This window comes from Lycium barbarum, chromosome 1 (genome assembly GCF_019175385.1).
Source record: "Lycium barbarum isolate Lr01 chromosome 1, ASM1917538v2, whole genome shotgun sequence".
Taxonomy (NCBI): Eukaryota; Viridiplantae; Streptophyta; class Magnoliopsida; order Solanales; family Solanaceae; genus Lycium; species Lycium barbarum.
Genome location: NC_083337.1, coordinates 20,341,655 through 20,413,743, shown reverse-complemented (window position 1 = coordinate 20,413,743; position 72,089 = coordinate 20,341,655). Strand labels below are relative to the sequence as shown.

General features: G+C 38.8%; 1 protein-coding gene and 1 long non-coding RNA gene across 2 annotated transcripts; both read left to right on the top strand.

Annotated features, from left to right (window-relative positions):
• The first annotated feature begins 22,013 nt into the window (after positions 1-22,013).
• LOC132633706 (uncharacterized) lies at positions 22,014-23,104 on the top strand. Its single transcript, XR_009579772.1, has 3 exons — positions 22,014-22,303; positions 22,463-22,497; positions 22,651-23,104. It is a non-coding gene; the product is annotated as an uncharacterized LOC132633706 (long non-coding RNA).
• A 719-nt stretch (positions 23,105-23,823) lies between these two features.
• Positions 23,824-28,407, top strand: LOC132633603 (uncharacterized). The gene is made up of 2 exons (XM_060350165.1): positions 23,824-24,062; positions 26,841-28,407. Exon 2 carries the CDS (start codon positions 26,954-26,956, stop codon positions 27,974-27,976), a length of 1,023 nt encoding a protein of 340 aa, XP_060206148.1. The 5' UTR covers positions 23,824-24,062; positions 26,841-26,953; the 3' UTR covers positions 27,977-28,407.
• Positions 28,408-72,089: the final 43,682 nt, after the last annotated feature.

Below are 72,089 nucleotides of genomic sequence, written 5' to 3'. Positions count from 1 at the left end.
CGATGTGTAGCCGAATCCGAGGCCATGGAAATCTTGAAAGCTTGCCATGACTCTCCCGTGGGGGGTCATCACAGTAGGAATCGCACAGAGGCTAAAGTGCTTGAATGTGGCTATTATTGGCCCACCCTTTATCATGATGCAAATTTGATGGTGAAATCTTGTGACCAATGTCAACGCTAAGGGTCAATTGAGAGGAAGCACGAAATGCAAATGAATTTTGTCATGGAGGTTGAGCTATTCGATGTGTGGGGCATCGACTTTATGGGCCCATTTGTGAGTTCTCGTAGTATGCGATACATCCTTGTTGCGGTTGACTATGTGTCCAAGTGGGTCGAAGCTGTAGCATTGCCCAACAATGACGGCAAGAGTGTCACCAATTTTCTTAAAAGAAACATATTCACAAGGTTTGGCACTCCAAGAGCAATCATTAGTGATGGTGGCACTCACTTTTGCAACAAGCAATTCGCTAATCTCATGGAGAAATTTGGAGTGAAGCACAGGGTGGCAACTCCTTACCATCCCCAAACTAGTGGGCAAGTCGAAATCTCCAATCGGGAGATAAAAAGCATCTTAGCCAAGACGGTTAATGCAAATAGAACTGATTGGTCATCTAAGCTTGATGATGCTCTTTGGGCTTATAGAACAGCATTCAAGACACCCATTGGCACTTCTCCTCATCGGTTGTTGTTCGGTAAAGCCTGCCATCTACCTGTTGAACTTGAACACAAAGCTTTGTGGGCATTAAAAAAATTGAACATGAATTGGGACGAAGCAACCAAGCTGCGGTTGTTTCAAATGAATGAAATGGATGAGTTTCGGTATTATGCCTATGAGAGTGCGAGTTTGTATAAAGAAAAGATGAAGCACTATCATGATGTCAAACTTCGGAAGAGAGATTTTCAACCGGGTGATTCGGTGTTGCTATTCAATTCAAGGTTGAAGCTCTTTCCGGGCAAGTTGAAATCCAAGTGGTTCGACCCTTTTACTTTGGTGAGTGTGTCACCCAATAGGTTGATGGAATTAAATTCCAATGATGGGACTCGTACTTTCAGGGTGAATAGCCATCGGGTAAAGCACTACCATTGGATGGTTGATGGGGACAAGATTGTTGATGCTCACCGGTTGAAACATGGAACCGGACCTTAACACCAAAAGTGGTATTATGTTGTGCCGCAACGTTAAATTGTGCGCTTCTTGGGAGGCAACCCATGGTCATTTTCGCAATATGTTTTTCCATTTCGTTGATTTTTGTTTTTGTGTTGTTTTAATGCTTGTTGATGTTTTGAGAAACCTAAGTGTTGAACCCAGAAATTGCCAGGAAAGCAGATACACGGCGCATTCGACGAAACGTCGATCTGTTGGACGAGTTGTCGAATGCACCGTCGGAGTGGACTACCTGAAATATTCGTCACTGGAAATAATGGAAGTTCGACGACAGGTTTGACGCTCCGTCGAACTGATCGACGGTTAGTTCGACGGGCGTTCTTCTCTCTTTTTCATAAAGGGGGGGGGGGGGGGGGGGTTTCACTAGACAGAGCGTCAAACCAATCGACGCTCCGTCCTTTTGATACGTCGGTTCGAGTAAGTAGTATTATAACCCGCGTCGTCTATCTCTTTCCCCATTCTTTTCTTTTACGGCTCTCTCTCTCTCTCTCCACCTCTCCCTTTACCATAACCGTTACCCACATCCCCCTCTCTTCACCACCCCACAACCACCACTCCCCTCTTGCCCCATTACTCTGTCCCTCTGTATGTGTGTTACTCTAGTAGTGATTCTTCGGGTGTTTTTCCTTCCTTAAGGGCTGAAATCATATTCTTTCCATTTTAAGGTATGTGAGTTCGTGGATTATTTGCTCCCTTGTTTTTGCTAGTTGTTTGCTCGCATTCCATGGCTTGTTTTGATTATTTTTGCTTACCTTCCAATTGCTCCATGTTTTTCTATTATTTCTGCTGGGATGCTTATTTTGTTTTTGCTGGGGGTGGTTTGTTTTTGGATGTTGAGTCATTGATCTTTAGCCAAGTCGGAGGGCATTATGACAAACACACCTCATTCATGAGATTGTTGTTGTTTTGCCCGCCATCTGTTTGATGAAATGCCAAAGTGTGGTGTTGTGTGTAACGATAGCTTGGAGGGCATTACAACCACAGAGTTGTTTTACCCGCCAATTGTTTTCCCTATTCTAACCTAAGCCAACGTGGGGTGAAGTCTGAGTAACCCCAAACTACGTGAAGATTTGCACCACGACCAAAGGATTGTACTGAATCTGTTAGTATTAGCCTGCGAAATCATTCGACGCTCAGTTCGATGGTCCGTTGTTTCATTCGACGGACCATCCTACTTAACGTCGAATGAGCCCTCTCAGAAGTCTTAACAAAAACAAACTCGACGGTGGACTCGACGACCCGTCGAGTCAATCGACGGGGCGTCTTTCCCACCCTCTTTCAGTCGCAAATTCTAGTGGCTAACAAGAGATCGATGATGATATCGATGGCTCTTCGATCGATTCGACGAACACTTCGACGCTCCGTCGATCTGTTCGACGACTCTTGTAGCAAATCGACGGACCGCTAGATGCTTTAACATTATCGCATATTTTGCACTTTTGTCTGGTTTTGTTATATTTCTATGGTTGTCTTAATAACGAAGGGTGTTCATTTCGCAGGTATGCCTCCAAAGAATCCAGTCAAGCGGGGTGGTGGTCCCAGAAAAGGCCGAGATCGGGGATAAACAACCCTTACTCTTAGGGATGAACCCTCCGACTCTGAATGTCAAGCGGTGGTCCCAACGACTAGATTGAGGGCACAGGCCACCACTCCCCGAGCAGCATCACCCACCCCACTCTCCTCCCAGTCTGCAGAGGGGGCTTTATCCTCCACATCCGCTGATGCTAGCGAGGCAGCAACAGAGCAACCAGCCGCTCTTGAGCGAAATTCAAATGAGGAACAAGAGCGGCTGCGGCTGCAAAAGATGGAGGTAGCTGCAATCTGATTCCCCTATGAGAGGTTCCGAAAGTACTATATAAAAGGGGCAACTACAGTAAGCGGGGGTAATCCGAGGAGAAATATGCAAGAAGAAGAACAAATCAGTATGAGCGGCTTAGATAGCTACCCTCGGATTACTGATCTCATCCAGCACTATCATCTTGAGGCATTCACACAGCCTCCAGGGGATTATTTCCCGACCATGGTTCGAGAATTCTATGCTACCTATAGAGTGATGCTAGAGCAGCGGCACACGAACAAGAGAGCTTTGAAAGCCGCCCCTCCATTAGACACAGTGTATGTTCGGGGTGTCCATGTTGATATCTCAGCCCGCACAATCAACAGGTTTTATTTTGGTGATGACTTCGTCGCACCGACCACAGTGGAATATCATGATAAGTTTGAAAGAAGGGCTGAGCAATCTGTAAGGGAATGGTTTGCTACGGTGATGGCTAGAGGGCCGGCAGACCAGGCCCCATGGGTGAGAAACTTGGCTGCCAAAATACATAAGACGGATATCAGCTTGGAAGCTAAATTTTGGTGGAATTTTGTTATATATTGGGTTCTGCCCACGGGAGCAGATAACATAGTCACGCCGGACAGAGCAGTGGTTGTGGCTGCCATGCTATCCAGGTACCCAATAAACTTGGGTGATTTGATCAGTAGAGCCATTCGGGCACGCGTACCACAGGAGGCGACAACCTTGATATTCCCGTGCCCTATCACACAGTTGTGTAGGTTGGCTCAGGTGAGGCACATTGATACATTTATAGCCACTCTCCCCGCAACAAAGGTGTGTGACATCACACGGAGTGAGGATGAGACCCTCCGTACATCTCAGGCCACCAGTACTTCATTGCTAGATCTCATGGATGAACAGACTGAGCATGTTATGGATTCAGTACCACAGGGCACAGTTGATATGGGCATGGAAGGACTGTCCACAACAGAGGCCTCCACACCATCTGTAGCTGATACTACCCCTTCTTCAGAAGCACCACCTCAGTCTTCTGTCCCATCTTCATCTCCTATTCCTACATCAGTCGCAGCATCGGCCTCCGAGGATCTCTTTGTCCTCAACAGAGCCAACTTCAGAGAGTTTGCCATCAAGGCAAAGCGTGCTGATCAGCAGGTGACCCGGATAATATAGCAGTTGGGTAGGTTTGTCCGGAAAGAGATTTCACCAGAGTTGGAGCCTCTTCAGGAGGCTATAGAGAGGCATCACGCTAGCGTAATCGCGTGACTTGACAGTTTAGAAATGCGAATACTCACTATTGAGAAGCAGAGTGAGTGTGGTACTTCGGGAGATTTGAAGACCGAGCTTGACCAGCTCAGAGCTGAGATTAAGGCCCTTTGGACAAGAGAGCAGGTTATTGTGGATGACCCGACACCACCTGCACCAGTCGCCAGCATTTCAGATTTGATCAGAGTAGTTGACTTGGTAACTGAGGATGAGCCTAGGGAAAGTCGCAAGAGAAAGAGGCCTGACACATTGGCTGATGATGAGGATGAGGGGGAGGATAATGAGGATGAAGACCCCGAGCTTCAGGAGGGTATTCGGCGGTCGCGCCTGGACACGAGGTTCACCGGCGCATCTTCCAGCACTAGTGCTATCCCAGCACCAGTCCGGCCGATTACGATAGCTCCTCAGGACCTGCAGCCACAGGGCCAGTCAGCTCCACCTCTTGAGTCCACTGAGCCAGCAGTAGAGAGGTCTCCCATTTGCACTGCTGCGGAGGAGACACCTCAGCAGCTACAGCAGGATTAGAGCATCTCAGGTCGGCCCCTCCACCATGGGGTGATGGTATGATTTTTGATGCATTGGGGACAATGCATCCTCTTTTTGCTGCGGGTGGGGTAACCTGATGTACCTTGTAGTGTATATATGTGTTAAATCTTGTTTAAAGTAATTGTGACTTTCATGGTTGTTGCATTTTGAACTTATGGCATGAATTTTGAATGAAAAAAGATATTTGTGAACTTGAAAATGGATTGATTTGAAATTGACCCCTCCGAAAGTTTATTGCGTATCTTAAGTTGTAATGAATTGACATGTATTGTTTTTTTTGTGACATCATAGATATTAGAGTCTGTATGAATTGAGTGTTTAAATCCTTATGACATTGTGAGTGTGAGAACTTCTTGTGTTCATTGTTAGCATATGTGGATCTAGAACTTGTCTGGTGGGTTGTGCTATATTGCTTAGGATAGTTGGTTGTGAAGTGATCATAGGCTTTTCTTGTAAATAGTCACGTTAACTTTAAAAAGCCTAAAACCTATTCTATATGAGTATCACTAGTTCCCATGTTGAGCCTTTGACTTTTTTCTCTTGATTAGCCGTAACAAACCTTTTCCCCGCTTCATGAATTCATTCCATCTTTGCACCCATTCCCTCCTTGACACTACTAGAGAAAAGAGGCAAATCGCCTAAGTTGGGGGTGGTATATGTGTGAAGTAAAGGCCAAAAGCCTAAAGCTGGGGGTGTGTGAGTTGCATAGTCGAGAACTGGATGTGATAGCGGATCAAATTTGAGAAAAGTTAATATATATATATATATATATATATTGTCTCATAAAAAGATTGTAAATTCTAGTAAGAATAAAATCACATCTTAGTCATGAGTTGAAGAATGAATAGAATGGGCATGAAAAGAAAGGTCAAAATCTGTAGTGTCGAGGAGGATGAGTCACTAATTCCCAAATGAATATCCTACTCGTTCCCGAGCCTACATTACAACCCAAGAACAAGTCCTATAGTGATCACAATTGAACCATTCGAAAGTATTAGGCATTGAAATTAAAGGCAAGCATATGGTATCTGCACTTGTTAATCATGAACTTCTTTGTGAGCGCGAGTGCTTTCTATTCTCATCCATCCTTGTCCCAATTCTTATTGTAAAATTGTGTGTGAGACATTATCTAATCTAAGTGAGGGCATAATGGTGAATACTCGCATGCATAGATGCTTTTAATAATGTGATGTCATTGATTGAAGCGTCATGGTCAATTCTAATAAGTTATTATGAAAGAACCTTCTTTGGGAATGAGGAAAAAGGGAGTTGATTTGAAAAAATGCACATGCCGGTAGTGATAAGCAAGCATCATTGTAGTCACTTTTACTTTATTTTTAGCATAGTTGTAGTTTATTTTGTGGTTGTTTTGTCGGACTTGCTTGAGGACAAGCAAAGATCCTAAGTTGGGGGTGTTGATGTGCCGCAGATTTGTGGCACATTCGACGCCTTTTTACTATGAATTTTGGTTGTTTTCAAGTAAGTCTGGTTCTTGTTAATATGTTTTTGATGTGTTTTAGGAAAACAATGGTGCAAAAGCAAAAACAAAGAACAAAGGAAAAATTGGCCAGAAATGAAGAATTGACGTCTTGTCGATCAGCCGACGGACCGTCCTTCGAAGAGTCGATAAGTTCGATTTTCCAGTGATGACCTTAGTTGAAGACGATAAAGGACGGAGACATCGACGAAGCGCCGAACTGATCGACGCTTCGTCGTTTGTGTCGTCAATCAAGATTTGTCAACAAGAAGAGAGAAAGACGGAATACTCGACGGAGCGTCAAACTGGTCGACGGCACCGTCGAATGGATCACATCGCTGAAGATACAAAGGACGGAGGAATCGACGGATCGTCAAACGATCGACGGTCCGTCGATCTTGCTATCAGGGGCAATTTTGTTAGTCGCTGCTGTGCGTTTTTGGAGCCTATTTAAAGAACATTTTAGGTTATTTTTAGCCAGTTTTCATTTTTTATGCACGTGAACAAAGTTCCATTGGTGGGTGAGCATTGATTACTCCACTTTTGGAGCTTAGTGAAGACAATAAAATTCCATTTTCCATCATCTTTATCACACTTTGTAAGCTTTATGTCTCATTTATTGCTTACTACTTTTGAGACCATCATGTGTGAGTAGTTTCTTTATTCAAAGTTGTGAACCCAAATGATGGGTGTTATGTAATGGGTGTCTAACATTGTATATATATAATGAGTTTTGATGTGTTTTATTATTTCTCACATTCATTGTTAGTTAGTGGTTGCAAACACTTGCTTATGCACAAACCCTAGTTTATTTGAAAAGATGAACTAGGGTGTGATTTGAAATAATATAACAAGGACTCGGGGCGCTAACCCTCGTTTAATGAACTCACTTAGGGATAAGATGAGTTCTACTTGGCATATTTAATCGATCTTACTTACAACTTTTCTACATTTGGGAAAATCATGAAAAGAAATACTTTCTAACTATTGGAAAATATTAGAAAGTGCATTAGAGATTAAGTACATACAAAACCCCGACCCATTCGAAATATATCATATTGATACCCATAGCATAACATCTAATCACCGCGGGGACACAACTTTGGTTCTCCCAATCCAAACAAATTCTAAATACTTCAAAATAGCGAATACAAACCAAATCTCTCCTCTATACTATTCGGAATAAAATTAAAGTTTCTAGAGATTAGTTACATAAATAATTAGTATTTTTTTATTTCCATATTCCCTATGTGATTCGACCCCAACCTTGTTTGGATTACTATATTTGACAACGTCCGCTTTACGCTATTAATAGGTGTAATTTAAACATATCACCATGCAAAAATATCCACATATTCCTTCAGTAAGCTTATTAATTCCTCCTTTTGAGGCACTTCTAGGTGCGCACTTATCCTAGTTTCTTTGACGTTCTCTTTGTCACCTAGATTGATCGCTTCTGTTTCGTCCATATTTGGTTTCTGTTCATTCTCCAACTGCTCTACCTCTTCCACGAGACCCTTGGGTAGCATTGTTTCTTCGTCGTATTCCTCATACTCATCTTCCTCTATAATGCCCGACTCATTCATTTCACAACATGTCATGACAGTTAGGGTTGCTTTATTGTTTTTATTACTGAAAATTCAAGGCAAAGCAAGGTTAGTATAAAACATGCATGCAAAGTGAATAAATAAAATATTTTTTGGTGAAACCGATGGTTTCATTGATTTAATATTAAAATTACAAATTGTGGTCCTGGCTTGGATCAACATCGAACCATTTTCGTTTTTTGAAAACGTTACGAGGTACATAAAGTGATAAAAAGGTGAGTAATCGGGCCTCGACCGATTCTCTCTATTTTAAAAAATAAATTCATCATTTCTCTAACGAAGAGCCAAGAGCGGGGTAGAGGTCCAATTGGACAACTGCTCGCCCGGATTAGCATCTCGTATAGTGGATGCTTTGGCACATTCTTCCAGAATCACTGAGCAATCTTCCTCTCGAAATAGCATCCGTATCCCCTCTTTTATGTCGGCATCACCCGGCATAGGCATTCTAATCGAAAATGACTAGCATAGATCTGGAATAGGCTTGCGGAGATCCGCAACATCCTATCTCTTCTTGGTAGGTATTTTATCTTCAGTTAGGACATATCCAAGTCCAAAACAAAAATTGTCTTGAGGAATGGAAATCGGCTAAGTGATGCCATGCAAATTCTTTCCCAGACCTTCCTGGGTTCGAACCCATTCTGGAGCATAGTTGTAGTAATCATTTTATAAACCACAGGCATGGGGAGCTCTGGGGAGTCTATCTTGTGGGCAGCTCCCACTAGATCCTTCACATGAAAGTCCGTTCCTTTGGGTGCTGCCTCTATAACAGGCATGGAATTATATGGGTAATTATGCATACTTCCTTCCCCATGGATCACCACCTCATGGCCTTCCTAGACAAATTTCAGAGACTCATGGAGCGAAGATGGCATAGCTCCTACCATGTGGATCCACGGCCTTCCTAAGAGCAAATTGTAATTGGCGGGTATTTCCATAACTTGGAACTTATTAACGAACTCTGTTGGACCTATTTGGATGTTAAAGTGAACTTCTCCGGTGGCATCGTATCAACCTCCATCAAATGCTCATTTATTGGTGTGGCTCTGGCGAACCTTTCCAAGGTCATATCCCACCTGTACCAAAGTAGATTAGGGACAAACATTTATTCCAGCCCCATTATCGATCAGAACCCATATGACTATTTTGTTGCTACACATGACAGTGATGTGCAGTACCTTGTTGTGATCTGTGCCTTCTTTGGGCAAGTCCTTTTTTGTGAAGGCAATCTGATGTTCCTCTATAACATGGGCGACCATTTCTGCCAGATTATCGCTGCTTGTCCCAGCCGGGATGTGGTCTTCCTCCAACACCTTCATCAAGGTCAAGCGGTGTTGGGGTGAACTTAGTAAGAGTGCCAATACCGAGATTTGGGCAAGAGTTTTCTTCAAGTGCTCCACAATGAAGTATTCTTTTGGCTGCATTCGATGCCAAAAGTCTTCGGCTTCTCCTTCAGTGATTGCTCTCCTCTGATTTCCCTCTTTTCGAGGTGCCCCTTAGGCTAGATCTTTGATGTGCCGTGAAATTATGGCACATTCGATGCTTTTTAGCTATAAGTTTTACATGTTTTTGAGCAAGTCTTGGTCTTTTTGATGTGTTTGTGACATGTTGCAGATGTTTAACGTATTTCGGGAGCAAGTCGTGGAACTGGAGTAAAAAGATGTTCAAAGAAAGAAAAAATAACTGAAGCCTGATTTATACGGAGGAACATACAGACCGTAGATATTCACGGTCCGTAAATGCCATCATGGATGCTTAACAGTAAGGCCTCAGACCTGAAGAGGAAGTCCAGGCAAAAGTACGAACCATAATTTATTTACGGTCCGTATATTATTTACGGACCGTATATTATTTACGGTCCATAAATCCTACCGTAGGTTGGTTCCAGAGAAGTCTTAAAGAGCACAGGATTTTACGGACAGGTTATACGGACCGTATAATATTTACGGTCCGTAAAAGTGGATCGTACATCCGACAACTAGAGAAGATTTTACGGAGAACTGTCACTGATTCTACGGACCGTATATACGGTCCGTACATTGGACCGTCAGGGGAAATTTTGTCAAATCTATTTTGCACGACTTTGACTCTTATAAATACCTTATTTAGGTTTCTTGTAAAGCACATTACAGCAGAACTCAGTTTTATTTTTTCCTTAGCACTAATTATTCATAGTTTTGGAGGTCTTTTGGGGATTACAAACAATTGCAATTAATTTCTCTTCAATTCCAAGCAATCAATTGTAAGCATTATGATCTCCATTATTTCGTATTGTTCTTCTTCCTTTATGAGTAGCTAAATTCCCTTACTAGGGTTGTGAACCCAATTGATGGGTGTTTTGTGATTGAGTTTGTGATTGATATACACATAATGGATTATTAGGGTTTATTTATTCTTCACTCTTCATTCATAATTAATGGTTGCAAATATTGATTAAAGCCATAAAACTTGATTTATTTAGGAAAATAATTAGGGTTGGTAAGAATAAATAACAAAGACTCAAAGCTTTAAACTTTGTTTAATGAATTCACTTAGGAATAAGAAGAATTTACTTGGCATGATTAATCGTTCTTCAGAGTTACTTTCTTATATTTGGGAAAATCATAGAAAGAGATAATTTTTATTTATTGGGAAATAGTAGAGATTCATATAGAGATTAAGTGCATTCATATAATGATCCATTAGAAGTATATCAAGAACAATACCCATGATTATACACTCTATCTAACGGGGACACAACCTTAGTTTCTTTTACCATAAGTATTCATCCAAAGCAATTAGTTAGCAATTAGTCATAACAAAACCAACTTTTACCAAAATCATCGGATTAAGACATTAGACCTAAATTTAGCATTCTACGACTTTAGTAACCTTTTCGCATCATATTCCCTGTGGGATTCGACCCCAACCTTGTTGGGTTACTATATTTGACAACGTCTGCGTTATACCATTAATAGGTGTAATTCGAGCGTATCAATCTTCAGGAGTATAACATCTTCCCGACCTTGTCAAACCATGAGCAGTAGCTACTTGTACCACAAACCCTTTTTGGGGAGGTGCCGTTGTTACTTGAGCTACGTGCTCAACAACTGGCATAAGGATTAATACCTTAAATTGTAGACGTTCTTGTAGAGAAAGTGACGCCACTGTGCACTTGAGCTCTCCCACGATAGCTGGGATTACGGGCCTGCCTGCGACCCAATCCTTTACTCTTTCAATCATATGAATCACGTTGTTGCCATGGTTAGGCAGAGGATTGGTATTCACATTGGACGGAGCAGTTTGGAGCACGATCTCCTTTCTGTCAATCATATCCTGCATCATGTACTTTAGATTAATACAATCCTCAGTGCTGTGTCCTACGCCATTGGAATGGTAGGCATATGTTTGATCAGCTCGGTAGAATCGGTTCTTCGGATCAACGATCTTCGGAGGAAGCGTTTGAATAATTTCGGCGGCGCTCAACCTCTTAAACAGATGGGTTTGTATTTCCATTGATGGAGTGAACACACGGGCATGTTTTTTCTGAAAGTTCTGACGTGGAGCATTGTAGGCATTTGGTGGTGGTTGGTTTTGGTAATTAGTAGGTGGATTATTGTGTGGAGGTCAGTAAACTAGTGCGGGAGCTTGGTAATTTGGTGGTGGGGTTTGGAAGGTATTCTGTGGAGCTTGGTAATTTGGGGGTGGTGTTTGGAAGGTACTTTGTGGAGCTTGGTAATTTGGGAGTGGTGTTTGGAACGTGGTTGAGCGTAATATATGGGCGTCGTATTACATGGGGTGGGTATGTAGGTGTTTGGAGGTGGAGCATAAACTTCCATCGGGAAATGGAATTCTTCCCTTCTTTTGGATCTGGGGCTAGGAGTATGGGATATGTTTGCCATGTCTTCATTCTTCTTTCTTATGAACCCGTTCGAGCTTGATCCGACAACTTTCCCAGCTACGTTTATTATCCGTCCTATCTTGAGACCATCCTCTATGGCCTCTCCCATTTTGACGAGTTCAGAAAAGCGCCTGCCCGCCGACAGCATTCGGTCATAGAAATCCATTTCTTGAGACAGGATGAAAATCGAGACTAAATCTTCTTCGCCCATTGGCGGTTGTACTCGGGCGGCTTTCGTTCTCCACCTACTTGCATATTAGGAAGTTTTTGGTGGATTTCTATTTTACTTTCTCTAAGTAGTATCGGTCTGGTACTGTTTCCATATTGAAACGGAATCTTTCCATAAAGGTCGTAGCCATGTCTTCCCATGTGACCCAGAGGTGTATGTCTTGCGCTGTAAGCCACTCAGAGGCTTCTCCGGTCAAACTCCGACTGAATAGCCTCATAATAAGCACCTGATTATCTCGGACACCGACTAGCTGGTCACAGTAGGCCCGCAAATGGGCTTTGGGTTACTCGTTCCATTGAACAATTCTAAACAAGGCACCTTGAAACCTTCAGGCAAGTCCAAATTTGGATGCATGCACAGATCATCATAGCTTAAGCCCGTGCCAGTGAGGGTGGTTCTCATGGACCGTTCCAACATTGCGGTCATTTTTTGTTCGAGCCTTTCTTCCTGTTTTTCCTGCTCGGCCTTCCACGCCTTTTCCATCTCTTTATAGTGATCGATTTCTTGGTGATTAGGTGAGAAGGTATTCGTGGCGATAAGTGTGCAAAAAGAAATAGTTGGGTGTGCAAGGTGATTTCTGGGGGCGTAGGTGGCTTTAGTGATTGGTGGTGGAGCAGTGTTTGTTAGTGTAGTGGAGATGGGATGGGTGTTTTGTGGCATTTGGTAAGAAGGAACGGAATGTGTGGTTCCAGGGATTCGGATAGTGTCGGTTGGTGGTGGGGTATGGTATGAGGTGCCAATGTGTTCCGTGAATGGTGCTGGGGTTCCAGTGGGATAGGTGGGGAAATGGTTGGGTAATGGAGAGCTTAGAGATGGAAAAGGCGGCAGAGGCCTTCTTTTTTCAGTGACTGTTCTCGGGAAGCATTGGTCGTTTCAGTTCTTGATGCCTTCTCCTGAAGATCAGTGACCTTTTCTAACAGTATCTTGATTATATCCTCGGAAGGCGGGGGTTCATGTGGTTCGGCCATAGGTGACACTTTGAGAGTGAGGTCATTTTGGTTCTGTTCATTCTCTGGTGTACCAGTCATTATCCATTTGCCTCAGTCTTGTTGGGATAGGAATGGTATTGCGGTTTTAGACCTCATGAAGTAGGCCAGTGTGAACACGAATCAACTTTCTCTTCTATAAGAAAAGAACAACTCAAAAGCAAACAATGTTAGTATTTTAGGCAATAAAAGATAAGCATAATATCACACATAATTGGCAGTTAAAGCAAGTAGCACATAAATAATCATATGTTTGACTTAAATGCTTGATTGATCTCTTGTACCGAGTTTTGGGTATTTTGGCTTTGTTAAGTGGGGGAATATAATATTTATAATATATAGGAACTGAGTCTTACGTAGACTGCCTACATATCCCTCCACGGGAAATCAGGCCCATCCGTAGTTTGGTTTACATAAAATAAGACTCCTTAACTTAAACCCTACCCGGGACCAGGCTTGATAGGGGCTTCCTGCGTATCCTTCCTTAGGAAATTAGGTCGGCGCAGTTACTTTTACATATAAATGGGGAGGGGGGAGGGACAAATCTGTGTTAAATACAAAAATAGGATCCCCTAAAATTTACCCAAAAGATGACCTTTCCCTGAGGTTAGAATGGGTTGTTAGTCCTTTCAACCCTTCTCCCGGCCCACATGCCCAAATTTCTAATACTGCGGTGGGAGCACCACTCATATGTTGCCCGTGTGGACCAAATGTTCCACCTCAGACTTAAAAGCCTCAGATTCCTCAATGTCGCGCCCAAGGGCTTCGAAATAGTAAAGGCACATTCTCCTTCGACTGATTCCCTCAGTCGGAGCTCTGCGAGTTCTGATTGGGATGATCTTCCCAATGTTGACCAACTTTTGGAAAATACTGGCATATGAGTCCTTGAAGACAGTGAAGTCGTAACGCAAAATGTGAGTATTCAGCGTGATCCTTTCAGTTAGGGGAACACTGTCGTGGACCAATAATGAGTGGGGCCTCATAACTTAGTGATGCTCTTTTCATTTATCAACCTCAAAATCCTTTTCCTAAGGGCTAAGTTCTCGCTAGCGGTATGACCAGCTTGCTCTTGATGAAAAAGGCACCTCTTATGTGCAAAAACCGGAGCACAAGGTGGCCACCTCTTATGGCTGACATCAATTATTCCCTTACTCCTAAGCTTGTCCAAAACTTCCTCGCTTGTCACGTGCCTGGGCGAGACACGGTAGGGGCAAGCCACAACTTTGAGTGCCATGGCCCACCATTCAGGTGATGCTGGCCGAACAAACTCTACCCATTCTTCGAGCTCCCTTCTTGGGCTCGGTGGTATGACGGAAGCGGCCTCTCTTGATGGCCACGTGGGTTCTAGTGGGTCAGACTACATCTCCTCTTCTTCCAGTTCCTTGACTACGGGAATGTACTCCGGAAGTATCCCCTTTCCCTTGTCCAAAACATTCTCGTCTTGGTGTTGTGTTTCAACTAGTTCCTTGGGGCGGACTTTCTGCCGAATCCATTAATTCATCGGTCTCTTTGATTTTGGCCCTGACTGCCCAGATCTGCTTCTCAAGCTCTTGAATTTTGCGACGGAGCGACCCCTCGCCTTCCCTCCTGGCCTCGTGCTCTGATACGTTCTTTGTGTCCATCTTTAGATTCTGAGAACGTCACTAAGCTTTGTATGGGCGTTGTTTTCATTGTTTTTCTTTGAGATAGTGGTCGGTACTTGAGATCAATTAAGCATTTAAACGGAACATATGAAGCAAACAAGTCACGTAAAGCAATTTATACAAGTGTAGGTGTACTAATCGCGTTCCTAAGGCTTACTAATCATTTGAAACATGAATGTGCCGTTTGAGTCAAACCATTGCCTCATAATTATGAAATTTCATTAATAATAATATTATTTCCCGAAGGGGTACAAAAAGGATAAAAGTAAAGACAGTGCATAAAATGAATTAGCAGAAGTGTCCTCCGGTGGCTCATGATAAAGCTCGATCAGTCCTGCCCTTTTTTACCTTTCGGAGGGTAGTCTGGATATGAAGATGGGCCGATATCAATGTGGCCTCCATTAGAAAACCCTTCTGTGTAAAAGTCAATGAAGCGACGTCATCCAAAGTCTTCTTCATCCGATCATCAACCTCAACCAAACAGTCATTAGTAAACTCCAACTCACGCCTCAAACTAGCTATGGTGGCTTTGTCGTGCTCAATCTTCTCTAAATACTTAGTATCCCTGTCGTCAGCTCTCATCTGAACTAAACGGGCTCGAATCTCATCCTGTGAATCCTTATCTTTTACACAGCTGTAGAGAATGGGTCTGGGAGGGAGAGTACCCTGTAAAGCTTTCAGTGGCCTATCCCTGTCATAGTTAATGATGAAATCTCCCATGCCTCCGACTTGGGGTATGATTTGGATCCTCCCAAACTATCTTAAGACTCTGGTAGGCTCATAAGGGCAAATTCCTCAAATCCCCATAAGCGGTACAAATGAACACTTCCTACCCTTGACCACAATTGCATCGGATACGAAGTCGTGGAGCGTCCATTGAACACATTCTTCTTTCAACCTAGAAAAGGTGAAGGCCCAGCTCTGCTTGATTTGGTCCCCAAAGTTTGGACAAAAGTTATGGAGATCGTCCCTTTCGGCTGGCTTACTTAAGTGTTGGTTACCCCTAACCTTGATCATATGTTTAAGGATCCACTATAGTAGGAGTAGGTTACATCCTTGGAAGTATTTATCGTGGTTTCGGCAAAGGCTTAAGGCTCGGTACAGATCGGCTAGGATAATTGGGGTGAGGTCAAAGTATTTGGTTTCTTCCTGTTGGGTTATGCTATAGAAGATAGCATAGGTAACAGAAATGACTCGGGTGTCTATCGCTAGTGACCAATCTTTGGGAAACACCATGGTTCCCAAAAAGCTAATGGCAAAGACTAAGGGTCCGGTGGCTAACCATTCGATATAGGTTTTGAACTCCCCCAGATGTTCCACAAATCCACTTGGTTTCCCGAACCTTTTGTACAATTCTCTAAAGGGTATGGTTGGACCATGGGCCCAATTGGGCTGGGATAAGGAAAGCATTTTGCGAATTTGGGAGTAGGTGGGCTTTTCTGGGATTAAGGCATTTTGGTCGGGTTTCTTTCTCCTTTTTAGTCTCGAACCGACACTAGTTAAAACATCCTTAAACTCCTCCAAGGTGGGGGCCATCTCTACATCACTCCCGAAGCGGAAGACCATTCTATCCCTATCCCAAAGCCCGATAATTACCTCTATCAACTTTTTGCAACCCGTCATTGTCATAAAAGATGTCAAATTTCATAAATGACATGAAATACCCTTCTTTTCCTCTTGAGACATTTGGGCCCTCCAAATATGTAGTAAGTGTTGATACCTAATTTTTGACTTCTCTTAATTTATTTTAATCACTCAGAGTCCCCGAATAATGAATAAAATGAGCTGGGCATCTTGAAAGAATTAAATGATTTTTATAAATTGTCCAAGTGAATATTTCATTCCCTTAAATTAATAAAAGTGATTTTCATGCATCATAAATTAATTTGGAAATTAATGAGTACTTTTATGATATTTTATGAGAGGTTTGTTAAATTTAAATAGTAAAGAAAAAGGAGAAGAGAGCAAAAAGGGTTTTCATTTATTTAATTATTTAAAATTGCCAAGAAGTCAAAATTTTGCAAATACTTTGTTCTCTTTTTAATCTTTGAAAGTTTGAGTAATTTAAATAAATTAACTATTTAACCCTTTTAATTTCTAATTTTATATAATTTGCATGATTTGTCAAAAAGTATGCATAATCCATAAATGTTTAATTAGTCTAATTAATTAATTAAATGATAATTATTGCAAATTGATCCTTTTTATATAAATATTTTTTTTCATGGCCACAATTAAATTAATCCGTTCAGGATTTAAAGAAATTAGAGTTTTTGCAAAATCAGCCTGTTAATATTTTATTTGAAATAGCCAGTTTAATTTAATTTCAAAATTTGCTAATTAGGCCAAACGAGGCCATAATTTAAATAATCATGCCAGGTTAATTAATTAAGGCCATTTTAGGCCCATTAACAATTTGGCTGACTTTTAAATTATTTTAATAAAATAATTATGGCCTTTTTTTTTCTATAATTAAAACTTCATCAATTTTAATATTTTTCTAATTATTTGTTTTTTTTATGTGCTAGAAATACATATGTATAGACCAAGTATACATATATATACACACTTGGTGTATACATAAACACTTGGGCCCTTTTAACACACAGAATTTGGACCGAGCCCAGCCCAAGCTAGGCTGAGACCTAGCACAATTCGTTTAAATGCTTAAGAGGTATCCCCCCCCCCCCCCTTTATTTCATTTTTCGTTTTTTCTTTTTGCAAAAAAAACCCTCTCCTTTCCCCGTTTTCTCTCTCTTCCATTCTCGTGAAACCCTAAGCGCCGCCATGATTTTCCACAGTCTCTCTCTGCCAAAAATGGCCAAGATCACAGAGCTTGGCTGACGAGTACAATCAATACATGCTCATTATAGTGAAAGAATTTAAAGTTTCACTCGATTTCATGTTCTTTTACCCGAATATGGTAATAAATCTCTGTTTACTCTCATTTTCAGATTTTTAGTCAAAATCGTGATTTTTCTTTTTCTTTTAAGTTATTTTGTTTATTATTACTCGCATTTTCCTATTGGTTCATGGTTGTTGGGCCACTACAACACAGTGTATCTATAGCTACGAAATTTAAGCTATGAATTTAAAAAGCGTAGCTATTACCTAGCAATAGCCACAAAATTTTGAATTCCATAGCTATCTATAAATTCGTAAAATTTCGTAGCCACGAAAATCAAATTGGCAAAGCTAATTCCTTATTTTTGTTATAATTGCTAACAATCGTGGCAATAATACCTAAATAGCTACAACTTTATTGCTACAATTAAATTTTGTAGCTGATAATAAGTTCTTGCCATGCAATGAAAATTAATGTTAAATTATTTGAAACAAAATGTTGTAACTAAAGAAATATTTGTGCTTCAAGTTATAAAAATTTGTGGCAATAGTTAAATAATATAGCCACAAGTTTTTGCTACAACAAAATTCCATAGCTAATTAGTAATTTTTACCACGAGTTGAAACTTACTGTAGCAATAATAACCTTTTAGCTATAATAAATCATTTGAAATAAATTGTTGTAGCTAAATTAATATTTTTGCTTCAAGTTATAAAAAGTTGTGGCAATAGTTAAATATTATAGCCACAATTGTTTTTGCTATAACAAAATTTCGTAGCTAATTATTAACTTTTGCCACGAGTTAAACTTACTATAGCAATAGTAACCTTTTAGCAACAAAAAGTTATTTAAAACAAAATATTATAGTTAAATAAATATTTTTGCTTCGGGTACAAAAAGTTATGGTAATAGTTGACTTAGTAGCTACAATTCTTTGTCATGATGAAATAATATAGCCACAAATTTATTGTTGCGATAAAATTCTTAGCTAATCATTATTTTTTGCCACGAGTTAAAATTTGTTATAGCAATAGTAATCTTTGGCCACATTAATTTTTCTTACAATAAAATTTGTCATAAATATAGTAATAATAGAATCACATAACTAGTTGTAACAAATATATATAGTTAGATGAATAGTTATAGAAATATGCATGTGTGTATATGTGCTTTCTTAGAGAATTCACATTCTGGTAGGTATAATTACTTGCATAAGCAAGTTCTTATATGTTATCATAAAATCAAATATGCATTAAACCAGTATATAAATTGAAGACACAAATTCATAAAAGTGTAGAAATTAAATTAAAGAGACAATTTTTATGATAAAATCACACAACACGAGAAATAGATATAATATGCTCCATGATTAGGACCTCTTCTATCGAACAATACCTTTATGGAGCTGTAACAAAATTTCGTAGCTAATTATTAACTTTTGTCACAAGTTAAACTTACTATAGCAATAGTGACCTTTTATTCACGAAAAATTATTTAAAATAAAATATTATAACTAAATAAATATGTTTGCTTTGAGTACTAAAAGGTTGTGACAATAATTGACTTAATAGCTATAATTATTTTCATAGTGAAATGATATAGCCACAGATTTATTATTATGCTAAAATTCATAGCTAATTATTATTTTTTACCACGAATTCAAATTTGTTGCTGCAATGATAATCTTTTAGCTATATTAAGTATTTTTTTTTATGCAATTGAAGTAACCACAGTATTAATACAATCATAACAAATTAATTGTAACAATTTTGAATAGCTAGATGAATAGTTATAGAAATATGTATGTATATGTGGAGAGTTTTCTACGTTTTGATAGGTATAATTGCTAGCATAAACAAGTTCTTACATGATATCATAAAATTAGAGGGTGAAAAATCATTTGCGTCACCCAACTTTGCTTTAAAAATCAAACTCCCTCAACTTTGAATAGTAGACATTCCTCTCCCCCGACTCCTAATTGAACTTTCTAAATGCCTATTTTACCCTTGTATTATTAACCTTTATCTTTTTTTTTACTTCTTAACTGGTTTTTTTAATCTATGTATCAAATTTTCTATGAGAAAAATAAATATTATTTTCAGACCAAAAAAGAAAAGTGAGAAATATTAATTGAATATATAATTTAGAGACGTTTTATAATGAAATAAATGAGCAGAATAAAAAGATAATTTTATTAATAATAATCCAACTCTTATCTATTTATTCAAGTGAAAATGCAAATATATTTAATGCAGGTAATATAAAAATAGGAATATATTTTATAATAAAATTCTAAAAAATTGCCTATTTATGTTGTAAATAAACTTCAAGTTATAACTTAGAAAATATTTCATTATTGATAACCAAAATTCGTCTATCTATATAGACAATAGAGAAAAGAAATAATTGAAACATGCATATATACATGCCTACTGCATGTAATACCAAAATAACATTAGATTTTCCGGGATTATTCTACTTATAATATTAATGAGCTTAGTAAAAATTACGTTACCCAACTTTGTTTTAAAAAGCAAAATCCCCCTCAACTTTGAACAATAGACATCTCCCCCCCCCCCCCCCCCCCACACACACACACACACACAATACACTCCTAATTGATCTTTCTAAATGCCCCTCAACTTTGAACAATAGACATCCCCCCCCCCCCCCCACACACACAATACACTCCTAATTGATCTTTCTAAATGCCTGTTTTACCCTTACATTATCAACCTTTATCTTTTTTTTTTACTTCATTAAAAAACTGGTTTTTTTAATCTATGTATCAAATTTTCTATGAGAAAAATAAATATTATTTTCATACAAAAAACAAAAAACTGAGAAATATTGATTGAGTATATAAGTTAGTGACGTTTTATAATGAAATAAATGAGCAGAATAAAAAGATAATTTTATTAATAACAATCAAACTCTTATCTATTTATACAAGAGAAAATAATAAGTAATAACAACTTTACAAACATATTTAATGTAGGTAATATAAAAATAGGAATATATTTAATAATAAATTTCTAAAAAATTATCTATTTATGTTGTAAATAAATTTCAAGTTATAGTTTAGAAAATATTTCATTATTGACAACCAAAATTCGTCTTTCATTATTGACAACCAAAATTCGTCTATCTATATAGACAATGGAGAAAAGAAAGAATTGAAATATGTATATATGTATAAACATACATACACACGCCTATTGCATATAATACCAAAATAATAATTATAAAAAATAACATTAGATTTTCCAGCATTATTCTACTTATAATATTAACGAACTTAGTAAAAATTACGTCACCCAACTTTGCTTTAAAAATCAAACTCCACCTCCCCCCCCCCCCCCCTCCCCCTCCGCTCCCACCCCGATTGACCTTTCTAAATGCCTATTTTACCCTTACATTATCAACTTTTATCTTCTTTTTTTTTACTTCTTTAAAAAAAATGGTTTTTTTAATCAATTTATCAAATTTTCTATGAGAAAAATAAATATTATTTTCAGACCAAAACAAAAAGTGGGAAATATAGATTGAGTATATAAGTTAGTAACGTTTTATAATGAAATAAATGAGCAGAATAAAAAGATAATTTTATTAATAATAATCAAACTCTTATCTATTTATACAAGTGAAAATGTCAAGAGTAAAATGTATTGAATAAGGAGGGAGAATGTCTATTGTTCAAAATTGAGGAGTTGTTTAATTTTTAAAGCAAAGTTGGGGCTGTAAATGATTTTAGCTAAAATCAAATATTCGATTAAATCAGTAGCTAAATTGAAGACAAATTCATAGAATTAGTGCACAAAGTAAATTAAAGAGGAAATTTTATGATAAAATCACACAACATGAGAAAGAAATAGTATATGCCCGGTGACTCGGACCTCTTCTATCGAATGATACCTTTATCGAGCTAGTGTAGTCAGAGGTGTTCATCTTTCTATTCGATTCAATTTTACAAGCTCTTAATTGTAAGTTTAAAAAATAATTTAAATAAATAGGAGGTTATATCTATTAAATTTGATTAATTATTAATATCGAATTAAAAAAAAATCATCTTTACTAATCTAAACCAAGATCCATCTTGATCAAGTGCTTCGAGAATTGTTATTTAACTCGAACCTATTCTATCGGAACAATATATTTTAGTGAAATTATAGGTGTTTACCGTTTGATTAGAATAAATCCTACTTGTAAAGTATGATTTGAATAAATAATGGTTAGATGTAACCAATGATTAAGTAATTATATCAAATTAATAAGTGTTAACTCCAAACAATGTTCAATGATTAATAAATTATAAACTAAAACGGATAAATTTAATTACTTTACATCAAATTACAATGTATTTTTATTAAGAATTTTTTTAGCTAACTTCTTTTTATTGTTCTAATTATTAAGATTTAGGAGGGAAACATGATGAATTCATAACAGTTTCCCTCTAAATTATGAAATTAATAATGATAATAAATAAATAAATAAATTTGTGCCTAACTTTAAAAAGAACACTAAATTAACAACACAAAAACAAAGACAAAAAGAGTTTCCTCCAAATTATTTCCCTCTAATTATTTTATGCCTAAAATCAAAGCTTTCTTTTCCTATTAAAGAGCCAAAACCCTACAAAACTAAGCACTCAAAAGAAAGGTGCCGTCACCAATCTTCAAATTTCTTTGACTCCACAACTAGGCCTTTTAGCCTCAACTTCAACTAATCTCTTTTATGATTCAGAATTGAATACGCCTATGAATATTTGTACCCAAAAACTTGTTCCATCTTTTGTGACCCACATGGGTTAGGAAACGTGGACAGATTTTTTGTTTAGCCAAGGGCATGGAGTTGCGGATCAGGAAGAGGTACTATTCTCGTTCTTGTATATTTTGTTTTTTTACTTCTTGTCCAATGCACAATTTTGTCAACTCAAAGTATTAACTTTTGTTCTTGAATTGTATGTTTATTTTTTGTATAATTTTATGCATCTTAGAATTATTTTATAATTCGAATTATGCTTGCAGCTCAAGGTCAACAATCAAATGACGCAAATCTAACTGTAAGTAATTTATTTACATTTTCTTATTATTAATCTAGTATATATGTGATTTCTCTAGAAAAATATTCATATTAACAAATAAATTTTAATTTTTTTGAACGAAAATACTTTATTGTAGCATTATCTTTTTTGTTTTTTCAATTGTTGTTGCAGCTTTTGGATGAGTGATGAAAGCATCAAAATCGACGAGGACATGAATAATCGTTCTTTTTTCTGGTAAATATATCGATATGTTTGAATAGACTGACGTTTCACTATTTTAAATAATATAGTTGAACCTTTATTAAGTCTTTTTTTCTAATATATTGCATTTATTACGTAACTAAGCATATTCTGCTAACAATAATTGTGGTAAAATTTTCAATTGGTAGCTATGAAATTTTTTAATTCGTAGCTAAACATAAATATAATTGCCACGCAAATGAGAACATGGACACACATTTTTATTTCCATAGCAAATTAAGAAAATCTTTTGCTACAATTTATCCCCCGTGACAAAAAAGTATGGAAGTTTAGCTATGAGTTTTTGAATTCGTAGCTAGACATATATACTCCTATAATTGCCACGTATCAAGAACATGGCTATGGATTTTCACTTTCCGTAGCAAATGAAAGTTCTTCTTAGCTATAAAGCTATTTATTTCATGGCTAAAGGTTTGGATTCTTAGCTACATAAGAAAATATTTGTGGCAAATACTTTAATTCATAGCTATGAATTTGTTAATTCGTGACTAAACATGAGTATTATTGCCACGAGACTAAGCTATAGAAATAGCCATAAAATTTGTGCTTGCATAGCAGAATTAAATATTTTGCTACGATACAACAGCTTGTGGCTACAATATGAAGATAGCTACAAATTTTGTTCGTTGAGGCAAAAGAATAAAATTACGTGCTATAAGTATATTTTTCGTGGCAAGAATTTTCTGCCATAGTAGCTACAACAGATTTTTTTTTTGTAGCAATAAGTATAAGTCCTTAGCCACAAACCATGTAAAGTTCGTAGTTAACGCTACATTTTGCTACGAATGCTACGGAAAAAAAAATTGTGGCTAAAGTGTTTAGCCACGGAAGATTTCATATTTAGCTACAACATATTTTGTAGCAATATATGCCTTGTGTTGTAGTGTGCGTCAGATCTGACCGCTTGGGTCGATCTGACCGCATGTGTTGCTAAATCATTAGATCTGGGTCGTTGGTTTTTTTATTTATTGAGTATTTGGTTTGGAAGATGTTTCATCCCACATCGTTGTTGTTGGTTTGGTTGAACTTTTGGGGTTCTATAAATAGAACCCCACTCTCACAAAAAAGAGGAGGTGGGAAAAAAGAAGGAAAAATAGTAGAGAGGAAATAGAGGAAAATTGAAAGTGAAGAAGTTGGAAAATTTCGATTTTTCAAAAAGCTTCTTAGTAAAAGAATTTTTAAAACCTTGACTGAAATAGTTGGGTTTTTTCGGTTAAAATATTTTTCGTACTTCATTTTTATTTTTTGTGTGGCTGAGTTGTTGAGGTTTGAAAGCACAAAAGCTCCCAAATTCATTCTTTTCTTGGCTGCGCACACAAAAGGTAACTCCTTATTCATTTTATTTTGTTATTTAGAGTTTTGCCAGTCTAGGTGTATTTACATTAGTTAGACTGCTTTGATGGTTTGATGCCTGTTAATGTTGTTTCGTATTGTTAAAGATTGGCTTATTTGATTGTGTGCTTAATTTTGGGTTTTACTTGAGGCAAACACAGTAGAATTAGTGTGAATGATATGTTGAAATACATTAGGAAATAGGCTGTTTGATCTTCCTATTGGTTTGTTTTTTCATGTGATTCTGATGTTCCCATGTTTACGGTGAAAGGGTGTGGTTGAGGTTCTTTGAAAAATCTGCTTTTCCTTTCTGTTCTTTCTTGAAGTCACATTAGTTTGTTAATTATAATTTTAAATAGAACAAAGGTAGTGAAGTTCAACTCATCTTCCCCTACTCAGTCCCAGGTGTTGTTTAAAGCAGATAAGACAATTTATAGGTTGGTTTAGATGAACATGAATAGACTACTTGTAGTGTGTGCTTGTGTTTATAGTTAGAAATCACATACTTTTTTTGCTAATTAGTCGTGAACTGCCCTCCTTTGTGAAGCAAAGTCTTTTATCAGGATCTTCTTAACTATAAATGTTTAGCTCAAATAAGTTGATTTAGATGTAATTTCTGGTGTGTTCTCTTATTTAAATCAAATAAATACTTAAGTATAAATTGAATCTATGTCATGACCCAACACACTGGTCGTGCGGGAACCTACCATATTACAACCTAGTAGGTGAACCCTTATCAAATACACCCAACCCTTAAAAGCATACAACAACCATCATTAGAATTTTACCGAATTTAAAATAAACACTTTTTACAGACTCGCTCCAAATAAAATAAAAATCCAAAAAAAATCCCCGGAATCTAGTCTATACAGGTACAAGAGCTCCTAAATTACAAGAAGACAAAATAAATGACACAGCCTCCACCGGGAGTGAGATAGATGAAGCTGTAACAAGTCCGTTCAGCCAAACTCCATGTCCGAAGACCTAAACATGCATTCTCCCGTCAACTCTAAATGTCTATACAATTCACTAATCAAAGTCTAAATAAAGTAAACCATAACCTACCTTTTTGACGAACAGATATTTGATTCTCCATGAATTGCTCGTCTTCTTAGCCTTCATCCGAATCCATAAGCGATAATATTCGTAGGGAAAGGTGGGAAGGAAATTAGAAGGGTTTCTTTTTCTTGAGGTCAATGGTTTTTCTTTCATAAGGAACCCTAGGAGTAGCCCTTGAGAGTCTTTTGTTGAAAAAGGAGAGAAAAATAGACTAAGTAGCCAAATTCGGGCTGCTGTTTCGCGTGGACCGCTGCGGCGGTCGCTAGGTCGCTATAGCAGTCCGCTTCGCTTCCCTAGCCCATAATTTCCAATCCTTTCCGAAATTAATTTTTCCCACTCTCAACCCTTAAAACATATCACGAGGCTTATTATTTACAATCCTTGACCTAGATTGGGCATGGATTCGAGAAATATTAAATAACGATCGGACGGGTCGTTACACAAAATACCAATTAAACTACCGTTCGTCCCTGAACGGGGTGGGGTGAAGTAAGGGTTACTATCCTGGGTCATATATCATGAGAAACAGGGTCTCGAGCCATTTTTATGGGGATAGAATGAACGATAAACAAAACAAAGCAAGAACGAAAATTTCCCACTGCCACCGCTATAGCGTCCAGCCGACCGCTATAGCGGTACCGCTGCAGTGGTCCAAGTGTCTCCCGCAGTGGTCATCGAGCAGAATCAAAAATTAAAAAGGGGGTGAACCCTCCCACTTCCATCATTCCCCCATAACTGAAAACCTATCCACTACCTACGTAAATATTCCCCACTTATACATTTTCTCAACCCCTCATCTCCCTTCCCACTCCCTTATAACCACCCTACCCCTTACCATTTACCAAAATTCTTACACAAAATCCTAAAAGCAAAGGTTTCTTCTATATCAAAATTTTCATTTTTCTCTTGCCAGGCTTGCAGATCTCCCCCCATTTCAAGGTATGCGCTCTCCTTTGCTAACCTATAACTTGTATATGGCCTTTTATTCAGAAATCCAATGCTTAACTTGCTAGATTAGGAAATATTTTAGTTTTCTAGAAAAGAGGGGTTTTTGGTTCTTGGGGAGGGTAGTTCCTTGGATCATGGAGGGTTAATTCATGTTCATAAAGTCTTATCAACATTTTATACTACAGATTTTCTGAACAGGGGGTTAGTTTTCATTTTGGGGGTGGGCGTCTTGCTATGGTGCACGTTTTTGTGTTGTTGTTCAAAATTTTGGTAACTGTGATAGTTGAAATAGGGTAGAACAAGTTATAAAACTCATACATGCTATCATACTACTTGAGTCTTGACAAAAACGGGGAAACCATGGTGAAAATTTTGGGCTTGGAACAGGGTTGGGGTAGGAGTTTTTTGGACTGGAGAAGGTGGACCGCTGTGGCGGTCCTTCCATCGCTACAGCGATACCGTTATAGCGGTGAGACCGTCGCTGGGAGCGATCCATCAGGGTTGGAGGTGGCCGCTATGGCGGTGACCTACTCGCTATAGCGTGCCCGCTACAGCGATCGAGCACCGCTATGGCGACGCCTTGGCTGCTGGAGCGGCCATTATACCGCTATAGCAGCTTCGCCATAGCGGTCCTACCACCGCTACGGAGGAGCTGCTTCAGGAAGATTTGGATTTTCGCGTTTTTCTCCTATTTCATGCATGGCCTATCACCGTTAATTCTTTTCACCACACTATTCTAACTCTGCTTTTCACTTTTTCAGGCTAACTTTCTTACTTTACTATGGCAGACCAACAACAATAATAACAACAACAAGGACCACAGGCATCCGCCGCCCCCCCCAAGTTCCCTAACCATGCTTGTAAGAGGCGTTACATGGAACAGCAGACCAGGGGCATGCTTCATGAACGGGCTTTCATTATGGATCGAGTTGAAGAGCTGGCCCCGAAATTCTACCAAACTCTACATCGCATTGGTTGGGGTCAGTTAGTCGAGGAGCTCGGGAATATCAATTGTAACTGGGTCCGAGAGTTCTATGCTATGCTCCCTACTGTGGATTGGATTGTTTCGGAGCCGCAGATTACCATTCGAGAGGTTAACATAAGGGTAGGTGCTGAGGCCATTAATTCTGTTCATGGGCTGACCAATCCTCCACAGGATAAACTTCGGGCCAAGGACGTTAAAGGTAACGGGCCGTGGTTGGTGAGGATGTTAGTACGAGAATCAAAGAGGAATAAGACTACTTGGGCTGTCTCACGTTTGGCTATAGAGAGCAGACACTTTACTCCTAAGGCCCGAAGGTGGTTAAACTTCGTTGCCCGGCGGGTTCGCCTTTCGAGCAATACTACTGATGTCACTTACCCGCGGGCCCTTATGGTGGATTGCATCATAGATGGTGTGCCCGTGACTGTAGGTATGCAGGTGATCGAGGAGTGGCGGGGTTTTATAGCCAAGGATGGCCCGAGCTTGATGTTTCCCTGCCTGATTACCAATCTCTATCGTAATGCTGGGGTGCCCACGGAACATGGGGACCGCTATGTGGAGTGCGATGTCGCTTTTGACCCTTTGAAGGTCAAGGGATCACAGGGCAGGGGAAAAAGAAAGAGGACTGGCTCGGATGACAGCGAGGACAGCGGTGGGCCACAGGACGGGAGTCAGTCACAGACCCTGGGTACTCTGGACCGCATGAAGGCTGATATGGCTATGGTAAGGGCGGCCATGATGGGGTTTGCACGACCTTCCATAGAGGCCGGGTCGTCTAGCAGCGCTACGGGTACTGGCTATTTTACTGCTGAGCAGATGAAGGTTTACATGGAGACCCAAACCAAGATGGGAGAGGCTGTGGATGCTTTGCAGGGAGCCTATGGATCTTTGGCTCAAGCCTACGTGGATCTTTAGGATGACTTGAACAAAGAGAAGAAAAGGAGCCGAGCTAGGGACAAGTTGTTCGTGAAGATGTGGAAGGGCATCAAGAGTCTTTTGAAGGCCCAAGTTCCGAAGGTGACTATCAGAGATGCCTCCCATTTCTCCTTTCTTAGCGAGTCCGGACTTGGCAGCGAGGACTCTAGTGACTCGGAGGATGGTGGCGATGGGCTAGCCGAGAAGTGGCTTAGAGATCCTTTCCCCTCCCCCTTTTATCAACTTTGATTAGCACTTGCCCTTGTAGGGATTTGATGTTTAGACAATTTGCTTGCTTTTTGCTTGTCTTGGCATGTTTGGATAATCCTTGTTTTTGTTGTTTTGGTGCGGGTGCCTCGGTTTAAGGGCGCTCGTAAGACAATTGCCCTCGCTGGGCGAATGTTTCTATGAATGTATCTGTCTTGGAAATCGATTTATTCTTGTTTTGTTGATGGCTACACAACTTGTCAGAACAGGGAAGAAAGGAGGAGGCTACTGGTCAGTTGGTACCGGTGTGACGGTCAATCGACCGCTGCAGTGGTACCACTATGGCGGTAAGTACACCGCTATAGCGGCCCTGGCAGAAATTCTAGGCCCGCTATATCGGTTCGAGGCCAGCTATAGCCATCCCGCTGTAGCGGTCCCCATACCGCTACAGCGGTGCTACAGTGCCAGTGACTGGATGTTTTTGTTTTTCCGGTATTCCAGCTCAGATCGCGTAGGGGTTTACTAAAAAGATTAGCGCGTAAAACATGGTTTCCACCTATGAGTATGAATGCAATATTAACTTCGCTAATGGTCCCAGAATAAGCACCCAGTCTAACACACTAACATCACTACAGAACTTTCACATGGTCACATAATCAATTATGCACCTACTTATAGAAGGTCTTCCTTGAGTCGAAATAAAGAGATACCAATTGGAATCGACAGATACCAATTAGCCCTCCAAGATACCAATTGGACTCATCCAAATACCAATTGGATCCATCTAAGAGATGGCGTACTAGGGTGGCATTATAGAATGAATGAAGAGAAACTTCTAGATGTCCTATAGCCTTTTGCAGATAGGTACGGACGTCATCGTACCATTCCACAAGACTCTACTGGACATTTGCTCTTGTACTTGTGAGACCGGTAACCTAGGCTCTGATACCAACTGTCACGACCCAACCCAAGGGTCGTGCAGGCACTTACCATATAACAACCTAGTAGGAGAACCCTTACCAAATACACCCTACCCTTAAAAGCATACAACAACCGTCATTAGAATTTTACTGAATTTAAAATAAACACTTCTTACAGACTCGTTCAAAATAAAATAAAAATTTGAAAGAAATCCCCGGGATATAGTCTAGAGTGGTATAAGAGCTCCTAAAATACAAGAAGACAAAATAAATGACACAGCCTCCGCCGGGAGTGAGATAGGTGAAGCTATAGGAGAATGTCCAATAAATTCACACAGCGAAACTTCAACTAAGACCTGCAACACATCTATACCCAGAAAGGGTGTAACAAGAGTAGTATCAGTACACCACACGTACTGGTAAGCATCATAGGTCGACTAAGATTAGTTCATGCAATATAATGTAAAGTCAACAAGATAAGCAGATAAGTCAAAGAAACTTCAGATTCTAAATGAAAGCTATTACAGTATCGCTCCTTACCTTTTCGCTATCGAAGTTCACTTCTTTTATCTCCAAGATATAAGGTATATTACTAAATCACAACCATTCCCTTCCTTTCATCCAACCTAGCAGCTCTCATCTCCCCGCTCATCGTGTACTATAACTTTTACCCTTTTTGTTAAATAGGCTTACTTACTGAAATTACTTACCATAATACAATGTATCTAGGAAAATAAATCACTATCGGACATCCAACACTACCCTTGTCTTGCATAACCCCCGCTCCTCCCAGACTCTCAACTATAAACATGGAATGAATAAGCAATATTAACGACAGTAGTACACGCATATTAATCATAGAATTATGAGATGTAGAGTAATGCAAATGTGATGCAAGGGCCTAAACAAAATGTACACACATGCTACCTGATGTCTTTGCTCAGTAGCCATGACCTGCAGGTGACCCATGGTGTCATATACCACTCGTTCCGGAATACTCCTCGGACCCGAGCCCAAACCTCCGCTCCGAAAGAAAGATCAGATGCGGATCCAAATCATATACATATATGTATTTGACATACTAAACTCAACGACCACAAGGCCCAATAACACAATGCCCATACTCAGCCTTGACTGCTATCTATATTTCCGCCTAGATCATACAATGCAATACAACCATGCGATAAATCAAACAATCATAATTCCTGCCCTTGATGGGCGTACTACCAACCCAAGTAAATGTCACGACCGACCCGGAGGGCCGCGACGAGCACCCGGTGCTAGCCCTCCCGGGCGCCTCTTTACATATCATCGCCATAAGCACTTACTTGCGTTTCATAGGGACTTTCCATTTCTAGTGCGTGATTGTGTACATACATCCGTATCCGTATCCGTATTAATATCCGTACTCTTTTACATTCGTCTCCATATTCGGATTCATATACATATTCTTATTCATAATTGTATCATGTCTGTATTCATACTCATATCTATATCATATACATATCAATATCATATACATATCATTTACATAGCATACTCGACTACAAAGGTTCGGTGTTTCACGTACCCGACCATGGTTAAGCTCGGTGTTCATACATACCTGGCCAACAAAGGCTCAGTGTTACACATACCTGACCCTACCAAGGCTCAGTGTTATCCGTACCCAACTGCAGTGGTGCACACACATCGTCACATATATATATATATATATATATATATATATATATATATATATATATATATATATATATATATATATATATATATATATATATATATATATACATCTATATATTCTACCTGGCCATATAAGCTCGGGGTTTCATAATAGTCATACATATGCACACATACATATAAGCTCATAGGCATCTTTAGCATTATCACTACCATCATTGTCATCATTATCGTCGTTCATTACATCTATCCTTATAGGATTATTCGTCATATGGGGAATTTGGTACAATCGTAATACATATCAAGAATTATAAGCTTTGTAGCTTTTTTGAACATAGAATCATTTGGAGAGCCTCATAGGCTCATAGACGAATAGATATTTGGCCAAAGAACCATGCCTTATGAAAGAAGGGTTAGCCTTATATACCTTCCCGTTCAACTATTTTATCACTTGCACGTTCTCCTTCAACGCTCACGTTTCTACCTTTATTAGAGTTATACTATCATTAGAAAATCGATAGCTAGCATACATGACTAAAGCTAGAAAAAATCAGACAGCATCTCCTTTATTTATACGACATTCCTCCATATCGTCAATCAACTCCCAAACGTCAATAATACATTCACAATATCATAACAATAGTCTTCATTCATCCACATTATCTATATTTCTTAATTCACTTCCAATCATCCATATCCATGGTTATAACACACGACTACGTTCATTCATATACAATGCCTATCCCATGTTCTTAACATAATTTATAACATAACCGTATCACAACACATCAAGAATCATGACTCAATTCAAGCTATTACTCACAATGATACTATTCCCACATTCATGACCCATTTTTCTATATCCTTCTAGAATCCAAGTGTTTCAACTTTCAAATACCTGAAACAACATGGAAATACCATAAATCTTGCCTTAGATGGTGTATGGATGAACCTTGGGTGAAAGCACCTCACTTGAGCAAAACCCTAGTTTCACCTTCACTTGGATTCCTTGCCTTGGATGAACTTTAATGGGTTTCTTACACTTGATTCACTTAGTTTGATGTTGTTGATCACTAATATCTCTTGAATTCTTGTAGGAGAAATGTAGAGAGATGTTTTAGAGAGAAGGGGTGTGAAAGAGAAATGAAATAAAATGAAACTTGATCCCTTATTAATAATAGAAATCTGTCCCGACCAGTTTCTACGGACCAACATACGGTCCGTATAATTTATACTGACCGTATGTCTGGCCGTAGATTTGGTCCAGAGAAGGGTGCTATTTTGGGCTGATTATACGGTCCAACATACGGTCCGTATGTTTTATACGGCCAGTATGTTTGGCCGTATAATGCCCAGTTTTCCGAAGTTCGTTCTCGTCGACTTGTTTGATCTCCAATCCTTATGGAACCTTCTTAGAAATTGTTTATCACCTTATTAAAAATCTAAGGGGAGTTATAACTCTTCTCCAAAGCATTATTAAATCCTCGTTAACTTGTTACTCGTAATTCCTTTTCGATATCTATCGTATGCCTTACCTTCTCTTGGCAAACTTTCTTCCCCTATCTCGAATGTCTTTGAAATATTAATTAGGGGCATAAAATTTCATTCCTTACTTATTGAAATACCGTATACTAGTGCTTTTCTCTAGTCTATTTGCTGTACATCAACGTAAAAAATTATCCGAGGTGTAACATTTCTCCCCCCTTAAGAACATTCATCTTCGAATGTTAAATTCTCAAGGATTCTATAAAATTTCGCCAGAGTTTTCCCTGTAATATGGCAATACCATCCTATCACAACAACCCATAATAACAATGCCTCACAGGGCCATAACATAATAGCAATAGAATTTGGCCACACACGACCCAAATGCATAAGAAGAAAGAAAACATACACACCTTATGATCTTGATGTCTCGTCTTGGATTTCTTCTAGGGGCTGAAATAAATGCGGGTACTTGGATCTCATAATTTCTTCCACTTCCCATGTCATTTCTTCTCGTTTATTTTTTCTCCATAAAACCTTAAGTGAGACCACCTCTTTGTTCCTAAGTCTCCGTACATGTCTATCTAGTATGTCAATGGGTACCTCTTCATAAGTCAACTTTTCTGTCACTTGAACATCATTTACTGGCACGATCCTAGTAGGATCTCCAACATATTTTCGAAGTATCAAGACATGGAAAACTGGGTGAACTGACTCTAAATCAGGAGGTAGATCTAACTCATAGGCCACTTTGCCTACTTTGCGCACAATCTCATAAGGCCCAATGTACCGGGGACTAGCTTCCCCTTTTTTCCAAATCTCATTACACCCTTCATTGATAACTGATACGCTCAAATTACACCTATTAATTGTATAACGCGGACGTTGTCAAATATAGTAACCCAACGAGGTTGGGGTCGAATCCCACAGGGACTATGGTGTGAAAAGGTTACTAAAGTCGTAGGTGCTAAGTTCTAGGTCTAATGTCTTAATCCGATAATTTGTGTAAAAGTTGGGTTTTCTATGACTAGTTGCTAAATTATTGCTTTGGTGACTATTTATGGTAAAAGAAACTAAGGTTGTGTCCCCGTTAGATAGAGTGTATGATCATGGGTATTGATCTTGATATACTTGTAATGGATCATTATATAAATGCACTTAATCTCTATGTGAATCTCTACTATTTCCCAATAAATAAAGATTATATCTTTCTATGACTTTCCCAAATATAAGAAAGTGATTATGAAGAACGATTAATCATGCTAAGTAAATTCCTCTTATTCCTAAGTGAATTTATTAAACAAAGTTTAAAGCTTTGAGTTCTTGTTAATTATTCTTACCAACCCTAATTATTTTTCCAAATAAATTTAGGGTTTATGGCTTTAATCAATGTTTGCAACCATTAATTATGAATGAAGAATGAAGAATAACTAAACCCTAATAATCCATTATTTGTATATCAATCACAAACTCAATCACAAAACACCCATCATTGGGTTCACGACCCTAGTAAGGGAATTTAGTTACTCATGACAAAGAACAAGAAATAAGAAATTGAAGAATTCATAATTGCTTACTTTGGAATGAAAAAGGAATTCGTAATACTTGAATTGATGTTTGAATCTTCAAAAACTAGAGAGAATTAATATTCTAAGTCAAGAGACAAAAATATACTGAATGATTTCTCACTATTAAAACCCTACAATGACTATTTATAAGTTTTGGAAAAACAAAAGTTACAGATTTGCACTTTGGTCCCGTCATCACGAAACACGGTCCGTAAACTGATTTACGGACCGTAAAGTTAATTTACGACCCAGTCGTCCTTCAGTTGTGAACTATTTCCTTCTTTTGAAATACGGACCGTAAAGTGGTTTACGGTCCGTAAACTGCATGATCGTCTTTCACTTTTCCAAACTCAGACTTTCTGCCACAAGCTTGAATGATTAAATACGTGATGGAATACGGACCGTAAACTGAAATACGGTCCGTAAACTTAGCTCGTAAATCACCATCTTCTCAGCTTGACTTTCTGTTTTTGGGATCCTTTAATACGACCATGGAATACGGCCCGTATTGTAGAATACGGACCGTAAACTGCATTTACGACCTGGTTCTGCACTTCAACTGTTATTATGCCGAATCTGTTCCTTTACCTGAAAAACACTAAAAAACCACGTAAAATCACATAGGCTTGCTTAAAAACAAGTAAAACTTATAGCCAAAAAGCATCGATTGTGGCGTAAAATCACGCCACATCAATGACACTTTTAAGAATACCTAATCTTTCACTTGGAACTCTAAGTCTCTTCGACGATTATCTGCATAGGACTTTTGACGACTTTGAGCATCTAATAACCGATCTTGTATGAGCTTGAATTTTTCTATGGCTTGGTGGACCAGGTTTGGCCCTATCAATTTAGTCTCTCCTACCTCGAACCACCCAATTGGGGATCTACACTTTCGCCCATATAAAGCCTCATATAGTGCCATTTAAATGCTAGAATGATAACTATTATTATAAGCAAATTCAATGAAGGGTAAGTGATTATCCCAATTACCTCCAAAATCTATCATACATGCCCGCAACATATCCTCAAGAGTCTGAATGGTACACTCAGCTTGTCCATCAGTCTGCGGGTGAAATGCCATGCTAAGGCTCACTTAAGTCCCTAAACCCTCTTGGAAAGACTTCCAAAAATTAGCTGTAAACTGGGTCCCTCTATCAGAGATAATAGATGCTGGGACACCATGGAGTCGCACTATCTCTTTAACATAAAGCTTTCCATAATCTTCCACCACATATGTTGTTCTGACTGGTAAGAAATGAGCTGACTTTGTGAGTCTATCCACTATCACCCATATAGAATCATATCTACGTCGGGAACGGGGTAGGCCTGTAATGAAATCCATGTTAATCACTTCCCACTTCCAAGTTGGGATTTCTACAGCTTGTAGCAATCCGCCCGGCTTTTGGTGCTCAATTTTCACTTGTTGACAGTTAGGACATTAAGCTACGAATTCCGCTATATCTTTCTTCATCCCATTCCACCAATATATAGATTTAAGATCATGGTACATTTTCGTTGCTCCAGGGTGGACAGAATAACGGGAGCAATGGGCTTCTCTTAATATTTGGTGGCGTAAACCTGCCACATTAGGAACACATAATCTGCCTCGGCATCGGAGAACTCCGTCTCCTACAATCTCAAATGATGACTCCTCCTTCTGAGGGAGTGTATCTCTTCAATGCATTAGCATGGAATCTTCGTATTGTCGCTCTTTCACTTCCGCTACTAGCGACGAGACTGCTAAATTCTGAATGATAGTTCCCTTGCTACCTGAGTCCACTACTCAAACTCCTAGGCTAGCTAACTGCTGGAGCTCACGAGCGATTTCTCTCTTCTCTGGTCGTACATCATACAAACTTCCCATAGATCTACGGCTAAGAGCATCAGCCACAACATTTGCCTTTCCAGGGTGATATAGGATATCAACATCATAATCTTTTAGCAATTCCAACCATCGTCGTTGCCGCAAATTCAACTCTTTCTGCTTGAAGATATACTGAAGGCTCTTATGACCTGTATAAATATCCACATGGACACTATATAAATAATGTCTCCACATCTTTAATGCATGAATCACTGCAGCCAATTCTAGATCATGGGTTGGGTAATTTTTCTCATGTTTCCGTAATTGCCTTGAAGCATACACAATCACCTTACCATGTTGCATCAGCACACAGCCTAGCCCAATGCCTGAAGCATCACAATAAACAACATATCCTTCCAATCCCTCTGGGAGTGTCAGTACTGGGGCAGAACTCAATCTATCTTTTAACTCTTGAAAACTACGTTCACAAGCATCTGTCCATTGAAACTTTGCTGATTTCTGGGTCAGCTTTGTGAGTGGTGCAGAAGTAGAAGAAAAACCTTCAACAAATCTCCTGTAATAACCTGCTAAGCCCAGAAAGCTATGAACCTCCGTAGGAGTTGTGGGCCTTGGCCAAGTCTTCACGGCCTCAATCTTTTGGCTATTTACCCGAATGCCATCGGCTGCCACAATGTGCCCCAGAAATGTCACTGAGTTCAACCAAAACTCACACTTAGAAAATTTTGCATACAACTCTCGAGTTTGAAGAACTCTAAGGATAGTACACAAATGATCCGCATGTTCTGCCTCGGATCTAGAATACACCAAGATATCGTCGAGGAATACAATCACAAATAGATCTAGGAAGGGCCTGAACACATTGTTCATCAAATCCATAAATACCGCCGGTGCATTAGTTAGCCCAAATGACATTACCCGGAACTCAAAATGACCATATCTTGTTCTGAAGGCTGTCTTAGGGATATCTTTCTCCCTAACTCTCACTTGATTATACCCGGACCTCAAATCTATCTTTGAAAACCATTTGACACCTTGTAATTGATCAAATAAGTCATCAATCCTTGGAAGAGGATACTTGTTCTTAATCGTCACCTTATTCAATTGCCGATAGTCAATGCACATTCTCAAGGAGCCATCTTTCTTTCGGACAAACAATATGGGTGCTCCCCACGGGGATGAACTAGGCCTAATAAAGCCTTTCTCAAGCAAGTCTTTCAATTTCTCCTTCAACTCTTTCAATTTTGCGGGAGCCATTCTATAAGGAGGAATAGATATAGGCTTGGTGTCTGGCAACACATCAATAGCAAAATCAATCTCCTGCTCGGGAGGGAGGCCTGGAAGCTCTTCCGGGAATACATCGGGAAACTCATTCATTACGGGAACTGACTGAAGAGTTGGCGGTTCAGCTACTACATCTTGAACCCGAACTAGATGATAAATGCAACCTTTTGTGATCATTTTCCTTGTCTTTAGATAGGAAATAAACCTACCTTTTGGTGACGCGGTATTCCCTTTCCATTCTAAAATTGGTTCTCCCGGAAATTGGAAACAAACCATTTTCATTCTATAATCGACATTGGCATAGCTAGAAGCCAACCAATCCATGCCCATAATAACATCAAAGTCTACCATTTTTAACTCATGCAAGTCAATCATAGTACGACGGTCACAAATCACAACTATGCAGTTTCTATATACTCAGCTAGCTATTACCGATTCACCAACAAGTGTAGACACCTTAAAAAGTTTGATTGACTCCGATTTGACTATAAATCGACCCGCAATATACGGAGTAACATAGGACAACGTGGAGCCCAGATCTATTAAAGCATATACATCATGAGAAAATACCGATAATATATCTGTGACCACATCAGGAGAAGACTCAGGATCTTAGCATCCAGCCAAAGCATAAATATGGTGCTGAGGACCGCTAGCACTGGGTACTCTCCCTCTGCCTCTACCATGGCCGACTGGCGCATGTGAACCTGGCCCCATAGGGCGTACAGACGATGAAGATCCGTCTACCGACCCTGAAGGCTGGGTCCTACCTCTACCACTAACTGAGGGGCAATCACGCATAATATGGCCGGGACGACCACATGAATAGCAAACCTCTGAACCCGATCGGCACTAACCCGAATGTAACTTCCCACACAGGGAACATCGTGGTATGGGTGGCCTCGCCTGACCCGAATCACCTCTGAACTGAGATCCCAAAAAACTCTGACTCAGCCCGGAATGAGTAGATCTATCGAATCTCTGGCCTGAAAACCGTGGAGGCGCACTAGTCAAAGAATGGCCTGAATGCCTAGAAAACTGTTGTCTGTGCCCGCCTCTATACTCACTCATCGGACCCGAAGATCTAGCCCTCTTGCTATGTCCCCTATCATGCTCACGCTCACTTCTTTGCTGTTGTAGGCTTTCTTCTAAATTTTGAGCATGGGCCTGAATGTGTGAAATATCCATGTTGTCCTGAAGGGACACGGTCAAGCACCTATCCATCAAATGTGGCCCTAGGCCTTTCACAAATCGGTGCACTCGGTCACCCATATCCGCTACCATGGCCGAAGCATACCTGGCCAAAGAATTGAAGCGGAGACTATACTCTAAAGCGCTCATGCTACCTTGCCTCAAATTGAAGAATTTATCGGCTCTAGCTCGCCGAACTTCTGGAGGCAAATAATGTCGGAGGAAAACATCAACAAACTCTTGCCATACCGGGGGAGGCACATTGGCTCCCCGTAAAGCCATCCAAACCGTTTACCAATGAACCGTAACATCCCTCAATCTATAGGACGCTAACTCCACCGATTCGGTATCCGAAGCATGTATCAAGCGAAGCGTCCTCAACATTCCATCAATAAAATTTTGAGGGTCCTCATCCGGCTTTGATCCAAAGAATTTCGGAGGGTTCAAGCTAATGAAGTCACGGGCCCTTGCACTAACAGCTCTATCACCCTGCCCCGTACTTTGCCGTTGAGTCTGGGCAGCAACCAATCGAGTAAGAAAAAGAATGACCTCTTCTACATCTTGGCCTGAAGCATCCGGTGGAGGAGCTGGAGGTGCTGGAGCTGGGGCTGAGGCTCCCTCACGCTCCTCAGAAATAGGCACTGACTGGGAGGACTGAGATTGAGCCGTATTTTGGGACTCACTTTCCTCTACAACTGTTGGCGGTCCTTTTTCAGCCTGCTTTTCTGCCACTGTCTTGCCCTTTTGGGCTGCTGTAGCCTTTCTCTTTACAGGCATATCTGAAATACACAATACACGGTTAAGGAGAAAGAAGTTCTTATATCATAGCTCTATCGCACGATGTTATGAAGAAAGAAGGTCAATCATTCCTAAAATGCCCGCAGCCTCTTGTTTATAAGTGTGGCGCGCAACACACCCATAACCAAGACTCTACTGGACACGGCTCGTAGACACACCCTAGGATAGAACTGCTCTGATACCACTTTTGTCACGACCCAACCGGAGGGCCGCGACGGGCACCCGGTGCTAGCCCTCCCGGGCGCCTCTTAACATATCTTTGCATCTACATCTAGGTGAACCACATAATAAATCATTCTTTCTACTCATCAATCGTACTAATCCCGTTGTACAATCAATACATTTATATCATCATTTGCAACTATGCCCATGTCAATGTACATAAACCGACGAGGCTAACAAAATGATATCCAAAAGATAGGCCGACAAGGTCAAACATATCTAACTACATACACATGTCTACGAGCCTCTAAGGAGAGTATGTCATATCATATAGGCGGGATAGGACCCCGCTATGCCCATAAATATATACACAAAATAATAAGTACCAAAAGCTTTAGCTCCGAAAGAAATGGAGCTCCGCTATGTAGTCCCTGAGTAATGTAGCTATAGATCAAGCCTGTCTCCTTGGCCACCTGCGGGCATGACGCAGCGTCCATTAACAAAAGGACGTCAGTACGAAGAATGTACTGATTATGTAAAGCATGATCAATATCAATATAGAAACCTAATAAGCAACATAAGAAATAGCATTAGATGGGAGATAGTAGTATCATCGTCATAAGCACTTACTTTCCTTTCATAGGGACTTTCCATTTCTAGTGTGTGATTGTGTACATACATCCATATCCGTATCCGTATTCATATCCGTATCTGTACTCATTTACATTCGTATCCATATTCGTATTCATATACATATTCTTATTCGTAATTGTATCATGTCTGTATTTTTACTCATATCTATATCATATACATATCCATATCATATACATATCATTTACATAGCATACCCGACCATGAAGGTTCGGTGTTTCACGTACCTGACCATGGTTAGGCTCGGTGATCATACATACCTGGCCAACCAAGGCTCAGTGTTACACATACCTGGCCCTACCAAGGCTCAGTGTTATCCGTACCCAACTGCAGTGGTGCGCACGCATCGTCACACATATATATATACATCTATATATTCTACCCGACCATATAAGCCCGGGGTTTCATAATAGCAATACATAGGCACACATACATATAAGCTCATAGGCATATTTAGCATTATCACTACCATCATCGTCATCATTATCGTCGTTCATTACATCTATCCTTATAGGATTATTCGTCATATGGGGAATTTGGTACAATCGTAATACATATCAAGAATTATAAGATTTGTAGCTTTTTTGAAGATAGAATCATTTAGAGAGCCTCATAGGCTCATAGAGGAATAGATATTTGGCCAAAGAACCATGCCTTATGAAAGAAGGGTTATCCTTACATACCTTCCCGTTTAACTATTTTATCACTTGCACCTTCTCCTTCAACGCTCACGTTTCTACCTTCATTAGAGTTATACTATCATTAGAAAATCGATAGCTAGCATACATGACTAAAGCTAGAGAAAATCGGACAGCATCTCCTTTATTTATATGACATTCCTCCGTATCGTAAATCTACTCCCAATCGTCAATAATACATTCACAATATCATAACAATAGTCTTTATTCATCCACATTATCTATATTTCTCAATTCACTTCCAATCATCCATATCCATGGTTATAACACACGACTACGTTCATTCATATACAATGCCTATCCCATGTTATTAACATCATTTATAATATAACCAAATCACAACACATCAAGAATCATTACTCAATTCAAGCTATTACTCACAATGATACTATTCCAACATTTATGACCCATTTTTCTATATCCTTCTACAATCCAAGTGTTTCAACTTTAAAATATTTAAAACAACATGGAAATACCATAAATCTTGCCTTAGATGGTGTAGGGATGAACCTTGGGTGAAAACACCTCACTTGAGCAAAATCCTAGTTTCACCTTCACTTGGATTCCTTGCCTTGGATGAACTTTAATGGGTTTCGTACACTTGATTCACTTAGTTTGATGTTGTTGATCACTAATTTCTCTTGAATACTTGTAGGAGAAGTGTAGAGATATGTTTTAGAGAGAAGGGGTGTGAAAGAGAAATGAAATAAAATGTAACTTGATCCCTTATTAATAATACAAATCTGTCCCGACCAGTTTCTACGGACCAACATACGGTCCGTATAATTTATACTGACCGTATGTCTGGCCGTAGATTTGGTCCAGAGAAGGGTGCTATTCTGGGCTGATTATACGGTCCAACATACTGTCCGTATGTTTTATACGGCCAATATGTTTGGCCGTATAATGCCCAGTTTTCCGAAGTTCGTTCTCGTCGATTCATTTGATCTCCAAACCTTATGGAACCTTCTTAGCACTTGTTTATCACCTCATTAACAATCTAAGGGGCGTTATAACTCTTCTCCAAAGCATTATTAAATCCTCATTAACTTGTTACTCGTAATTCCTTTTCGATATCTATCGTATGCCTTGCCTTATCTTGGCAAACTTTCTTCCCATATGTCGAACGTCTTTGAAATCTTAATTAGGGGCATCAAATGTCATTCCTTACTTATTGAAATACCGTATACTCGTGCTCTTCTCTAGTCTATTTGCTGTACATCAACGAAATTTTTTTCCGAAGTGTAACAGTAAATACAATTCTTTCAATACAGAGCTCTTATTTTCAAGGAAACAACCATATGAACATTTAACCAAATCAGATATACAGACGAAAATCACCCCCCTTATAGGGTTGCATAAAGTAAACACGTGGTAACTCCTCAGCGACAACAACACTTTCTATTAAACCTAAATCATTATTATTATAGCCATTATTTACCCCATAGTTTATTCACATTAACAAGTTCGTTCATCCAAACTCCATTTTCAAAGACCTAAACATGCATGCTCCCGTCAACTCTAAATGTATATACGATTCGCTAATCAAAGTCTAACTAAATAAACCATAACCTACCACTTTGACGAATAAATATTTGATTCTCCATGAATTGCTCGTCTTCTTAGCGTTCATCCGAATCCATAAGCGATAATATTCATAGGGAAAGGTGGGAAGGAAATTAGAAGGGTTTCTTTTTCTTGAGGTTAATGGTTTTCCTTTCATAAGGAACCTTATGAGTAGTCCTTGAGAGTCTTTTGTTGAAAAAGGAGAGAAAAATAGACTAAGTAGCCAAATTCGGGCTACTGTCCTGCGTGGACCGCTGCGGCGGTCGCTAGGCCGCTATAGCTGTACCGCTATGGCGGTCCACTGAACGCTATAGCGGTCCGCTTCACTTCCCTGGCCCGAAATTTCCAATTCTTTCCGAAATTGATTTTTCTCACTCCTAACCCTTAAAACACATCATGGGGCGTATTATTTACAATCTTTGGCCTAGATTGGGCATGGATTCGCGAAATATTAAATAACGACCGGACGGGTTATTACAATCTGTTTGCTGATTTCTTGGAAGATAGAACAATAAATAATTCCATTTTCCCTTTCCCTCCTTCTTAAATGATCTTACTCACATAAACTAGAGTGAAGATAGGGGTAATTAACAGTTTCCTTTTTCTATTGATTAATATTCAGATCAAAATGGAATTAGGTTCAGCTTGAGGTTGTGGGCTGATTGACTGTTAATGGCAATATCTATGATCATGCTCTCACTTAGTGTAGTCCATAGTGTGTGCTAGTTGTCTATGATTTGTAGTAAGTGTGTGTAGTAAAATCCTAGAATTAATGTGACTAAGGTGCTTGAGTGTAAATCTGTTCTTTTATTTGGTTTGATCAGGGCTTTAGCTTTCCTGTCTGAACTTGTTGCTTAAACATATAGAGTCCATAACTTGTTTTGTGTAGTTCATGTCACAAGTCTTACATCTGAAATTTGTCTTTTCCTAAATGATCAAATGTTTTGGTAAAAAAGGAAAATGAAAAGAAAGGGTCATTCTAGGAACAGTAAGACTAAGTCCTCATTTGAAGATTAATTAGGATTAAGCTAATCATCCTAATTAGCTAGTAAAATGGTTATTAATTTTCATCTTGATTAGTGATCATGTTGGAATTGAAAGGTATAAAAGTAGAAAAAAGTGGTTGTCTAGGAGGAAGTCTGCTCTTTGATCTCCTATTGATTAGTCCTATCCTCATTAGTTGTTTTATCTAACTGTTGAGGTAAACTTGTTATGGAAGTGGACTGATATGTCATATTTTTGCATCTGTGTTGTATTTCATTCATGTATGGGTCCTAATTTGATAGATGATCCTAAGTGTTAAAATGTAATAAGTTTGAAACATTAAGAGGAAGGATGGAATAGGTAGTTTTGGTTAGGTTTGGTCAAGTTCCTGAATAATTTAGAGATTGGGGCTTTTCTCTTTTCTTGTCTTTTTAGAAACATGAGGTCTGTCTTCTGTGTGAATAAGTGAAGAACATGGTGATAATAACTTAGCGTCCTTGACTGTCTAGACTTAAAAGGTGAAAACAAATAGGAAGGGTCTTATAATTCTAGTCTGTCACGACCCATTTTGGCATAAGCCGTGCGGGTAATCGAACCCTTAACCTAACGATAAATAAAGACATCAATAATTAAATCAAGCAGCAGAATAGAATAAATACGTAAGTCTCACGATAATATATATATATATATATATATATATGGTAGAATAGTGCGGAATTATAATACTCCCAGGGTCTAGTCTGAATAATACAAGAGCATCTAAAGGGATAAATACATGTCTGGAATAATAATACATAAAAGTATCTGTCTTTGAATAGGATTAAGACATAATGATAGAGAAGTATTCAAGTCAACGAATGGTCATGCTCACCCTGGAAAATCGAAGATAATGCTGAAACGACTATCAACCACGTGTAACGGAAGCAGATCCAACCCGATACTCTGCATTCATAAAGGAATGCAGCAAGTGCAGGTCAGTACAAAATAACAGTACCGGTAGGCATCATCGGCCAACTAAGCATAACTAACACAATTCAGATAATAGAGCCAGATAAACGGATAAACCAACAAGTATAAATCAAACATAATCGAAGCCAAGTATACGCATCGCCTAAGTAGAGCATCTAATCCCAAATGTGCCAAGTCTCAATATATCAAGTCAGAATCCAACATCACAAGTCCAACACCAAAACATCTCAAAGTAAGCCATGGTGCAATGCAATAATGTATAGATGCGATGCAATGCAATGCAATGCCATGCAAATATTGTGTACACATGTACTCCGGACGGAAATATCGACATCTCGATAGCACAACATAAAGTGACTCGCGACTTCTAAGTGCCACCCATCCCGGATCTTTGCCCAACAGACAGACGGGACCCCGGATCTTTGCCCATGGGGGTTCTCACCGACACCACTCTGGGGGACCCGCGGAGTCCATGCACTCACTCAATCCATGATTCTGGAACGAACATCGGATATCGGACTCTTACGTCGCTCAAGTAAAAATTGAGCCCAGCTCATCACAGTGTTTCATTAAGTATCAGAAGTATCTCAACAATATATCACGAAGAATGAGAGTGTGTGCAGTGCATGTATCCACAATAATCATGCTCAATATCACAAGTACCAACAATGGGTACGCCAACAATATATCTGCATCACAAGTACCAGCAGTGGGTACGCCAACAATATATCCGAGTCACAAGTACCAACAGTGGGTACACCAACAATATCATAATCAAGATAGAACGACAGATGTCAATATCTACTAACAACACGTGGCATCAAGCCAACACAATAAAGCAATCAATCACAACACAACGGGATGGTGATACGCTCAAATTACACCTATTAATGGTGTAAAGCGGACGTTGTCAAATATAGTAACCCAAACAAGGTTGGGGTCGAATCCCACAGGGAATATGGAGAGAAAAAGGTACTAATTATTTATGGTACTAATATCTAGAAACTTTAATTTTATTCCGAATAGTATAGAGGAGAGATTTGGTTTGTATTCGCTATTTTGAAGTATTTGGAATTTGTTTGGTTTGGGAGAACCAAAGTTGTGTCCCCGCGGTGATTAGATGTTATGCTATGGGTATCGATATGATATATTTCTAATGGGTCGGGGTTTTGTATGCACTTAATCTCTAATGCACTTTCTAATATTTTTCAATAGTTAGAAAGTATTTCTTTTCATGATTTTCCCAAATGTAGAAAAGTTGTAACTAGGATCGATTAAATATGACAAGTAGAACTCATCTTATCCCTAAGTGAGTTCATTAAACAAGGGTTAGCGCCCCGAGTCCTTGTTATATTATTTCAAATCACACCCTAGTTCATCTTTCCAAATAAACTAGGGTTTGTGCATAAGCAAGCGTTTGCAACCACTAACTAACAATGAATATGAGAAATAATAAAACACATCACAACCCATTATATATGTATACAATGTTAGACACCCATTACATAACACCCATCATTTGGGTCCAACCCTTTGATTAAGGAAACTACTCACACATGATGGTCTCAAAAGTAGTAAGCAATAAATGAGGCATAAAGCTTACAAAGTGTGATAAAGATGATGAAAAATGGAATCTTGTTGTCTTCACTAAGCTCCAAAAGTGGAGTAATCAATGCTCACCCACCAATGGAACTTTGGTCACGTGCATAAAATGAAAATTGGCTGCTAAAAATAACTTAAAATGTTCTTTAAATAGGCTCCAAAAAACGCACAACAGTGACTGACAAAATTTCCCCTGATGGCAAGATCGACGGACCGTCGATTCCTCCGTCCTTTGTATCTTCAGCGATGTGATCCATTCGACGGTGTCGTCGACCAGTTCGACGCTCTGTCGAGTATTCCGTCTTTTTCTCTTCTTGTTGAAAGATCTTGATTGACGACACAAACGACGAAGCATCGATCAGTTCGACGCTTCATCGATGTCTCCGTCCTTTGTCGTCTTCAACTAAGGTCATCACTGGAAAATCGAGCTTATCGATGCTTCGAAGGACGGTCCGTCGGCTGATCGACGGGACGTCGATTCTTCATTTCAGGCCAATTTGTCCTTTATTCTTTGTTTTTGCTTTTGGGCCATTGTTTTCCTAAAACACAATAAAAACATATTAACAAGAACCAGACTTACTTGAAAACAACCAAAATTCATAGTAAAAAGGCGTTGAATGTGCCACAAATCCGCGGCACATTAGATTGCTAGTCCCAAACACAAAACAGGGCCCAACCTAAGACAATATTCATCCCAACATCATACCCGAAGTTTCACATGCTTTCTCCGATGATATAATCTAAATATATGCTTCGCTAAGCAAAGTCTCACCAAAGGTAGCCATAACCTATCTAGATGGCCAAACAGCAATACCAACAAATCACTCTATCGCCTTCCCCTTCCGCTGAGCCTTAAGATCAATAAAGTCTAAGGCATAATCAAAATCTAGATTAGAAATCATGACGAACGATACTAATATTGGCATCATTCAATTTAGATCAAATCTAACCCTAGAATTTGGGGAAATGGGCCCACAAGGTCAAAACGGGAAATTCGAAAGCAAAATATCAAATTAAGCACTAGATGATCATAACCCAACAACTAATTGCTCATTTAACTCATAGATTTATCCAATTTTGAAATTGAAGAAAAACCCCAAATTTGGATATAAACCCTAACTCTTTGATTCCAAAATTCAACACTAATAATGGAAGATATATGATTAACAACCTTATATTCATCAAAATCTAGCATAAACCCCATGAATTTCGCCATTAATAAGCCTAAATAGAATATTCATTATCTCCACTTTTATCTTCTATTACTAAAGAATTACTAAGGGAAAGAGGAATCTATGATGATTAGGATTAATGAAATAGCAAAGGGATTAGCAAGATTTACCTCCAAGAGGTTTCTCTAATAATCTCTAAGAACAGATCCCAAGAGCGCTAATTTCGAAATGGTATTAAATGAGGGACTAAAGGCTTATTTAAATCACACTTAATGAAATAACAGGCCCATTACCGTCACAGTGGTAACTAGGCCGCAACGGCGGCGCCGCTACAGCGCCCAATAGGCCTCCCCAGCGGTCTGGGGCAAATCCCACTTGGCTGCCCTAGCGGCCATCACGCTGCAACAGCGGCGCTACTGGGACGACACTGGTGATGCCAATGCAGGCACTAGGTACCAGAAATCCCTTAATTTTTCTAAGTCTCGATTGAAATCCCGAACCGCTCCTGAGGCCATCTGCTCACAAACCACATACACAGACCCATACAAAAATATGCTATGAATGCACCCGTGGCCTTGAAATTTCCAACAGAAGTCTCGTTGATTGAGTCAACTACCGATGCCTCATTTCCAATTCCCAACCCAAGTCCCAAAATGCATCTGAGTGCATTGAGAACCGACCCAGATACATAAAAAAGTTATAAACGATCATGTGGACCTCTCGGAATTGATGAAATTCTGAAAAAGATCGGTTTACCCAAAAGTCAACTTTGGGTCAACTCTTTTTCACTTTAAGCCTTATTTCGCAAAAGTTGCTCAAATCTTGTCTAGACACCTCGTGAAGTGTGTCAACTGTTTCCTCAGGTGAAAAGTGAGCTAATCAATGCTCGAAAAAGGGCAAAATTGTCGGAAAGACTATAATGACCAAACGGGTCATTACATAGTCTGAATAAAAGAAGAGGATAAAAAGGATATAAAAGAGAGAAAATAGTAGTTGAAACCTTAAGAAAATGTTTGGCTTTGATCTGTGAACTGTTCAGTCATTCTTTTGGTATATGCTAAAGGGTAATAAAAGGGACCATAAGTGTAGATGGAGGGGTTGAAAACCACTTGGCTAAATGGGGAAGTCTTTTAAAGACATCTTAGGAGAAGGTTGAGAAAGGGTCAAGCATTACTTGACCCATAGTATCTTTCTTCCCAAGTAAGAGATTGTCATGGCATTCTTCATAAGCCTATGGGGTGTAATATCCTACCTTGAAACATTTGGTGTTTCTTTGCCCTTTTGTTAAGTTAAATGGATCCTAAAAAAATGAAATTTATTGTGTCCTTATCAGTTGTTCACTTAGATTAATAAACCTGGTCTTGCTCTATCTGTTTTGATATGCCTTAAGGGATGTGGTTTGACTAGGTTAGATGATATATGATAATTTGAAAGATTGCACTAAAACTGGAAAGAGGAAAAGGCTTTTCAAAAAGGGGAATACTGTTTGTTTTAAAATTAGGCAAGAAAAGTTCTATGTGGATAATGTGATAATACGTAACAGATTCTTTAACATTTGGTTAAGTTAGGATCATGATTTAGATCTTTATGTAAATTCTGTGTGCATTGATATGGTTCCAACTTGTATATGAAAGATGTCCTATTTTCTCCTTGTTTCCTAAGTCATAATAATATCTTAAAAAATAAGGAAAGCAGGGGTTGCATCCATTTAAGGAGGCAGTACAGTCTGAAGGGTATATTTGACCCCTTTCTTTGTGATACTTTGGACAATATGTCATGCTTTCCATTTTGAAATGTGCTTTGAGTCCATCAGTCTAAAGTCTAAGTAGAAAATAAAACTGAACCTAGTCGTGGTGGATATATGTGTTTTCTCTTTATGCAACATTAGAAATCAGCTAACGATATGATATACTTGTCTAGTTTTGGAAGAATGAAAACTAAGAATAGGCCATTGTTTTTGAACATGTCTAAATTATGTGCATCCCTTTAAAATCAACTTGTATCTTTTTGCAATAGAATAGGGTAAGGAGAAAAGATCTAAAAGGATCTCAAACACTGGACTAAAATTGTGAATCTTATGTGCATCCATGGGACTTTTGGCCCTTCTACTTGCTTAAGTTGTGTGTGAAAAATGTGATTGTTGTACCTAACGTTATGTCCGATACATAGAACCATTAAGACTTGAAAGTTCTTTGGCATTGTACCACAATTGATCCTGGCTTGGACCTCATTTTGCTTAAGTCTTAAATTGGATTTTGTTGAGAAGTACTACAACACGATACTAGTAGATGGCTGTTTCATTAAAAAAGAACTTTGATTTTCACTTATTTGGATTTGTCATATCATATCTGTCAGAACTACAGTTTGGTTTTTCTTATTTATTTCCTGTATTTTCTGTGAGGATCACCTAGACTTTTAGAACATAATTCCTAAAAAATGGAAAGAACCTTACTTGGTCTGTGCATAAGACATCTAGGCTCATTTGAGGATTTTGTCTAAACAATTCCACATGTACTCCATGAATGCCAAATCTGTTGTGATTGTACCATGTCTAGAAGCTGGTTCACCCTGTCCTCGTGTGCCTTCATACTTTGCAATATCTACTTGATTCAATACTGTTAAGGATTGTATTATTCCTATATGATTGTCAGTGTTGTGATTACTTGGTTTAAGCCCAGTCTTGGCCATACTGTGCCCATGCAGATTGTTTTTTTTTTTTTTTTGTTTCATGTTTAAGTCATGCTTGATGTCTTGGCCTTGGTTCATGAGATTAATTTGCCTACTGAATCTATTCCACTTTTCTCTCCTTGTTCTCATCTGTTCTTGTTGACTTGTAATTGTTCTATATATATGTATATTGGACCTATCCTATTTATTCCAAGCCATGTGTGTGTGTATGTGGATCCTTGTCTTCCGTGGTTATTGTTGGTTGAGATGGCAGTTTAGGTGAAAGGGGGGTCTAGTTTGAGCCTTCCCCTGGTGATCAGCCATGCCGGAGGTTCATGAAACCTCTTGGAACTTGTGCGGCATCAGGAATAAGGGGGTGATGACTTGGCCTTCCCGCCACCTAGGTTTGGGGTTTGGGTTTATGGACATGGAAAATACATGCACATCATATGGGCTTATGAATAAATAACATATGTTGTCTGTAAATGTGTACATTTATGTATAGAATGGGACTTGTAAATGAATAGTGCACTGTGTATATATGTGTGTATAGTATATGTATAATAGGAACAGTAAAATATAAACTAACCAAGGTCTTTTGTTTCTTTCCCCTCTCTACTGCATGGCCACTTGGGCCAAGGTCCAGCCACCCTATTGGGTCAAAAGCCCAATAGGGAAATTCTTTCAAGTTCATTGAGTCTAAAAGAAAAGAAAGGGAAGCTAATATATTGAAGGCCCAGTCATGGCTAAAAATGACATGAAGGCCCAACCATGGGTGAAATTGGTTGGGGTTTGGTAAACCCCAATTTACTTTCTTTATTATATTTATGCCTTCTCTATTTGGTAAATTTTCTTTCTTGCATTATATTCATTATTTGCAAAACCCACAAACATTATTGGAACCATTTATATTGCGAATTAGGCATCTTAGGAAAAACGGTGCACATGCCGTTTAGATTGACTTTAGCTCCTTAAAAATTCCTTTTTTTGAAAGATCTGAAAAAAGACATACTGATTTTGAAGACTTAAAATGGAAAGCAAATGTTTTCTGGCCTTAATAAACAACTAAAAAGGTTTTGGAAAAGCAAAAAATGGTATAACGCATTGTGTAAAATTAAGAGGATGAGTAAATTAGGTGAAAAACTACTTTTCGAACTGTTCAAACATGTTTCCTTTTCTGGGTTTTGAGTTGATGAAAATGTGATATTTTTGGGCCAGAGCCCACCTGAGTCTTTTCTTAATGAAAACTAAGTGTTTCAAAAAAGAATATTTTTTGGGCCAGAAGAGCCCATTTAGTTTGGTATCTTGAAAACAAAATGACATAAGCCACTATTTGGGCTAAAAAATTCCGTTTGGTTTGTATATAAATCTGTGATTGAAGAAAACGTGACTGAGGCCCATATTTTAAACGGCTAGAGTAAAGTATATTTGGGCAAGAGCCCACACAAGTTTCGTCCTTTAAAACACAAAACCATTTCTTTGGGTCAAAACCCACTTGATTTTCTCTAAATAAATAACCTATGGATAAAGTTTCTGGGTTAAGGCCCACGATTTAAACCGATGAAGCAAAGTACTTTCTAGCCCTAAAACAAAATGGATTTTAAAATAAAAAATCTTACCTTTTGAAATAAATCTGAGACTTTATAAAAAATATACATATATAGCGAGTACATTTTTTTAAAGGGAACATATGGACAAGTTATTAGATCATAAATATACATCATTTTACTAAAAGGCAAAATGTGCAAAAAATATAAAGAATCCTTTTCTTGAAAAAATCAAAATGGTCCAATTTTATGCCTAATTAAAAAATTATTAGGTAAGCATGTTATGAAAATATACTAAACGGATTGACCCGGTCCACGTGTGAGTAAAAGCATGAATAAAACCTATTCACCCAAATCATTAAAAAAAAACTTTCTATCTTTTTCTATAGAAAAACTACTATCCTTATATATAAAAGGAACTAATTATACCCGGATATCATAAATCCAAACCTAAATACCCTATATATACGGGAGATATATTCAATTCTTTTCAAAAAATGATATGCAACATGACAGGCTTTTTTGCGGGAAATAAACACTAAATAAACAGTTCATGAAAATACTCACACATTGGAATTCGAAGGTCAACCTTATAGTATGGATCCTTAATACTAGGGTGCCTAACACCATCCCTAGGGGATCACTAGAACCCTTACCTAGAACTTTGGATTAAGACAGATTTTTCACGGCATATGAATAAACCCTTCAAAACTGGTTTTCCTAATTTCCTAAAAATTAGGTGGCGACTCTTTTAAAACAAAGTGCGAAAGAGAACCAACGATTTTGAAGTAGCTTTTTCGGGCGCTAGCCCCGCTCGCAAATATGCGAACCATTACAGTAAGTCCGGTGTAGTAAGAACCTTATCGAATTCTAAATTGATCGACATCTACAAAACAAAAGCTAAGGTTAATTTCCCCACCAATAGGCAATGATTTAACTCATAGACACATTACATGTTTTCAAGTAGCACATAATATGGGATGCGGTGTTTTTCGGGTCATAGACCGTACTTGACACGGGGTAGTCTTCCTAACGAGTTTAGATACATCTAAAATATCCAAACCCCCCGATCTAATTCATCTTTGAATTTGGCCTATCTAATTCATCTTTGAATTTGGCTTAGCTCTAATCCTACGGTTATGCAAGAGTGGGTTTTTTGAATTGACATTGGACCTGAGCGGACTACTCGGGGTGAACTATTTTCGGTCGTTGGGTGACCGCACACTAACGTAATGTTCTGTAACGAGTCGTTTGGTCGTTATTGCATTTTTACCCTTTTTTTCCCCCGTTGACTCATCCTCGAGCCTTGTTAGGACTATTTTGACCCGCGGGGACCGGTGGCATAGTTCTCTAGGCATCATTTTGGGTTTTGGAATGACTTTTAGAAAATGTGGTCTTGAAGCAAAAATCGTTTGACTCAAAGTTGACTTTTGGGTAAACGTGTCCGTAATTGAATGCTGACAGTTCCATTAGGTTCGAAGGGTGATTTATGACTTAGTGGTGTCATTGGTTTGGTTCCCGGAGGGTTCGGGTGTGATTTGGGTCATTAGTTGAGAAACTGGTTAAGTTAGAAATGAAGTTGACCACGGTCAACATCGGGTCAAGATGAACCCGTGTCGATGTTTTTAAAGTTCCAATAAGTCTGTATGATGATTTTGGACTTGTCCACAAAGTTTGGTTAGATTCCAATGAGTATTGGATAAGTTTGGGTTGTATGGTGATTGTTTTCGGTTTCGACGTCGATTTGAGCACAAAGGGTATCATATGGAGCAAACAGCCTTTAATTTGTGTTTCGACTAAACCATTATATTCGTATCGTAATTTCAAAACCATAGCAACTAAAATAATCAAGTTTCTACATCGTATGAGGGAATTATGGTCATTTTACTAAAAATTGAGTTGCCAGATTTTTCAGATTAATTATGAAATTGTCACTGAATTCGTATTTAAAAATATGCACTCTTCCAAATATTGAAACCACTATCTCATTCATTATAAGGTCAAATGGAGTGATTCAAAATCCTAACTTGAGTGAAATTTCTCAAGGAATCCATTGGAAGCATCAAAAGCAAGTTTTGGGATCGTTTGGCCCCAGAAACGAGGTGGAACATCTGGGCATTTTTGCTATTTAATGTTGTTTGGAGTTTCTCTCATCTTGAAAGCTTGGGTTTGGGAGAATTCAAGGATGTTCTTCAAGTTTCTTCCATGGGGTAAGGTCTAAACCATAATGTAAGTATTTCCCTTTGATTCATTCCCTTGGTTTAAGCTTTAATCCATGATTTCTAAAGTAGGAAATTGGGGTTTTGATGAAAGAAGGTTTAATGGGTCTTTCTTGAGAAGTTCATAAAATTGGTTAAACTTCCTAAGTTTCTTTAAATGATGAAATTGATTGCGTATATGCTAGATTATGATGTATCTAAGGTTGTTAATCATATACCTTCCATTATTAGTGACGAATTCTTGAATTGAAGAGTTAGGGTTTATACCCAAAATTGGGGGTTTTGCTTGGATTTCGAGATTGGATGAATCCTTGAGTTAATTCAGCAATTAGTTGATGGGTTTTGATCACCTAGTGTTTAATTGGATAATTTACCCCTGAATTTTTCGTTTTGCCCTTGTGGGCCATGTTTCCTGAAATTCTAGGGTTGGTTTTTGACCCAATTTGAATGATAGCAATATAGCTATTGATCTTCATGATTTCTAATCGAGATTTCAAATATGACTAGACTTTCTTGATCTCGAGGCCCAAAGGAAAGGAAAGGCCAAGGTATGATTATTGGTGATATTGTTGTTCGGCCTTCCAGGTAGGTTACAGTTTACCCTATGGTGAGACTTCATTTAGCAAAGCATATATTTAGACGATATTATCGAAGAAAGCATGTAAACCTTCAGGTATGACGTTGGGTTGGATATTGTCATAGGTTGGGCCCTGTTGTGTGATTGGGGCTAGCTACCCCGTTGTGTTGTGACTTGATTTATTCTATTGTTGTTGGCTTGATACCACGTGGTAATAGTAGATATTGGATACTATTATTATACCTCTTCATGATACTGAAGTATCTTACTTGTTGACGTTTGATACGAGGATATTGTTCTATATAGCTTGTGTAGCCTTTTCATGATATTGTTGGCGTACCCATGCTCTGACTGTTGATGATGAGATCATGCTTACTGTTGAGTTGATTTATATAAGTCTTGATACGGCTTATAGTGTTGTGACTTCCATGGAATATTCGTTGGCATTTATTGCATTGATTTAGCATTTATGCATTCATACATTCATACATGATGGAAATGGTTTGGAACTAATTAATGAAAGACTTTTGGTATCTATAAGAGAAAATGTTTTAAATGCCCGATGGGAAATGGTTCTAGGTGATGTCATATTATATGATATGATTTGATAAAGATCCTCTGTGGGCAAAGATCCTGAGACTCGTTACCGTTGGGCAAAGATCCGAAACGAGTGATAGATGGACTCCACGGGTCCCCCATGGGTTGTGCTGATTAAAATCCTCTGTGGGCAGAGATCCAGAGTCTCATTATTGTTGGGCAAAGATGTGGTACATGGAATTCTCGGGTCCCCCATGGGTTGTGCTACCGAGACGTCGATACTTCCGTCCGGAGTACATATGTACACAGCATTGCATTACATTCGCATATCACACAGCATTACATTGCATCCACAATTCATACATTGTTCCATTGCATTACATTATGGCTTGTGTTGGTGATATGGTGATATCTCAGGCTTCGCGGCGGCGGAACCCCACTCGCAGCAGAGGTGTGGCTCCTGCAGAAACGTTTTCGCAGGGGCAAAAATAGACCAAGTCACCGGAAGCTCGCTCTTGCGGGCCTCCTCTCACTGGGGCAATTCTGTAGGGGTGGAACCCCCTTCGCTGAAGCCAATACATCAGAACCAGCAAAATCTGGTTTTTGATTCTCACACCCCCAAAATCGCGACTCTACCGGAACCTCCCCGATACAAAACAAATATGCAGATATATGTAAAAACGCACTACAAACTCACTCGCACACATGGAATTCCTAAAAGAGGTCTCGTTGACCAAGTCGATCACGAACGACCAAAAATTAGCTTTCCAACCAAATGACCAAAATGCCCCCGAGTCCCTCGGGAATCGAACCAAGCACATACCCAGCCTATATTCGATGTTTCTAAGCTGATGGAACTGACAAAATTCCCAAAATGACACAATTACCCCTGATGATGCCTAAAGTCAAGCTAACACTTAACTATACAATAAAGCAAAAGAAGCAATGGGGCGGGTCCACCAGGGCAAAATAGGCAAAAACTGGAAAACACCCAAAACGACCTAACAGGTCGTTATATATATATTGTGATATGTGCCCATGTGTGGCCCGATTGAGATTTAATTTTTATTTACACTTCAGATTTATACATACATATCATTCATACACATTCTATATGATTCATCGACATGAGCTGTGATTTGATATTAATAATGATAAGAGGGAAGGTGAAACATCCGAGGCTTATTATTATGATGTTTGCTATGTGCATATTTCATATGGCCTCTCTTGCATACATATCTGATGTTACCTATGTGGTCCGAAGGGAAATTGTTTTGGACGTGGCATTGTACAGAGTTGGGAATAAGTTCATATTGATAATTTATTTATGGATGTTTTTATGCTTAGTCGCCCTCATGGTTAGTGTTGAAATTGGCATTCATACATGCATTTTATTCTATATTTCTCAGAACATCATTATCGTGATTGGAACTCGATATGATCTGCTTCTATGAGTGGTGTTGGTTTATGCAAGACTTGATATGACTTATGGTGTTTATGATTCCATAGCACATTGTTTGATTTCATGGATTTGTTGCATTTAAACAGCCCATGCATTCATTTGAACCTATATATTTGGATCGGGTTACGTGCCGCAACATATATATACATATTGGATCGGGTTGCACGCCGCAACATATATATACATATTGGATCGGGTTTCACGTCGCAACATATATATACATATTGGATCGGGTTGTACGCCGTAACATTATAACGACCCATTTGGTCGTTATAGCCTCTGCGATATTTTCAACCTTTCCCAAGCACTGATTAGCTCACTTTTGACCTGAGCGGACCATTGATAAGCTTCCCGAGGTGTCTAGACCGGATTCGAGCAACTTTGGTGAAAATATAGGCTTAAAGTGAAAAATTGTTGGCTCAAAGTTGACTTTTGGGCAAACGGACCTTTTTCGGAATTCCGTCAATTCCAAGAGGTCCGGATGGTCGTTTAGAACTTGTATGTGTATTTGGTTCAGTTCCCCATGCATTCAGACGCATTTCGGGATTTGGGATGGGAAATTAGAATTAAGGAATCGAGGGTTGACTCGGTCAACGAGGCCTCCATTGGAAATTTTGAGACCACGAGTGCATTCGTAGCATATTTTTGTGTAGGTCTATGTGGGTGGTTTGTGAGCAGATGGCCTCGGAAATAACTCGGGATTTCGATTGAAGACTTAGGAAAAAAATGGAGGATTCTAGTGTCTGGTGCCCGCAATGGCGGCACCGCTGTTGTGGTGTGTTGGCCGCTGGGGGCGGCCATGTATATTGTTGGCCATACCGCTTTGGTGGTCTCCCAGCAGTCGCAGCAGCGCCGCCGTAGCGGCATATCTACCGCTGTGGCGGTGACGGGTAGTGATTTTTCATTAAATAAGTCTTAGACCCTCATTATTTCCCATCTTGACTTTTGAGCTTCAGAAAACTGTTCTTGGAGATAATTTGGAGAAATTCGTGGAGGTAAATCTTGCCTAATCCTTACTTTTCCTTATTCAAAATCATCTTCGATTACCCCCTTCCCTGTAACAATCCCTTAGAGATGGAATTTGGAAGAGGGTTTTGGGAAACTTTCCCTTAGGATGATGTATGATAAATTGATGATGGTTATGCTAAAATTTGATGAGTCTAAGCTTATTAATCATGTATCTTCCACTTTTGAATTTCGGAGTTGGAGATTTAGGGTTTGTACCCAATTTGGGGGTTTTTGCTAGAAATCATAATTTAGATTAATCCTTGAGCTAAATCAACAATTAGTGGTTGGGTTATGATTTCCTAGTACTCAATTTGATATTTGCCGTCAAATTTCCCGTTGCCCTTGTGGGCCCGTTTCCCCAATTTCTAGGGTTAAAATGGACCGAATTGAAATAGTAAAAATATTAGTATCATTCTTCATGATTTCTAATATAGAATTCGATTATGCTTAGGCTACTTTAGTTTCGAGGTTCAGTGGAAGGACAAAGCAAAGGACTGACTTGTTGGTGTTGTGGTTCGGTAGTCCAGGTAGGTTATGGCTTACCTTTGGTGAGACTTCGTATAGCGAAGCACATATTTAGATTATGATGTCGGAGATAGCATGTGAACCTTCGGGTATGAAGTTGGGTTGGATATTGCCTTAGGTTGGGCCCTGTTGTGTGTTGGGACTAGCCACCCCGCTATGTGTGTTTGATTGTTCTATTGTGATGGTTTGATGCCATGCGTAGTTGGTAGATATCAGAATCTGTGTTATTGTGTTGACTGAAATAGGATTGATATACCGTTGTTGGTATTTGAACTATGCTGCATTATTGGTGTACTCGTTGTTAGTACTTGTGATATTGATATACTATTGTCATACCATTGTTAGTATTGTGATATGATACATTGTTGGCGTACCCGTTGTTGGTACTTGTGATATTGATATACTGTTGGCATACCGTTGTTGGTATTGTGATATGATACATTGTTGGCATACCCCTTTGTTGGTACTTGTGATATTGAACTTGGCTGTCGATAATTGATATATGCATTGCACGCATTCTCACACATTCATGATGCATGGACGATACCCGGTGATGATTCGGTATCGTTGATTGAGCAAACTGATATTTCGATAAACTTTTTGCTTGAGTGATTGTGAAAAGGCCAATTCGAAGATCAATTCCAGAATCGTTGATGGTATGAAAGTGATATTTGATAAACTCTTTTACTTGAGTGATTTTGAGAAGGACGATGTCCGAGGTTCAATTCCGGAATAGTTGATTGTGTGAGACTGATATTTGATAGACTCTTTTACTTGAGTGATTGTGAGATGGCCGATGACCGATGATCTACTCTAGCATCGTTGTTGCATGGGCGATTCCGATGATATCCCTGGATCGTTGTTAGTGCATGGACTCCACGGGTCCCCTAGGGTGGTGCCGGTGAGACTCCCCCTGTGAGCAATTAGCTAGGGTCCTGCTTGTCTGTAGGGCAAAGATCCGGGAGGGGTGGCACTTAGACTTCACGAGTCACGATGGGTTGTGCTACCGAGACGTTGATATTTTCGTCCGGAGTACATGTGTACACCTCATTTGCATGGCATTACATTTCATTTATTCCATCATTGCACTGCATTGCATTATGACTTGATTGAGATTCTTGGTGATTGAATTGGATCGGATATATTCGGATACACTCTTTTTCGGGGTGCAAAGTTTGAGACAGGTTCCACATCCTCTCCTCGTGACTGATTTCCGAGGCCTTTGTTGACGAGTATCTAGGGTGAGCATATGGATGGATCCACAGCCCAGATGACTCTTCATTTATTACTTGTCTTATTTGTTATTTCGAGACAGTATTTCACTTATTCAGACTTCTGTATTTCATATTCAGACTTATAGTAATGTAGTTGTGGCTCTTGTACTGCCTTAGAACAGATTCCTTGGGATTGTATGTACTGTTTCTGCACTTATCTATTTATCCTTATTTATATCTACGTTTGAGACTTATATTTCTATTGTCTTAGTTCTTTACTGTGGTTGAATGAGTTATTTGGGGAAGGGTTCGCCTACCAAGGTGAGAAATGGCAGGTGCCCGCACGACTAAGCGAGTTTGGGTCGTGACATATGGGGACATGTTATACTCAAGTAAGGTGCAGACAAAGCGCAACATGGTGGGTGCAGACATGTTCTATTGCAAACATAAGTGCAATAAATAGATCAAAGACATATGCAGGACAAGGGTGATTGAAATAGGTTCATGGACATGTTCTATCTCAGGCAGTGAGAAGTTCAGAGAAGGAAGAACTAGGTGCTTGAACTAGGACCAATAATATATTCTAGCTCAGAGTCCTACTGCGAGTAGGATTTGTGTTCTATGGTAAAGACTTGGTGGAAAAGTTTGCAGGATTTCTTGCCATAATTATCGTGATAGTTCAGACTTCTACATGGACATCGAAGTTGCGTGAATGCAAGAATCCCAAGTCAACTCTGTAACGACGTTTGGTCGTTTTGAGAACCGATGCTCTATTTTGCATATCATCTATTCCAAAAGCTCAGTAATAATTATTTTGACCTACTCGACAAATTTAAAGTCAGACGAATGTCATTTGGTTCACTTTGGGAGAAGGTTTCAATTTGGAAATTCTGACATTTAATTATTTGAATAATTTTTTTATTTTTGGAAAGCATGCTCTGATTGGCGATCTGAAGATTTCTTTAGATTTGAAATATTAGTTATCACATGTAGATATTTACATACCAAATTTTAGAGTTCGGTTGGTTGGTTTTTCATAATTAAATAAGTTTTAGCATTAAATATGCCTATTTATGTTGAAAAGATGGTCATGGGAATAAATAAGACCCAAATTTGAAATTTGTTGGTTTCGTTAGCTTTGTATTGATTTTTATGACTTGTGAGGAATGGTGGCGCAATTCTAGAAGCTTTCGGATGAGTTTTGGATAAGTAAAAAGATATTTTGGAAATCCTTAAGTTAAGAAAGGAAAAAGTTTGATCAAAGTCAACACCAGGAGTAAATGAATCTTTTTCGAATTTTTGTCAATTCCTTTAGGTCCGAAATGTGATATATGACTTAATGGAGTCATTGGTTCGGTTCTCGAAGGGTTCGAGTGTGATTTGGGTCATCGGTTGAGAAACTAGTCAAGTTAAGGAATTGGAGTTGACCACAGTCAACGTCGGGTCAAGACGACCTCGTGTCGATGTTTTGAAAGTTCCAACTAGTTCGTATGATGATTTTGTACTTGTCCGCAAATTTTGGTGAGATTTCGATGAGTTTCAGATGGATTTAGGTTATGTCGCGCTCGTATTCGATCTTTCAACGTAGTTTCTTTGTCCATAAAGGGTACCATATTGAGTAAACGACCTTTGTTTTGTGTTTCGATTGAAACATTAGATCTGTATGGTAATTACGAAGCCATAGCAAAAAGAATCATCGCATTTGGCCATCGTTTGAGGGAGTTATGCCCATTTTAGTGTCGAAATAGGTTGTTGGTGCTGGTGCGTTGCACCTGCAAGGTGGGTCCATACCTGCGACCCTGCAGGTGCGTAAAATGGTCCGAAAGTGTGGAAATACCATGTGGCAGGCCGCTGGTGCGGAAAACGCTGTGTATTAAAAATCAGGCTTCGTCCATTTAGTATTTTAAGCATATCTTGAGTTCTAGAGTTCGGTTTGAGGTGATTTTTGCGGCGTTGCTCTCTTCTAAAGAAGAGGGTAAGTATCTAACCTTTATTTTGATGTTTCCTCAAGAATATTTTAGTTGTTTATCTATTTTATCCGTGTTTGGTAGGGGAATATTTGGGTTTCGAACCCAAAAGTTGAAAAGTTGTAAATCATGGATTTGAGGATCAAGATGATGGCTTTTTAATGAGTTTTCTTGATCTATACTAATTAAGCTATGGGTAAACTAATTTTAAAATCAATTTCCAGTTTTGCTCTTGCAGGCTCGGGGTTATCTTTTTGGGTCATTTTAGGATTTTGAATCAAAGTATTGCAATATGGGTATCATTGGACTCATTTAAACTCGTAGACTACCATTTTGACTATATTGAACCTAATTTTCCAACAAAATTCTAGTTTTGCCCTTGGGGCTCGGGTTTGACTATATTTGGTTCGTTTAGGCGTTCCGAGTGAAAGTATAACAATATGGGTATCGTTACACTTGTTTAACCTTGTAGAATACCTTTTTCACTAGATTGAACTCGTTTGTTGATTTTGCACACGCTAGACCTTCTGGAAGACTTAATCTTCGCCAAGATTAGGATTTTTACCATTCAGAGAGATTTCGAAAGAGGAAAACTCAGGTTCGTGTTTGTGGCTCCTGCTCGGCTTTGAGGTAGGTTACGGCTTACTTATGTTTAGACTTCGATTAGCAAAACATATGTAGCTGCTAGTTATTGATGGGGAAAACATGATAGGCCTTTGTGCATGTTACGGAGGTGGATTCTAATTAGGTTGGTATCATGAGCTATTATGTGGGCTGGTCTCCATGTTCGTTATGCTCATGAATTTGATGTAGTTATCTCTATCTCTTGATAACTCACTTATTTCATGAAAGAGGAAGGATAATATGGATGAATTGAGTTTTGATTTGTATTTCATAGCAAGTATCTGTGGATCCTATGAAATACGGTATTGTTCAGGTCGATTTAATGCATGGCATGCATTCCATATTTCATATGTGATTTGGTATGATATTGATTTGAAATGATGATATGTGAGAGAGTGTAGCTTCCGAAGTCTTTGTCGGAGAGTATAAAAGAGAGAGAGTCCTCGTGATCCGGGGTATTTACCAGAGCAAGAGAGTGCTCGTGATCTGAGGTCTTTACGGGAGTGAGAGAGTGTTGGTGTCTGAGGTTATTTGCCAGAATGAGGGTACATGGACTTCGCGGGTCCCCTATGGGTCATGGCTTTGAGGCATTGCCTATAGCATGTGTGTACATACAGAGATGAGGCCTGGGGGGGGGGGGGCATTGCATTTCATTTGTATTGCACACCACATCATTACATGGAACATTTTATCATTGCTTTTTGGTTGATGATATAAATCGAGTTGTTGCGTGCTTGTAAGGTTCTTTATTTGAAACTTGATAGACTTGAGGATTAGAGTTTACACTTAGGCCTATGATCTGAGAATAACAAGATTTACTATGATTATTATTGTTGTGAACTGTCAATTGAACGTGCTTAGTGACTGAACTTGACTGCTTATCTATTCTACCTGTTGATTTCTTCTTATTTATATGTGTTATCTCATCGTTGTCGGCCTATGATGCCTATGCGTACTAGTGTTGTGCTCATATTACTGTTGCCACACGCTTGGTGGAGTGCAGAGTTTGATCCAGTTTATGTTCAAGACCTCGTGACAGATCCCGAGGCTATCATCAAAGATGTTTGGGTGAGCTATTAGCCGGACCTGCAGCCCGAAGTCTCTTCTTATGAAATCTACCTGCTTTATTTTATAGGCAGTATTTGCTTTAGAGTTGAAGTTTGTATTTTGTTTTCATATCATGTATTCCATCTAGAAGTTCTTGTACAAGTTATGACTAGGTTTTGGGAATTTCTATAATAGAGATTTTTTTCCGCATCTACTTATGTTATTTTAACTGTTGATTTATGTTGTTACACATCTAAATTTCGCACTTATTCCGATAAAAGAAGTAAAAGATTTGGGGATGGTTCGCATAAAGGAGGGATAATGTAAGTGCCATCATGACCCGTGATTTGGATCGTGACAAGTTGGTATCAGAGCCCTAGGTTCACCGGTATCATGAGTACAAAAGCAATGTCTAGTAGTCTTGCGAAATAGTACGTAGACCTCTGTACCCATCCTCAAGAGGCTATAGGACATTTAGGAAACTTCCATTCTTTCATCCTTTCGTGCTCCTTCATTCAAATTGGTATCTGGTTAATTCAAATTGGTATCTAAACTTCTTTGCCCTATTTTCTCACTGATGGTGGGAACACGTCCTTAAATTCTTACGCGGGTGGCTTGATATGACATAACACGGTGTGGTACGAGATGCTTCACTATGATATGTACACGTGACCAAGTTCAGTTTTTTAGCCACGACAGAGTATAGATGTCGATATGTGAAAACAAGTGTAAACTTGGGGAGGATCATCGGATTTGACAAAGGATAGTGATCGTGTTAAGACGACGAAGAGAAGTTGAGGATAAGGATATGAAAGGTGACTTTTGTGATAAGGTGTGAGGAAGTAAGATTTCATATGGTATAATGGTAAAAGTACTTCTTTGTCCTATGGGATGGAGGCATAAGGAAGAAAATTTGGATGGACAATTGGTCTCTAACGTGCTCATCTGGATAAGGTTACAAGATGTACTGGGATGGATGTTGTATAAAGTTATGAAGAGGTATTTTGGGCTTTGACGTGACAGGACATTGATGTTGGAGTAAAAACTAGTGGTTTGGGGGTTCCTTAAGGAAATGGCTATCAGCTTTAGGTCAAGTTGGGAATAGTTATTTGTGATGAGTATATCATAAGGGAATAGGCGAGTGTGTTTCTTCTGTAAAGGGTGTGTCTGTAGGGGCCGTTTCGTGTCTCGGGGAATGGTGATAGGGATGAGACATTTTGGGCTATGAGTTTGCTGATTTTGGTGTAATACTCCAATTGTCTGATGGAATAGAGTGATGGGTGATGCTAGCATGGCATCTTCCCAGGTTATAGCATCAGAAGCGTGATAAATCCTTAAATAGTCATGGAATGAGACTAGTCTATTTATGTAGTGGAGGTAAAGGTTCAATAATTAGTTTGTGTGCTTGGCTACATCGTAGGATATTGGGGAGCAATGATTGACTAATCAAACTGACTGTAGTGATGGGCAAGTGTGAAGTTTTAGTACTCAAGGAGTTATTGGGTGTTGTATCTAATCTTGGACAAGGGGTGTGAACATTGAATCGGTGGTGTAAGACTAGGCTAGTTCCTGCAATTCTGGTGTATGATTAGGTGAAGTTATATGAGCGTTAGTAGGACTGTGTGTACGGTGATTAAGGATCCCCCTACAGATTATGGATCAGTTCCACGTTTGTTTGGGATATTGCATCGACAATGATTGATTCTTGTTGGAAGACTCAGAGTTGGTCAGTATTTTCTAGCGAAGAGACTTTATGAGGAAATTGTACTTGTGATGTGTCGGGTTTAGAGAAGTAATAAGTTTTGAAGTCGAGTGAGGTAGAGGAACTCTCAGTTGTTTGAGTGTATGGCATATTACTATCTGCAGGATTAACTCACCTACTTTACAAGACTTATGATATTAAGGTACACCTTTGAGCGGGTTTGACTGAAATTTCGATCAATAGCGGTGAATGTGGTTTAGGATATAATATTGAAATTGGGGAATGAAGATAGATACATGGTTGATTCTTGAACTGGAAGGATAAGATACATTATGGGAAAAGGAAAGGATTGAATTTGAAGCAACGGGATTACTTGGGTTAGGTTTAGATTATGGTGGTATTGTTTTGCGTCTTTTTGATGGGGTGTGATTGTTAAGTACGCTTTAAGAAGGAAGTGTACAAAAATTGACTATGTGTTATGACGAGGTTTTGTGATCAACGACTGGTGAGAAGCAAGTTTCAGGTGACTGACGTGTTAAGACAGGTAGAAAAGTGGCTTGCGTCCTACCAAGACGGGTGATTTCGCAGCACTCTTCAATGGATGAGTAAGAGTTGTTTTATAAGAGAGAATCTTGGAAATCTCTATAGATTGAAAGTTAAAAATATATTTTCGAGGTGAGACTGTCTTTATGGTAGTAGTTTAGGTTGAAGTGTTGTTAACTGGATAACATGTGTGACTTCTGGATATAAATAATTGGAGTAAATGCGCGGGGTATGGTACATGGATTTTAAGGGTTATATGTTAGGACTTGCTAAGGGCGTAACGAGGTATTACAATTAGGGATTCTATTATCGAAGTTGTGGTATACAAAGCTGCATGCCTTGCGTCGAGTGTTTGGAATTGCGAGCGATTTAAGGTACAAAGGGAATTTGATGGATTTAGGTTTCATAGAGTTTCTATCAGAATTGCGTATCGGGTGTGGATTAAGGGACATGAGGATTTAGTCGTAAGCTATTGCTTCTCTATACTAGGTTGATGAGCTGGGTGAAATTCAGCGGTTGGAGTCGAGGGTGACAACACATGATTGATTATTCCTGAGAAAAGGATTAGAATCGATCTCCATATATGTGAGAAAGGACTATGATTGGCTTCGTGAAGGTTTGGAGTCAATTCGGGTGACCATTGGAGAAATTCGGGGAGTTGTGCATTTGTTTCCGAGTCAAAATTGGGTCAATAGAGCTAGGGCACTATGTGTATATTACCAGAAGGACTTACAGGTATTCTAGAAATCACCTTTATGGGTTCGATGGATTTTGTTTCAAAATTGAGATATGGTAGCGTTACCGGGTCTCGTTGAAGGTTACAAGTGTATTAATGTTACCGATGGAAATTATTCAGACAATTATAATGGTTTACACTGGGACTTGGCATTGTATTGAGGAGGTACAAATGGTTATGGGAAGTCTTTGGGATGCTCAGTTGATTTTCTACGGATTTGGCATGGCAAGGTAATCACTAGGGTGATGCGTGTGTGAGTTGTTTGAAGCTTTATGAGGAATGGGACGATAGGTGTCGAGTAAGTTGATCCAGCTTGATGAAACAAAACTAACGGAGTTGGAATTTGCACAATTGGCTATGGGTAAGATCAGTTTTTTGATGGAATTGCTTAGAATTTTCTCAGATAAAGCAAGGATTCTTTTCTGGCGAAAGCAGATCACGAATTGGACTTGTGGCGTGTGTCTATGTGTTTCTAAGTAATCTTGGTGCGAAGGACAGCCTTGGAAGGTTTGAAAGAAGGATTAGTAGAATCAAAATATTTTATCGGCATAGAGTGGGCAATAGTTTGTGGCTACCTCAGAAGGATTGTGTCGTTTGGGGGATATTTGTGGAACCAATCGATTGCGTTCAGAGGTGTGGTTATAATTAAAATCAGGGAGTTCCAACAGAGTCAATTCAAATATATGGGGATCATCAGTGGAAGAAATTTGGGGTATGGAAAGATGGAAATTTGGGTCACTGAGTTAAATTAAAGGAAGTTATGACTGATAAAGTGAACAAGTGGTACTATTGTCTTATTTGTTGCCCATGGAGGCTTTCATGAGGTTTATAATAGAGGTTCATTAGTTGCCGTCAGCTTTCGTACTCTTCTTTATCGTTCGAGGATGAATGATTGTTTAATTTATATCTGATGTAACGACCCGTTTGGTCATTTTGAGAACCGATGCTCTATTTTGCTTATCGTCTATTCTAGAAGCGCCGTTATAATTATTTTGACCTGCTTGCAAAATTTCAAGTCAAATAGATGTCTTTTGTTCACTTTGGGAGAAGGTTTCACTTTGAAAATTCTGGAATTTAATTATTTGGATAAATATTTTATTTTGGGAAAACGTGCTCTGATTGGCGATCTGAAGATTCATTTAGATTTGAAATATTATTTATGACCTATAGAAATTTACGGAGCTAATTTTAGAGTTCGTTTGGTTGGTTTTTATTAAGTCGGTTTTAGCATTAGATATGTCTATTTATGGTGACAAGATGGTCACAGGAAGATATATGACCTGGATTCGAAATTTGTTAGTTCTGTTAGCTTTGTATTAATATTTTTGACTTGCAGGGAATGATGGTGCAATTCCGGAGGATTTCGGATGAGTTTTGGATCAGGAAAAGGATATTTTGGAAATCCTTAAGTTAAGAAAGGAAGAAGTTTGACCAAAGTCAACACTGGGGGGGGGGGGGGTAAATGATTCTTTTTCGAAGTTTCATCTATTCCTTTAGGTCCGGAATGTGATTTATGACTTAATGGAGTCATTGGTTCGGTTCATGAAGGGTTCGGGTGTGATTTGGGTCATCGGTTGAGAAACTAGCTAAGTTAAAGAATTGGAGTTGACCAAGGTCAACATCGGGTCAAGATGACCCCGCATAATTGTTTTGAAAGTTCCAACAAGTTCGAATGATGATTTTGGACTTGTCCGCAAGTTTTGGTGATATTCTAATGAGTTTCAGATGGATTTAGGTTGTGTCGCGCTCCTATTCGATGTTTCGGCGCAGTTTCTTTGGTCATAAACGGTACCAGATTGAGAAAACGACTTTTGTTTTTTGTTTCAATTGAATAATTAGATTCATATCATAATTATGAAGCTATAGAAAAAAGAACTGTCGCATTTCAACATCATATGAGGGAGTTATGCCAATTTTAGTGTCGAAACAGGTTGCTGGTGCAGGTTCGTCGCACCTGCGACCCTGCAGGTGCTGAAAATTGATTGCAGGTGCGTAAATGCCTCGTGGCAGGCCACAGGTTCGGAGTTTTGGCTTCGGGTGTGGAAAAAGCTGTGTATTAAAAACCAAACTTCGTCCATTTAGTATTTTTAGCATATTTGGAGTTCTAGAGCTCTGTATAAGGTGATTTTCGCGGCTTTGTTCTCATCTGAATAAGGGGGTAGGTATCTAACTTTTATTTTGATGTTTCCTCAAGATTATTTCCATTGGTTATCAATTTTAGCCGTGTTTTGTCAGGGAAAATTGGTGTTTTGCACCCAAAAGCTGAAAAGTTGTAAATCATCCATTTAAGGATCAAGTTGATGGCTTTTTAAACGGGTTTATTGGATCTAGACTAATTAAGCTATGGGTAAACTAATTTTAAAATAAATTTCCAGTTTTTCCCTTGCGGGCTCAAGGTAACCTTTTTGGGACATTTTTGGATTCCAAATCGAAGTATTGCAATATGGGTATCATTGGACTTGTTTAAACTCATAGACTACTGTTTTGACTATGTTGAACCTAATTTTCCAACAAAATTCTAGTTTTGCCCTTGGGGCTCGGGTTTGACTATTTTGAGTTCGTTTGGGGGTTCCGAAAAGAAGTATAACAATATGGGTATCGTTAGACTTGTTTAACCTTATAGAATACTATTTTTACTAGATTGAACTCATTGGGCGATTTTGCTCACGGTAGAGCTTCCGGAAGACTTTATATTTGCTTGGATTGGGATTTTGACCATTTAGAGAGATTTCGGAAGGGGAAAGCTCAGGTTCGTGTTCGTGGCTCTTGCTCGGCTTTGACTTAGGTTATGACTAACTTATGTTTAGACTCCGATTAGCAAAATGTATGTAGATGGTAGTTATTGACAGAGAAAGCATGATAGGCCTTTGGGCATGGTGTGGAATGCTAAGGCAGTCAGCATTCTACATTGTAGTCTGGGAAGAGATGAGTACAACACCAAGGAAATTTGGGACTTTTTGGCACAGAATTAGGAAGGTATGTCTCAAGAAAGACGACTCAGATTGAATATGCTTAGAGGAGATATGAACTATTTTTCTATAAGTGAAAGGAGTCAGACAGGGACATGGTCACTAGATTCATCAACATTACCAGCAATCTCATTGCAATGGGTAAAGTTTCTCCCACTGAAGACATAGTCATGAAAATTCTGAGAAGTCTTCCTCCTTCGTGGAATACAATAGTCATGGGAATCAGAGAAGTGTGTGAGATAAGCATAATGTGAATGGATGATTTATTTTCCAATTTGCTAACACTAGAGATTAAGGAAGGCTCGAAAAATCCAAAAGTCAGAAAAACTAATTTGGACACTGATAAAGAGGAACTAGGGGCTCATGCTTATAGCAATGACAAAAATTGCAAGATCAAAGAAATTGAGGAAGAAAATTTTGCACACAATGATCTACCCAAAGGGTGTTTCATCTATGGAAAATTAAATTATGTGATTAAGAATCACCCACCATGGGGATCGGGATGGAAAAAGGCTATGATAACTGCATGGAATTCAAGTTCCAAGGATTATTAGGTAAATGAAGTTTACCAAACTGCTCTCATAATCATTGAAGATTCAAATCCTGACATCAAGGAAGACACCTGGGAAGGTATTCTTGACCTCAAAAATCTAGATGACATTCCTAATAAAAGCCTCATGACCCTGATAGTACATTTGACTAATGAATGTGGGGGCATCAGTAACGAAAGAGTTGAGTTGCTTCGTACCATTGCCAACTTAAAGAATGACCCCATGAATGTGGAGATTAGCAAAAACAACCCTAAAAAGGAAAATTTCTCCCTGAAGGAAATGTTGCTTAACTTGGTTCACTCATCGTGGCTTTTCAAGCTGAGGTTCTAAAGCTGACTACTGATGTCGGACTCATTCTGAAAAGAACAAAGCCAGAACCTGCAGAAGAAGATTTAAGGACTATATATGGAAAATTTGATTGCGGAAAAGTCAAGTATCTAGCAAACACAGGCTACAAAGTAATGAGACAAAAAATAAAGGCCGACACTCCAAAAGGAAGGATGGAACAAGTGAAGAAAAGGGACCTGTCACGACCCAATTCACGGGTCATGATGGCACCTACACTATCCCCCTGTTAGGCAAACCATTCCAAAAACATTTACCTATTTTAAGAAACATGTGCAGAAATTGAATATACTAAAACAACTAAATCAACAGTTGTACTGCATAAACAAGTGCGGAAAGAAAAACTTTTATCATAACAATTCCCGAAACCTGGTCTTAACTTGTACAAGATCTTCTACAAGAAATTATAAAGTTTGAAATACAATAGAGACTCCGAATGAAGATAAATACTATTTGTAGCAAGAGAATGGACAAGATACATATAAAGGGACTCCGGGCTGTAGGTCTGACTAATAGCTCACCTGAACATCTCTGGTAATATCCTCGGGATCTATGACGAGTTCTTGAAAACGAACTTGGAATCAAACTCTACACTCCACAAAGGGTGTAGCAAGAGTAGCATAAGCACAACAATAGTACTCGTAGGTATCATAGGCCGACAACGATTAGCTAACGCATATAAATGAGCAGAAATCAACAAGTAGAATAGATAAGCAACCAAATACAGACACTAAGTGTCACGCCCCAAAACCCACCCTGGACGTGACCGGCATCCGACGTCATGAACAACATTGGAAGAACCTAAACGACACAATAATAACACTTGAACCCACCAGGTTCAATACTCGCCTCCAACAGTTTAAAAAATAAATGTAACATCAAGTTCCTTTTTAATAATTTTTCCTTATTAAATTAAACTAAGTTATAAGTAACTGCATATATGAGGATCACAATTAAGTAATAAAATCAGCGGAAGTCTAATATAAGTAAATAGTCATAAACTTGGCAAACACCCATTGAGTCATACGAGACTTTGACAATCTACCCACAATTCTGAGAACTATCTATGGAGCTTCTAAGAGACACAAAAATCATCTAACTTCGGGACGCAGCCCGAAAATCTAGAATAATAAATGAATCAAGAAGTGTCGCATGAACAAGGATGTGGGCTCACCAAATCAACAGCAGCAGCAAGTTCTACTAAGCGTCGAGGGTATCACGAACCTGCTCTTCTCCGTTACCTAACATACCATAAAAAACAACAATGGTATGCCTAAGTACTTTCGTACTCAGTGAGTGCCTCGGGGACAAAAAGTAATATAAAAATAAAATATAATAATACATGAAGAAATCAGTTCCGAAAAGATAGTATAAAAACAGTCATTCCACTTTATGATTCTTAATGTCTTTTGTTAAACAGTTTACAAAGCCATAATCAATATAAAAACAGGTATTCAGCTTGTGTATCTCAATAAGAATTATCAAAACCAATTATAAATCCTTTCGTCAAGTTACAACTTTCAATTATGCCTTTCAAATTTATCATGATTGTCAACAACAGTTCCATGAGAGAATTAGAATATCACACATGCCAATACAGGCCCAAGAATCAAGCATACCGCGCATAGCACACCACATCGGAACATATAATTCTTGGTGGCTATTCTTCCTCCCGAATAGCTAGGCATAAATCACACCCCGGGTAGCGAAACCAGCGGTGGCCACTCTTCCTCCCGAATGGCTAGGCATTAATCACACCCCGGGTAGCGAACCCAGCGGTGGCCACTCTTCCTCCCGAATGGCTAGGCATAAATCACACTGGGATCCATAGTGGCTACCCTTCCTCCCGAGTAGCTAGGCCAAACACCACAACAAAGTTCATAGCATAGAAGCCGATTCACAAATTGTCTCAAAGTAGTCACACCATCAATAACATTAACGTTCATTATGCATATCGAAAGAATAAGTCATTCCAATCAATGTTTTGAAAACTTACAACTTCTTAACAAAGGTTTTCATGTCCCAATTCACCAATGAGAATGTCGTTACCAACTTTTAACTGTTATTACTAAGCATCTCTCATAGAGGTAAACATTCATAATATCTTATACATATATAGGGTTTGTTACAATCTAGGTTTCATGTGGGTTTGTCCCCTCACACACATTAACCACCATTTAAACATGAATTAGAGTTCAAGAAACATGAAAAGATTGATTTTTCTTTCATTCATTAATGAATCTTGAATAAAATTTATACTTCCAACAATAGTTTCAAAAAGTGATTTTCATTCAAAATAAGTTTTTAAAGGAGAGACATACAAATCATGCTTATAGCCAATAAAAATGATTTTAAAAGAGACATACAAATCAGAACCAAAGAGTTTACAAAAATCGATCGAAAGAGTATGTTCAAAAGAGACATACAAATTACCTTTATATTCAAAAAGCATTTTATTTTTTAAAGAGACATACCTTAAATACCGTTAAAATATCCCAAACGTAAGCTCCATGCTTCAAAGAATCATTCTAAATCTAATTGGGGTTTGTATGACCAATAAACTATAGATATTCACCAAATTCGCAGCTACTGTTCATAGCAGGAAATGCACAGCTACAGCCTTGAAATCCGATCTTCACCGTCCACATTTAATACCTATATGTTGGGACCACTCCGTTATAATTTGGGCTCGATCCAACGGTTAGATAAGCGGAAAATGTCAATTTAATATGGTGGGTCGGAGGAAATTCTACAGCAAAAATACTAGGGTTTTGTTTTTAATAAAGTGCATCTAACTCAATCCTATTCATGATTCTACCAACTATTCCATGTCTAAAACATAATAATAATTCCATATATCCTTAAAAGTGTGAGGGTGTTACCTTTTTGAAGAAATCCCAAAGCTTCATCCCATATTTGACCTTGAATGAAGTTTTCACAATCTAACGATTTCATGTAATGATTCGGTGTTAACTTAGTGATTAGCTAAGGAAATTAACTTAGGGATTTGAGTAAAAACTCACCTTAGAGAGATGATATATAGCTCTGGTGGAGAACCCTCTCCTTGGACGTTTTTGGGTTGTATTTATAGGTTATTATAAAGGCTTGGGCTTT

What these genes read in the sequence shown, in the direction of transcription:
- LOC132633603 (XM_060350165.1), top strand. Translation starts at nt 26,954, where the DNA reads ATGGAACAGCAGACCAGGGGCATGCTTCATGAACGGGCTTTCATTATG.